This window comes from Gopherus flavomarginatus, chromosome 18 (genome assembly GCF_025201925.1).
Source record: "Gopherus flavomarginatus isolate rGopFla2 chromosome 18, rGopFla2.mat.asm, whole genome shotgun sequence".
In the NCBI taxonomy this organism is placed as follows: domain Eukaryota; kingdom Metazoa; phylum Chordata; order Testudines; family Testudinidae; genus Gopherus; species Gopherus flavomarginatus.
Window position 1 is genome coordinate 6,715,041 of NC_066634.1, and position 72,089 is coordinate 6,787,129.

Genomic DNA, 72,089 nt, shown 5'->3' on the forward strand with positions numbered 1-72,089 from the left:
CTCGGTTTCATCTTCTCTAATCACTGATCGTTCAAATACAGGCTGCCTGGTTTGGATCTGATTTCTTTTGAAACACAAGCACATTGCTGGGTGTCCATGGATAACTCTTTTTGTTTTGCAAAGGCTAATACTTTTCCAAACAGTTACACATTTCTCCCCAAAATTCCCAGGAACAATTTCCAAACACAGCTGACACTCTCTGATGCTCATTCATCTGTTTCCTTTCTCTAGTGTTTTCTCTCTATTTTTTCTTTTCAATCCACTGTTTAAATTCAGTGATCATTGTGAACTGCAGGTAATCTTAGTCAAAAACAGGATAAAGATCTGCACCTGTACTCCAGTGTAGAATGATTAGCAACCTCCAGTGGGGAAATTCCAACCAATAATATCTAACCCTCTCCAACTGCTGATTGTTCTGTAGGATAGTGACACCTGGTTTCAATCTGGATTCTTGAAAGAAGTAGTAAATTTCTGGGTGTCCATGGTGAACCTCACCTTTGGTTTGTATTGGTTAATGCTTACTTTATCTACAAGAACATTGACTTGTAGCCTGGCTTCCTGGAAGCCACCATTTCTGCCCAAAATTCGCAGGACCAATCTCCAAACACAGGTGGCACTCTCTGAAGAACTGAATAGGAAAGTGCTGCTCTATCTGGGCATCGTTTCTTCAGTGGAGACCACAAGGGATCCTCTCTGTTGGATGCTTCAAACTTCCAACAGAGTCCCTGATTTCTGAAAACATTTCCCAATGATCAGAAGCGGAATCCACAGAATCACAATGGAGCTTCACTGACTTTGCACCCCAATGGGAGCACTTGCTGGAATATTATTGACAAGGGTAAGTGCTCTCCTATTGAGGCATAGGTTAAGTGAAAAAATACAGCATTTTCTCTGCACAGCATAGAACAGAAACTCGCATGTTTCCTCTCTCTTGAAAGTTTTTTTCACTCACTTTTCCCTTTTCCATTAACTATATGATTAAATTCAGTGACCATTGTGAATGGGAGTTAGTCTTATCCAAAGACAAGTTGAAGAACTGTACCTGAACAAGAATGATCAGCAACCTGCACTGGGGAAATTCCCACCAATCATATCTAAACCACTGCACTGTCTGGTTTTTCTGTAGGATAGTGCTGCCTGGTTTAGATCTGGTTTCTTGAGAGAACAAGCACATTGCTGGGTTTCAAGGCAGAACTCCGATTTATTGGTTTCTGTTTTTATGCACAGACTAATGCTCTTTTTCTCCAGAGAAAGATTTCCCAGGCAGAGGCTGGCTGGCTGTCACCATTTCCCCAGACATTCCCTGGACCAACAGCCAAACACAGCTGGAACTTTCTGAATAACTAAATAAGAAAGTGCCAGTGTGTTTGGATGTCGTTTGTGGAGTTGATTCCTTCAAGGATTCCACCGCTCGCTTCCTCCAACCTCCAGGGGAATCTCTGGTCTCTGAGACCTTTTCCTGTTGGTGAGAAGTTAAATCCAAACCATCCAAATGGACCATCACTGACCTACCGCCCCAAAGGGAGCACTTGCTGGAATATTGGGAAAGGTAAGTGCTTCCCTTTGGAGGGATCGGTCACATGAAAACCTGCAGCATTGTCTCCACAGCACAAACCCATGAGGCTTATTCATATGTTTTGAAGTTCTCTCTCCCTCTCAGTTTCATCTTCTCTAATCACAGATCGTTCAAATACAGGCTGCCTGGTTTGGATCGGTCTCCTATGACACACAAGCACATTGTTGGGTGTCCATGGATAACTCTTTTTGTTTTGCAAAGGCTAATACTTTTCTAAACAGTTATATATTTCTCCCCAAAATTCCCAGGAACAATTTCCAAACACAGCTGACACTCTGATGCTCATTCATCTGTTTCCTTTCTCTAGTGTTTTCTCTCTATTTTTTCTTTTCAATCCACTGTTTAAATTCAGTGATCATTGTGAACTGCAGGTAGTCTTAGTCAAAACAGGATAAAGATCTGCACCTGTACTCCAGTGTAGAATGATTAGCAACCTCCAGTGGGGAAATTCCAACCAATAATATCTAAACCTCTTCAACTGCTGGTTGTTCTGTAGGGATAGTGACACCTGGTTTCAATCTGGATTCTTGAAAGAAGTAGTAAATTTCTGGGTTTCCATGGTGAACCTCACCTTTGGTTTGTATTGGTTAATGCTTACTTTATCTACGAGAACATTGACTTGTAGCCTGGCTTCCTGGAAGTCACCATTTCTGCCCAAAATTCGCAGGACCTATCTCCAAACACAGCTGGCACTCTCTGAAGAACTGAATAGGAAAGTGCTGCTCTATCCGGGCATTGTTTCTTCAGTGGAGACCACAAGGGATCCTCTCTGTTGGATGCTTCAAACTTCCAACAGTCCCTGATTTCTGAAAACATTTCCCAATGATCAGAAGCGGAATCCACAGAATCACAATGGAGCTTCACTGACTTTGCACCCCAATGGGAGCACTTGCTGGAATATTATTGACAAGGGTAAGTGCTCTCCTATTGAGGCATAGGTTAAGTGAAAAAAATTCAGCATTTTCTCTGCACAGCATAGAACAGAAACTCGCATGTTTCCTCTCTCTTGAATGTTTTTTTCACTCACTTTTCCCTTTTCCATTAACTATATGTTTAAATTCAGTGACCATTGTGAATGGGAGTTAGTCTTATCCAAAGACAAGTTGAAGAACTGTACCTGAACTAGAATGATCAGCAACCTGCACTGGGGAAATTCCCACCAATCATATCTAAACCACTGCACTGTCTGGTTTTTCTGTAGGATAGTGCTGCCTGGTTTAGATCTGGTTTCTTGAGAGAACAAGCACATTGCTGGGTTTCAAGGCAGAACTCCGATTTATTGGTTTCTGTTTTTATGCACAGATTAATGCTCTTTTTCTCCAGAGAAAGATTTCCCAGGCAGAGGCTGGCTGGCTATCACCATTTCCCCAGACATTCCATGGACCAACAGCCAAACACAGCTGGAACTTTCTGAATAACTAAATAAGAAAGTGCCAGTGTTTGGATGTTGTTTGTGGAGTTGATTCCTTCAAGGATTCCACCGCTCGCTTCCCCCAACCTCCAGGGGAATGTCTGGTCTCTGAGACCTTTTCCTGTTGGTGAGAAGTTAAATCCAAACCATCCAAATGGACCATCACTGACCTACCGCCCCAAAGGGAGCACTTGCTGGAATATTGGGAAAGGTAAGTGCTTCCCTTTGGAGGGATCGGTCACATGAAAACCTGCAGCATTGTCTCCACAGCACAAACCCATGAGGCTTATTCATATGTTTTGAAGTTCTCTCTCCCTCTCAGTTTCATCTTCTCTAATCACAGATCGTTCAAATACAGGCTGCCTGGTTTGGTTCGGTCTCCTATGACACACAAGCACATTGTTGGGTGTCCACGGATAACTCTTTTTGTTTTGCAAAGGCTAATACTTTTCCAAACAGTTATATATTTCTCCCCAAAATTCCCAGGAACAATTTCCAAACACAGCTGACACTCTGATGCTCATTCATCTGTTTCCTTTCTCTAGTGTTTTCTCTCTATTTTTTCTTTTCAATCCACTGTTTAAATTCAGTGATCATTGTGAACTGCAGGTAGTCTTAGTCAAAACAGGATAAAGATCTGCACCTGTACTCCAGTGTAGAATGATTAGCAACCTCCAGTGGGGAAATTCCAACCAATAATATCTAAACCTCTTCAACTGCTGGTTGTTCTGTAGGGATAGTGACACCTGGTTTCAATATGGATTCTTGAAAGAAGTAGTAAATTTCTGGGTTTCCATGGTGAACCTCACCTTTGGTTTGTATTGGTTAATGCTTACTTTATCTACGAGAACATTGACTTGTAGCCTGGCTTCCTGGAAGTCACCATTTCTGCCCAAAATTCGCAGGACCTATCTCCAAACACAGCTGGCACTCTCTGAAGAACTGAATAGGAAAGTGCTGCTCTATCTGGGCATTGTTTCTTCAGTGGAGACCACAAGGGATCCTCTCTGTTGGATGCTTCAAACTTCCAACAGTCCCTGATTTCTGAAAACATTTCCCAATGATCAGAAGCGGAATCCACAGAATCACAATGGAGCTTCACTGACTTTGCACCCCAATGGGAGCACTTGCTGGAATATTATTGACAAGGGTAAGTGCTCTCCTATTGAGGCATAGGTTAAGTGAAAAAAAATCAGCATTTTCTCTGCACAGCATAGAACAGAAACTCGCATGTTTCCTCTCTCTTGAATGTTTTTTTCACTCACTTTTCCCTTTTCCATTAACTATATGTTTAAATTCAGTGACCATTGTGAATGGGAGTTAGTCTTATCCAAAGACAAGTTGAAGAACTGTACCTGAACTAGAATGATCAGCAACCTGCACTGGGGAAATTCCCACCAATCATATCTAAACCACTGCACTGTCTGGTTTTTCTGTAGGATAGTGCTGCCTGGTTTAGATCTGGTTTCTTGAGAGAACAAGCACATTGCTGGGTTTCAAGGAAGAACTCCGATTTATTGGTTTCTGTTTTTATGCACAGATTAATGCTCTTTTTCTCCAGAGAAAGATTTCCCAGGCAGAGGCTGGCTGGCTGTCACCATTTCCCCAGACATTCCATGGACCAACAGCCAAACACAGCTGGAACTTTCTGAATAACTAAATAAGAAAGTGCCAGTGTGTTTGGATGTCGTTTGTGGAGTTGATTCCTTCAAGGATTCCACCGCTCGCTTCCTCCAACCTCCAGGGGAATCTCTGGTCTCTGAGACCTTTTCCTGTTGGTGAGAAGTTAAATCCAAACCATCCAAATGGACCATCACTGACCTACCGCCCCAAAGGGAGCACTTGCTGGAATATTGGGAAAGGTAAGTGCTTCCCTTTGGAGGGATCGGTCACATGAAAACCTGCAGCATTGTCTCCACAGCACAAACCCATGAGGCTTATTCATATGTTTTGAAGTTCTCTCTCCCTCTCAGTTTCATCTTCTCTAATCACAGATCGTTCAAATACAGGCTGCCTGGTTTGGATCGGTCTCCTATGACACACAAGCACATTGTTGGGTGTCCATGGATAACTCTTTTTGTTTTGCAAAGGCTAATACTTTTCCAAACAGTTATATATTTCTCCCCAAAATTCCCAGGAACAATTTCCAAACACAGCTGACACTCTGATGCTCATTCATCTGTTTCCTTTCTCTAGTGTTTTCTCTCTATTTTTTCTTTTCAATCCACTGTTTAAATTCAGTGATCATTGTGAACTGCAGGTAGTCTTAGTCAAAACAGGATAAAGATCTGCACCTGTACTCCAGTGTAGAATGATTAGCAACCTCCAGTGGGGAAATTCCAACCAATAATATCTAAACCTCTTCAACTGCTGGTTGTTCTGTAGGGATAGTGACACCTGGTTTCAATCTGGATTCTTGAAAGTAGTAGTAAATTTCTGGGTTTCCATGGTGAACCTCACCTTTGGTTTGTATTGGTTAATGCTTACTTTATCTACAAGAACATTGACTTGTAGCCTGGCTTCCTGGAAGTCACCATTTCTGCCCAAAATTCGCAGGACCTATCTCCAAATACAGCTGGCACTCTCTGAAGAACTGAATAGGAAAGTGCTGCTCTATCTGGGCATTGTTTCTTCAGTGGAGACCACAAGGGATCCTCTCTGTTGGATGCTTCAAACTTCCAACAGTCCCTGATTTCTGAAAACATTTCCCAATGATCAGAAGCGGAATCCACAGAATCACAATGGAGCTTCACTGACTTTGCACCCCAATGGGAGCACTTGCTGGAATATTATTGACAAGGGTAAGTGCTCTCCTATTGAGGCATAGGTTAAGTGAAAAAAATTCAGCATTTTCTCTGCACAGCATAGAACAGAAACTCGCATGTTTCCTCTCTCTTGAATGTTTTTTTCACTCACTTTTCCCTTTTCCATTAACTATATGTTTAAATTCAGTGACCATTGTGAATGGGAGTTAGTCTTATCCAAAGACAAGTTGAAGAACTGTACCTGAACTAGAATGATCAGCAACCTGCACTGGGGAAATTCCCACCAATCATATCTAAACCACTGCACTGTCTGGTTTTTCTGTAGGATAGTGCTGCCTGGTTTAGATCTGGTTTCTTGAGAGAACAAGCACATTGCTGGGTTTCAAGGAAGAACTCCGATTTATTGGTTTCTGTTTTTATGCACAGATTAATGCTCTTTTTCTCCAGAGAAAGATTTCCCAGGCAGAGGCTGGCTGGCTATCACCATTTCCCCAGACATTCCATGGACCAACAGCCAAACACAGCTGGAACTTTCTGAATAACTAAATAAGAAAGTGCCAGTGTTTGGATGTTGTTTGTGGAGTTGATTCCTTCAAGGATTCCACCGCTCGCTTCCCCCAACCTCCAGGGGAATGTCTGGTCTCTGAGACCTTTTCCTGTTGGTGAGAAGTTAAATCCAAACCATCCAAATGGACCATCACTGACCTACCGCCCCAAAGGGAGCACTTGCTGGAATATTGGGAAAGGTAAGTGCTTCCCTTTGGAGGGATCGGTCACATGAAAAACTGCAGCATTGTCTGCACAGCACAAACCCACAAGGCTTATTCATATGTTTTCAGGTTCTGTCTCATTCTCGGTTTCATCTTCTCTAATCACTGATCGTTCAAATACAGGCTGCCTGGTTTGGATCTGATTTCTTTCGAAACACAAGCACATTGCTGGGTGTCCATGGATAACTCCTTTTGTTTTGCAAAGGCTAATACTTTTCCAAACAGTTACACATTTCTCCCCAAAATTCCCAGGAACAATTTCCAAACACAGCTGACACTCTCTGATGCTCATTCATGTGTTTCCTTTCTCTCGTGTTTTCTCTCTATTTTCCCTTTACAATCCACTGTTTAAATTCAGTGATCATTGTGAACTGCAGGTAGTCTTAGTTAAAACAGGATTAAGACTTGCATCTGTCCTCCAGCGTAGAATGATTAGCAACCTCCAGTGGGGAAATTCCAATCAATCATATCTAAACCCCTTCAACTGCTGGTTGTTCTGTAGGATAATGCCACCTAGTTTCAATCTGGATTCTTGAAAGAAGTAGTAAATTTCTGGGTGTCCATGGTGAACCTCACCTTTGGTTTGTATTGGTTAATGCTTACTTTATCTACAAGAACATTGACTTGTAGCCTGGCTTCCTGGAAGCCACCATTTCTGTCCAAAATTCACAGGACCAATCTCCAAACACAGCTGGCACTCTCTGAAGAACTGAATAGGAAAGTGCTGCTCTGTCTGGGCATTGTTTCTTCAGTGGAGACCACAAGGGATCCTCTCTGTCGGAGGCTTCAAACTTCCAAGAGAGTCCCTGATTTCTGAAAACATTTCCCAATGATCAGAAGCGGAATCCACAGAATCACAATGGAGCTTCACTGACTTTGCACCCCAATGGGAGCACTTGCTGGAATATTATTGACAAGGGTAAGTGCTCTCCTATTGAGGCATAGGTTAAGTGAAAAAATACAGCATTTTCTCTGCACAGCATAGAACAGAAACTCGCATGTTTCCTCTCTTGAATGTTTTTTTCACTCACTTTTCCCTTTTCCATTGACTATATGATTAAATTCAGTGACCATTGTGTATTGCAGGTAGTGTTATCCAAAGACAAGTTGAAGAACTGTTCCTGAACTAGAATGATCAGCAACCTGCACTGGGGAAATTCCCACCAATCATATCTAAACCACTGCACTGTCTGGTTTTTCTGTAGGATAGTGCTGCCTGGTTTAGATCTGTTTCTTGAGAGAACAAGCACATTGCTGGGTTTCAAGGCAGAACTCCGATTTATTGGTTTCTGTTTTTATGCACAACTAATGCTCTTTTTCTCCAGAGAAAGATTTCCCAGGCAGAGGCTGGCTGGCTGTCACCATTTCCCCAGACATTCCCTGGACCAACAGCCAAACACAGCTGGAACTTTCTGAATAACTAAATAAGAAAGTGCCAGTGTGTTTGGATGTTGTTTCTGAAGTTGATTCCTTCAGAATTCCTCCACTCGCCTTCCTCCAACCTCCAGGAGAATCTCTGTGGTCTCTGAGACCTTTTTCTGTTGGTGAGAAGTTAAATCCAAACCATCCAAATGGACCATCACTGACCTACTGTCCCAAAGGCTGCCTTTCTCTTGTGTTTTCTCTCTATTTTCCCTTTTCAATTCACTGTTTAAATTCAGTGATCATTATGAACTGCAGGTAGTCTTATAACAAAGAACTGCACCTGGCCTCCAGCACTGAATGCGAAGAAACCTCCAAATAGGATGTTAGAATGTCCTATCTTAAGCATTTAAGTCTGCTCATTCTGTGGGATAATGCTGCCTTGGTTGGATCTGGTTTCTTGAGAGAACAAGCAAATTGCTGGGTGTCTATGGTGAACACCTCCTTTCTTTCCTAAAGGAATGTCCACCTGGATGTGGCTGGCTAGAAGCCACCAGTCCCCCCTCTCCTCCCCCCCCCCACCTCCCCAATTCCCAGGAACAATATCCAAACACAGCTGGCACTCTCCGGAGAGATAGCTGCTGCTTTGTTTGGGAATTGTTTCTGCAATGGAGTCTGTACGCAATACTATCTGTCCAATGCTCAAACCATCAAGATTTCCTGATTACTGAGAGCATTTCCCAGTGGTCAGAAGAGGAATCCACAGAATCACAGTACAGCTTCAATGACTTTGCATCCCAAGAGAAGCACATGCTGGTATATTGTGAATGGTAAGTCCTCTTCAGGTATTGGCCAAGTGAAACAATACAGAGTTTTCTCCAGATTTCTCCAGATAGCACAAAATGTCATGTTTCCTCTGTCTCTAGTAGTCTCTCGCTGTTTTCCCTTTTCCATCGACTTTTAAACACACAGTCAAACGAATGATTAGCAACTTCCACTGGGGAAACTCCATCTGATCATATCCAAACCACTGCACTCTCTGGTCGTTCTGTAGGATAGTGCTGCCTGGTTTGGATCTGGTTTCTTGAGAGAAGCACATTACACTTTCAAGGGAGAACTCCAGATGGTTGGTTTTTGTTCTTTTTGCAAAGACTAATGCTTTTTTTCCCTAGAGGAAGATTTCTCAGGCACAGGCTGGCTGGCTGCCACCATTTCTCCAGACATTCCCAGGAACAACAGCCAATCACAACTGCACTTTCTGAATACCTAAATAAGTAAGTGGTAATGTGTTTGGACGTTCTTTCTGGAGTTTGCTCCTTACAGGATTCCACCGGTCACATTCCTTCACTCTCCAGGAGAATTTTTGGTCTCTGAGAACTTTTCCTTTTTGTGAGAAGTCAAATTCAAACCATCCACCTGGACCATGATTGACCTACGACCCCAACAGGAGCACTTGCTGGAATATTGAGAAAGGTAAGTGCTCCCCTGTTGAGGCATAGGTCAAGTGAAAAACTGCGGCATTTTCTCCACACAGCACAAACCCACAAGGCTTACAAGGTTTTCTGGCTCTCTATTGCTGTCAGTTTCCTCTTCTCCAGTGACTGGTCGTTTAAATGTAATTATCCTTTTGAACTGCAGGCTGTATCATTCTAAGAAATGACAAAGAACAGCACCTGCCCTCCAGCATTCAATAATTAGCAACCTCCACTAGGGAAATTCCAAACAATCATATCCAAACCACTGCACTCTCCGGTTGTTCTGTAGGATAGTGCTGCCTGGTTTGGATCTGGTTTCTTCAGAGAAGAAGCACATTGCTGGGTTTCAATTAAGAATTCTGGTTTGTTGTTTGTTGTTTTTTTCACAGACTAATGCTCTTTCTCCCTAGAGAAAGATTTCTCAGGCAAGGGCTGGCTGGCTGCCACCATTTCCCAAGGCATTCCCAGGAACAATAGCCAAACACAACTGGAGCTTTCTGAATACCTAAATAAGAAAGTGGCAAGGTGTTTGAACAATCTTTCTGGAGTTGGCTCCTTATGGGATTCCACCTCTCGAGTTGCTCCACTCTCCAGATGAATCTTTGATCTCTAAGAACTCTTCCTATACGTGAAGTCAAATTCAAACCATCCAAATGGACCATCACTGACCTATCGCCCCAACGGGAGCACTTGCTGGAATATTGAGAAAGGTAAGTGCTCCCCTTTTGAGGCACAGGTCTAGTGAAAAACTACAGCATTTTCTCCACACAGCACAAACCCACAAGGCTTATTCATATGTTTTCAAGCTGTCTCACTCAGTTTCCTCTTCTCCAGTCACTGATAGTTTAAATGCAATTATCCTTGTGAACTGCAGACTGTCTCACTCTAAGATGTGACAAAGAACTGCACCTGGCCTCCAGTGTTGAATGCAGAACAACCTCAAAATAAGAAATTCTAACCAATCCTGTCTTAACCACAGCACTCTCTGGTCATTCTGTAGGAGAGTGCTGCCTGGCTTGGCGCTGGTTTCCTGTGAAACACAAGCATATTGCTGGGTGTCCATGGGGAACTCCTCATTTAGGTTTGCACAGGCTAATGCTTTCTTTTTCTGCAAGAACATTGACCTGGACATGACTGGCTGGCAGCTACCATTCCCCCCACCCCCAAATTCTCAGGAACACTATCCAAACACAGCTGGCACTCTCTGGAGAGCTGAATAAGAAAGTGCTGCTCTGTCTGGGCATTGTTTCCGCACTGGAGTCCATACGGGATCCTGTCCGGCGGGTGCTACAAACATCCAATCAAGTCTGAGAATGTTTCCAAATGGTCTAAAGGGGAATCCAGAGAATCACAATGGAGCTTCACTGATGCTGCACCCCAGGAGGAGCATGTGCCTCTTCTGTTGAGGTATCGGTCGAGTGAAAATATACAACGTTTTCACCACACAAATAAAACATCATATGTTTTCTCTCTCTCTAGCATTGTCTCTCTGTATTCCCTTTTCCATTGACTGCTTATATTCAATTATCATTCTGAACTGCAGGTAGACTTATCCTAAGACAGGATAAAGAACTAGAACCGCAATTCAGGGTTGAATGATTGGCAACCTCCACTGGGGAAATTCCAGCCAATCCTATCCAAACCACTGCACTGTCTGGTTGTTCTGTGGGATAGTGCTGCCTGGTTTAGATCTGGTTTCTTGAGAGACCAAGCACATTGCAGGTTTCAAGGCAGAACTCCAGATGGTTGGGGGGTTTTTTATTTTTTTGGCTCAGACTAATTTTCCATAGAGATTTCTTCAGGCAGAGGGTGGCTGGCTGCCACCATTTCCTGAGGCATTCCCAGGAACAATAGCCACACAAAGGTGGAGCTTTCTGAATACCTAAATAAGAAAGTGATAAGGTGGTTGGACAATCTTTCTGGGGTTTGCTCCTTATGGGATTCCACCTCTCAAGTTCCTCCACTCTCCTGCAGAATATTTGGTCTCTGAGAACTCTTCCTATACGTAAGAAGTCAAATTCAAACCATCCAAATGGACCATCTGTTATAAATATACTGTTAAGGGTTAATTCCTCACTTACCTGTAAAGGGTTAAGAAGTTCACCTAGCCTAGCTGACACCTGACCAGAGGAACCAATGGCGGGGACAAGATGTTTTCAAAGAGGGAGGAGGGAAATCAGTCTTTGTCCAGAAAAATGTGTGACGGAGTGAAGGATCCAGGAATCAGCCATCTAATATTTCTTAAAAGTAGTAAGTGTTTAGAGAAGGAATGTATTAGATTATGCTTATTTTCTTTTGTGACTTCGTTTTACATAAAAGGGAGAATCACACTCGGTGTCTTTGTGTAACTAAGGTTTTTGCCCAGAGGGACATCTTCTGTGTTTTAAATCTGTTGTCTGTGAGAATAGCTTGCATGTTAATCTCACAGAGGTATTCCTTTCACCCTTTTCCTTTAATTAAAAGTCTTTTAAATAACCTGATTAATTTTTTCTTGTTTTAAGTTCCAAGGGTTTTTTGGATCTGGGCTCACCAGGAATTGGTGGGAGGTGAATCAGTCTCAATCCTGCCAGAAAAAGGGGGATAAAGACTGGGGAAATATTAGGAGGAGAAGAAAAAGTTTCCAACTGACTCTCCCATAAACATTTGTTTAAACTATTTGGTGGTGGCAGCTACTAAATCTAAGCTAGTAAATATGCTTAGGGGTTATCTCATGCAGGTCCCCACATCTCTACCCTAAAGTTCAGAGTGGGGGTGACACCTTAACACCATCACTGACCTATCGCCCCAATGGGAGCACTTACTGCTCCTTGTGCGTTGTCCATTTCACGGTGGTGGTCTGTTTGCGTAGTGAGCCTGATGCTAGTCAAAAGACTGTGACACTTACAAGAGGGAGAACCCACAGGCATAGGCATTGACTCTGTGGGTGCTCCAGCACTGGAACAACCACAGAAAAAAAAGGGATGCTCAGCTCCTCCCCCTCTTTCCCAGCATCTCCCACCCACTACGATCAGCTGTTCAGCCACTCCAGGGAGATGCTCGGAGGACTCGAGTGTCAGAATGTGCTGATTGCCAACCTGTAGAGAGACAGTGGGGCCTGTGTAGGCTGAGGGGAGGAAGAGGAAGTTCCTCATCCTGGTGGCTGCAGAAAAAAACTTGAAACCATGACCTGAGTGAGCACCTCAAACTCAGAAACCAGGAAGGTGAAGAAATTTATTTTTAAATCTCATGATGATTTTAACCAGTCTTGTGAAATTTTTTGCCCACCTCACACGTTATTTTTGACCATTCAGAGTTGGCGGTACTGGATGTATAGGGAGAAGGGAGGCAGTGCAGCCTAGTGGCTAGAACAGCATCCTGAGCCACTGCTCTGCCTCTGAGTTCAAGCCAAGGTGTTGCTCTGTGCCTCAGTTTACCTATCTGTAAAATGCAGCTAATGGGAATTAACATGCTTTCATTTTTCAACACACACGACTACCAGAGCAGATGCTGGGAAACCATCAGTGCTGATGGAAAGAAATCTGAGGTTTACATTGCAGAGACTCTCTCTAGTTTGGAGAGATTAGAGCAGAGTGCACTGGAACTTTTTGCTGGCATTTTTGACTAAATGAAAATTTTTCTTTTGTTGAAAAAAAAAACCACAAAAGTTTTTGGCCACCCCTCCCCTCCAAAAAATTGTTTGATGTGATTGTTTGATGAAATGAAATTTTCCATAAGGAAAAGTATAACCATCTTCTGAGCCAATCGAGTGCAGAGAATCAGGTCATTCTGTACAGGTTTCAATTCAGTATTGTAACTCTTCCCAGAGTTATAGATTTTTATGGCCAGAAGAGGCCTTTAGACCAACCAGTCTGACCTCTTGTACAGCACAGACCAGTGAATGTCACCCAGTTACCCTGTATCGAGCCTAGTAACTTGTGTTTAAACTGAAATATGTCTTCTCAAAAGGCATCCAGTACTGATCTGAAGACATCAAGCAATGGCAAATCCACTTCCCTCAGGAGATGGTTCCACTGGTTAATCACCCTCAGTGTTAAAAATGTTTGCCTAATTTCTCACCTGGATTTGTCAGCTTCCGTTAGTAGGACCAGATGTCCCGATTTTATAGGGACAGTCCCAATTTGGGGGTCTTTTTCTTCTATAGGCTCCTATTACCCTACACCCAATGTCCCGATTTTTCACATTTGCTGTCTGGTCACCCTAGCTTCTGTCCATTGGTTCTTTCTCTGCCTTTATGCAATAAATTATACAGTTCTTGATTACCCATCTGGGCATGGAAATTGTATGGCTGACCATGAATGCTCACAAAATTGGATTGTGCTGTGGTAGGGAGTGTGGGCTCTGGCTGGGGGTGTGGGATCTGGGGTAGGAACAGAAATTAGGAGTTCAGGGTGCAGGAGGGGGCTCTGGGCTGGGGCTGGGGTGTGTGGAGAGGACTCCGGCTGGGTTGCATGCTCTGGGGTGGGGATGGAGCTGGGGATGAGGGGCTTGGGATGCAGAAGGATGCTCTGGGCTGGGACTGATGGGTTTGGAGGGCAGGAGGGGGATCAGAGCTGGGGAGGGGGGTTGGGGCATGGGGGGAGGTCAGGGTGCAGGAAGGTGCTCTGGGCTAGGACAGGGATTTGGAGGACAGGAGGGGGATTGGGCGGGGCAGGGGGTTGGGGCACGGGAGGGGGTCAGGGGTGCAGGCTCTGGGTGGTGCTTATCTCAAGCAGCTCCCAGAAGCATTGGCATGTCCCCCCTCTGCCTCTTATGCGGAGGCACAGTCAGGCAGCTCTGCGCACTGACCCATCCACAGGTACCACCCCTGCAGTTCCCATTGGCTGTGGTTCCCAGCCAATGGGAGCTGCAGGGGCGGCGCTTGGGGCAGGGGCAGTGTGCAGAGCCCCCTGGCTGCACCTATGTTTAGAAGCCAGAGGGGGGACATGTCACTGCTTCTGGGAGCCATGCAGAGTGGGGAAGCCCCAGACCCCACTCCCTGGTGGAAGCTCGAGTGCCAGATGAAAACATCTGAAGGGCCGGATGCAACCCCCGGGCCGTAGTTTGCCCACCTCTGCCTTAACTCAATACTGTCGAACTTCTTTGCACCCTCTCCAGTTTCCACTAGGGGTCTCTGATGGCATGGTCATACCGGACAAGGCACTGGAGTGTAGACAAGCTCTAAATACACTTTGGAATGAGAGTGCCCATCCGAGGGATTACTGTGCTTTAATTTATGCACATCAACTTCTGTAGTTAAATCATCTTAACAAGCCCTGAGAAGGGACTCACGCTCACAGAAATGGCCCCAAGATCCGGCTCTTTGAAATGAAGTCCTCCATTTACTTACACAAGGCAGGAAAGCAAACACTGGAGACCTTTTCCCCTTAACCAGGCTTGAGTACCCTTTTAAAAAAGCAAAAGCTTTGCACAGAAGGGGCCCTGCAGCTGGGCTCAAGAGCAGGTCTGCTGAGCCCCTCAGCCTACTGGGCAGTCGAGCCTGTAGGCCTGGCCTGAGGTGAGAAACTAGATAAGGTTGAGACCACATTTCTCAGAAAGCATGACTGGGGAGGTAAATGGCTCAGCAGGCTGGAGATAGGATGTCTGTATCAGCTAAGAGAAGGGGGACAGTTTACAATGGACAAGATCTCAATGGACTGTATACACACAGAACATAAGATGAGGTAAAGCATAAGGAGTGTGTAGACCGAGCAGGCTGTATGGGGACTGGTCCCAGCAAAGGAATGACCTGTGATGTAACACAGTAGTTCCAAGTCTCTGAGCCAAGGCTGAAGCTGAAGCCTGAGCAATGTAGGCCTCTGGGACATGGGGGCCCCTGGGACATGGGGCCCCCAGGCAATCACCCTGCTTGCTAGCCCCTAAAGCCAGCCCTGGCTTTGAGATGCAGAAAAGCCAGTTATTGTGGCACAGGTGGGCTGTGGAGTTTTTAAATACATTGAAGGGGGCACACTTCGAAATAAAAAGGTTGAGAACCTCTGTTGTGATGTACCCAATGCAATGTATGAGCAAATGCATATAAAGGAAGAGGGCTTCTGCATCACTTTGGACCTGTATCCGCCCACTGAGCGTGAGTCTGATTAACTCAGAACTGCTTTGCTGTATGTCGCATAAAGGTATGTGAGTAATGAGGTCTGCGTGCGCAGACTCACCCGGCAGCACCTCCTGCTGGTTGTCCTCGGGAATTAGCATCCAGCCTCTGGAGCGCCCTCTTCAGGACGGTGTCTCACCACCACTGCTGGCCCCCATGTCCCTCCCAGGACCCTGGTGCTCCTTTAACTGAGTGCTGCCCCCTGGCAGTACCCCCACAGTTCTGGGTCTCCCCCTCCCAGGGGAACCCCCACCCATTATCCCCACTTCACCTCAGTCTTGGCTAGTGCCCAGTCTTCATCTAGCCCCCGTTCACTGAGGCAGACTGCAGCATAAGCCACTCATCACAGGCAAAGGGGTTCAGACCTGCTGCCTCTGCCTACCCATGGGCTGCCCCCTTGCAACCCTGCACCTATTCGGCCTATAGTCAGGCCTGCAGCTTTCCAGGCCAGAGCTCCCAGCTCCTCTGGCCCTTCCCCAGCCCTGCTCCCAATCTAGGTATCTTACTGAGGTCCCTGCAGCCAGGCCCTTCTCCCTCTATAAACAGAGGGAGACTGACTGGGCCCTGGCTCAGAGCCTCTTATAGGAGCCAGATGGGCCTGATTGGGGCTTGACCCCAGCTGAGCCTACTTTCCCCAATCAGCCCAGGCTTCTTGCTCTAGCCCCAGCCCTCTCCTGGGCTGTTCCAAGCCCCACAGGGCAGGAGCGGGTAACCATCCCGCTACAAACGAAATCTGGGGTTGAACTGAATTCTTGGAAAGTCGAGGGAGGGAAGCCCAGCGGGGTCAATCAGGTGGCTAAATTGGCAGCCAGCTGCATCATTACTGTGAGGTGGTTAAGCTAGCAGATAACCAGACTAGCTGTGGACTCTTACTCCTGACGTGCCCAAGCCGGAAAATTAAAAATAAACAAAACAAAACTGGGTTTGGTTCGAACCTAAACTGGTATTTTTTGGCTCATAGAAACGAACCTCCAAAAACTCCATTCAGGTCAAAAGGAACATTTCCAATGAATTCAAAATGACATTAACTATCGATTCCAAATGAAGAGACCAGATGAGTGAGGTAATATCTTTTATTGGACCAACTCCTGCTGGTGAGAGAGATGCGCTTTCGAGCCACACGGAGCACTTCTTCACGTCTGGGAAAGGTCCTCCAAGCGGCACAGCTCAAAATGAACCGTTTTGACCATTCAGAAATTTTGGTTTTCGGGGAATTTTTTTGGCCAAAACTATTCACTGAATTGGTGGACAAATCGGAGAGAGTCCCGAGGAGAGGAACAAAAATGATTAAAGGTTTAGAACACCTGACCTAGGAGGAAAGGTTGAAAAAATTGGGCAAGTTTAGTCTTGAGAAAAGGAGCCTGAAGGGGGGAATCTGATAACAGTCTCCAAATATGCTAAGGACTGTTATAAAGAGGATGGTGATCAGTTGTTCTGCCTGTCCACTGAAAGTCGGACAAGAACTAATGGGCTTAATCTGCAGCAAGGAAGGTTTAGGTTAGTTATTAGGAAAAACTTTCTAACTGTGAGGGTAGTTAAGATGTGGAACAGGTTGTAGAATTCCTGTCACTGGAGGTTTTTCAGAACAGGTTGGACAAACAACTGTCAGGGATGATCTAGGGTTACTTGGTCCTACCTCAGCGTGGAGGGCTGGATTTGATGACCTCTTGAAGTTCTTTCCTGCCCTATCTTTCTATGAGCTTGACCAGAATTTGCAAACAGTTTCAGTGCCCCAAAAAATGCATTTTGAGGGGGCAGGGGGAATTTACTATCCACCAAAAAAAAATCATCTCACCTCTATAATCACAAATCTTTTCCACATCACAGAGTTCAATATGAGCTACAACAGAAGGTGAGAAGTTTCAAGGGTGAAATTCACATTAAAGAACCTCACCTTCCCCCCGTGAAAAAAAACCCAATATTTTCTGCAAGATTCTCAGAGAGCAGAATATGCACAAAGCCATCATTACAAAATCACAAGATAATCACCAGATTAGAACAGAACTGGAGGCAATTACTCCTCCTTGGATGGATCCTGAGAAACCCAAATTTGGGGCATCCTGGCTTCATTGCTAGGGATGTTAACACATTAGTTACACAAGGCAGCAGCGAGACCTTTAGAGTTTCAGTTTCATGTCCAGGATGGAGCTGTAGATCTGAGGGCTCATGGGCACAAAACGCTTCTCCGATTCGTCCAGGAAGAACAGGGGGTCCTTGATTAGAGCTGGATTGAACCCCTCCTTCACCAGCTGCCCTTTGCACTGCTTGAACGTCCCCGTGACCTCCAGAGCATCCTGTGTAACAAAACACAAAGTGCTGTAGGAGCTGACTCACTCTATGGTACATAAGAGGATAAGAGTCTACTGCAGCTGCCTGCTAGTGGAGTTGCTCCTTTAGCTCAAAGAGGCTGATGCTTTTAGCTCTAGAATTTTAGCTTTGTCCCTGGTCATCCCCCATTGGAGGAGGGGAACAGCATTACTCAGAGCATGGGCTGGTATAGCTATGCCAGCAGAGCTCTTGAGTGGAGATGCAACAGAAGAAGTTCTGCCAGTGCTGGACCAGGTTACCTAGATAGAGAGCTGATTGGTTAAATCTAGTCTCAGATGATGTACACACTAGTACCTTTTCCTTGTAAACAGGCAGGGTATACAAAAACTGCTTTACGGGTTAACTCGGGAACACAATTTCTGTGTAAGGTAAATGTAAGAGGGGATGGATCACTTGATAAATTGCCCTGTTCAGTTCATTCCCTCTGAAGCACTTGGCATTGGCCACTGTCAGAAGACAGGATACTGGGCTTGATGCACCATTGGTCTGACCCAGTGTGGCCGCTCTTATATTCAGGTTCTAACAATGCTGCATGAGATGGTTTTCCGGAGACTGATATCACACCAAACCTTTTCCTTGTACTGTAAACCTGACTGACATTGGTTATTTGGCCTCTTGAGTATATTCCATAACGAACTACAGTGTGATCAAGCCTTTGGCTCTACAATTTACCAAACAAGTCAGGGTCCTCCACTCCCCCCAAGCCCCCCGGGTTTAAAGGGCCAGCCAAAAGGATCTCTTACCTGCAGGCGGACAAAGTGAGGAATGGCGTAGTTTGGCAAGAAATCCTTGGCATGTGTGTAGAGTTTTTCACCATCAAAAACCATCCCTTCCTTCAGTCGTATTGCTGCCATTCCAATCTTGCCTTCGTGTCCTGAAACACACACACAAAGCATCAGGCTTTGTCTAAATCAGGTGTTTTAAGGTGTTATGTGAAGCAGGCATTAGCTGGCACAGGTTAACTTTGGCTCTGTCTACACTTCCCAGTTATCCTGGGTCTGAGCACCTGGGTTAGCCTAGCCTGGGTGAGAGCCTCTCCACTGCAAAGCCCTACCTGAGTTACTGTCTCTGCACTTACTCATGTCTGCGTCTGGGGGCACAGCCCATGGTTCTTTGCGCTCAGACGCACCACGCTTCTTTCCCAGTCAATTGCATCAGTGGCAGGAAAGCTCATCTGTCCTTCAGGGGGAATTGTGGGAAGGGCATTGGAGGACTATTAGCCTCACTTGAAAGCATGCAGGTTCCAGCCTGAGTTAAAGCAGATCCTGGGTTCTAAACCAACCCTGCAGCTAGGTCAGTGAGCCCAGACTAAAAGCACTTCCAGACCCAGGCAAGAGATTTTTTTTCTGTCTGAACTGGAGAGACTTTTGAGCTAAAACCAGGTTAGTTGGGCAGTGTAGACATACCCTATGAGGTGCTAACATAACGCCTAGGTGATAGATTTTAATCTCAAAATGAACATAATTATCTAGTCTGATCTCCTGAGAAACATGGGCCAGATAATTTTACCCACCATAGAATCATAGAATATCAGGGTTGGAAGGGACCTCAGGAGGTATCTAGTCCAACCCTCTGCTCAAAGCAGGACCACTCCCCAGACAGATTTTTACCCCAGTTCCCTCAACCACACCTTCCCTCCAAAAAAAGCTTGTTTCCCTGGCTCAGCATCAAACCCATGTCACAGCAGTGAAAACAGCAAATCCTAGCCACTAAACCACAACTTCTGTTTAAGCTACAGCTGCTCCTTTAGAAAGAGACACTTAGATTTCAAGTGATGGTGAATCGACCATGCCCTTAGACCAGTTGTTCCACTGGCAAATTCCTTTCACCCTTAAACACATGCATCTTATTGCTAGCCTGTGTTTGTCTAGCGTCCAGCCATCAGAGGAGCCTTTTGGTGCTAGGTGAAAGAGCCATAGGAAGTCATAGGCTGTGCCCATGGTACCTCATCTCTTGGATAAACTCAGCAGACGGAGTTGTTTTAGTCTTTCACTATAAGGCTGTTTTCCAGACCTCAGATCATTGGGTTCGACCAGAAACAATTTTTTATTATATTTTTCAGAACTGCCAGTAAACTACGATCTCCACTATTTGCACAGCTCTAATGACCATATGCTGAGGCCTGGGCATAGACTGTTCATGGAAGGATCTGTAGATTTTTCAGGCCACTCTGAGCATCAAGCCTCATTTCCTGAATAACACAGTGGTTTCTGCAGTGGAGAGAACTATTCATCCATGCTTTGCACGGCTTTCTTCAATCCCACGCAAAGGAAGACTCAGACCCCAATACAGACACGCTACGCAATGGCTTTTAAAAGCTGCCTCAGGAAGGATGCTCCTGGGGTGAGCCACAGTGTCAAGGTGACATGAGATGTCCTGCTGCTGGGTACGCACCTGGGACCGGCACCCCGTAGACGTTGACTTCCTGAATGAACTGCACTGCCACCAGCGTCGTCTCTACCTCTGTCGTGGCAACGTTCTCTCCTTTCCAGCTGAGCAGAGAGAACAGAGGAATCTATTTTTCCATCCATCCACCCACATTGATTACTAGATTTCAAGGCCAGAAGGGGCCTTTGTGATCATCTAGACTAGCCTCCTCTAGGCTTGTTGATTTAAGGATATTTACTTTGTAGATTTTCACATGCGATGTTGATCATTTGTATTTTAGTGGTTTATAAAGCTTTGAACTTTTAGAACCTCAATATCTACGGATGCTAAATATTTGTCCGACCCTCCTGCTTGCGGGATTTTGTGCAACTGTGAAAATTTAAATGGATAAACATCTAAAAAAAAGGCTTTAAAAGAAACATCACTATCATCTGTTGAAATAATAAAAAAATTAATAATCAAATTCTGCCAGATCTCACTATGGGGCGGGGGGAGGGATAACTCAGTGGTTTGAGCACTGGCCTACTAAACCCACAGTTGTAAGTTCAGCCCTTGAGGGGGCCATTTGGGGAACTTGGGTAAAAATCTGAGGATTAGCCCTGCTTTGAGCAGGAGGTTGGACTAGATGACCTCCTGACATCCCTTCCAATTCTATGGTTTAATGCTATCCGTCATCATACATTGTGTCTCCACCAGGGGGCTCTGCTGTCCTAGCTACACCAGTAAAGCATGTGTAGTGTAGTGTAGACAAGCCCTAGGTTGCTTTTCCAAACAACACTTAGGGTATGTCTACACAAGCACAAAGAGACCCTCAGCAGCAAGTTTCAAAGACCAGGTCAACTGATTCAGTTTCATGGGGCTAAACTTAGCATGTAGATATTTGTACTCAGCTGGAATGGGGTGAGAGGCAAGGGTCTCAGAGCCTGGGATCCAGCCTGAGCCCAAATGTCTACACTACTACTTGACAGCATTAGCCCTGCAAGCCCAAACCAGTTGCTCTTATGTCAGGCATGCAGACATAAGTCCCTCCTAAGTTACTTTAGTGCTTTTGACAGTTTTCCCTGTGTGCTTTATTTTATCTTCTATGGCTGATGCAACCACCCCCTGCTTGCACTTGCCTGTGGGGGTTAGGCACACAAGAGCAATCTGAGTTAGGCTCCTTGGAAAACCCAGCCAGACCCAGACAGTAAATTCTTTGGCTCCTGGACCATCTTTTTGTAGCAGAGGGGAGGCAGTGTGGCCTAGGGGATGTAGCACCCGACTGGGACTGAGACCTGGGTTTTGTTCCCAGGTCTCTTGCTGGGTGACGTTGGGCCTGTCACATCCACTCTCTGTGCCTCAGTTTCCCCATTTATAAAATGGAGGCAACAAGCTCTATTGCCATTGTAAATTGCTCTGTGAGAACTAATTACTGTTATAACTGTGTGTACAGCACATCACACAATAAAGTCCCAGGCTCACGTAGGGTTTTATAGGTGCTACCAGAATCAGGCTCTCCAGTTCATCCCACCTGGGAGGGGACAGCAGCTGGGTCAAATGAGGGGAATGGCTTGCCATGGAACCTACCGGAACGTGTCTCCCACCCGGTCCTGGAAATAGATGAAGCCCTCATGGTCTACCATGAGGAGGTCTCCGCTGTTGAAGTAGAGGTCGCCCTTCTTCAACACGTCCCTCAGGATCTTCTTCTCTGACTTCTGGCGGTCACCCGCATAGCCGTTGAATGGGGAGTTTTTTGTGATCTTCGCCACCAGCAGCCCCGCCTCGCCTGGAAGGGAGCATGAGAATCCCGATGGATGTCCCCCTACGTAGCCCAGCCCATCCCGGCCAGTTTTCAGGGTCCTCCAATTGGTGTAGGTAATCCACCTCCACGAGAGGAGGTATCTAGCTTGATGGAAGGGTCTCTGCAGCTGTCTACACCGGCTTGGCTATGTCGCTCAGGGGGAATGGCTTTTTCAGACCCCTGACCAATGTAGCTGGGTCAACCTAACTTTTTAGTGTAGGCCTGGCCTAAGAAAGGAGGGAGTTTCACCGACTCTGAATAAACATGAGTCATCATGCCAGGAAAAGGAAACAAAAGGAGGGAAAAGCTTGTGCTTGAGGTTTTTTTATCCAGAAACTGGGAAGCAGCCTAAGCGGGAAACTGTACGTGAAACACTGGCTCCCCTCAGTGATGACAGGGGTACGCTGGGAACCCGTTCAGAGGCAATAGGTAACATCTGCTAGAAAAGAGAAGTTAGCTAATTTAGAGGCATAAAGCCTGAAGGTGCATCCTGATGTTTACTTTTTGTGTAACTGTTACCCAGAGTCTCCCAGGAGTCACTTAACGGTCTCTCTCCAGGAGGTGTTAGGAACAAATCAGTGGGGACACAGCAACTTCTGTCTGATAAATGATTGATATAAGGAAGCGTGCTCTTATCTAAAACTACTGTTATTAGCTATTAAGCACACACACACATATGTAATAGGTTTAGGATATCTCAGATATAGTTACCCACAGTCTGAGATGCTTTTGAGTAACCACCATCCGGGCTTCCAAGGGGCCCTCTTTCCCTCCAGCTGATGGGGAGTTTAAGTGTCAGTTCCTTGCCTGGAGAAAAGCTCCCTTGCACTGATCTGAGGTATTTATTTTTATCAAATCTTATTTAGCTAACTCTAACAAAGCACGTAATCTACAGTGACGCCTAGTGGGTCAGCAGACTAACCTCCGCTGAGTCAGCAATTCTCCTAATTTCTCCTCCTCATCTCCAAACAGTTCTAGCATTTCTAGCCATAACAACAAGATGTCAGAGGGACCTAAAACCACTCACTCTCTTCCAGAACTTTCCCTCCCATCCTCCCATTCTGCTTAGCAAACTGCAAGTCTGCAGCTGTCCGACCTTGTCTCACAAAGGTCTAAGATTTTTCCTAGCTATTGGTTTGGTTTTCAGCCGGCAGTGGCTGCACATACAGTAACTCAGACATAGGTTAGGGGTTTGTTACAGGAGTGAGTGAGTGAGATTCTGTGGCCTGCGTTGTGCAGGAGGTCAGACTAGATGATCATAATGGTCCTTTCTGACCTTGAAGTCTATGAGTCTATGAGAATGGACGGCTGCAGCACAGTCAGGTTCTGGGGTACATGCAGGAAGGTCAAATTCCGGGGTAATATAATGTGTGTGTGTGTGTGTGTGTGTTGGTGTCCCCTTTGCTGTTTCTTCTCGGAGTCTGGGATTTTTTCTATCAAATAAACCTTTTGTTTATTTCCATCCTGAGCATGGCTCTGGTGTGCACTGTGGTATGTGTGCCAAAGGGAACTGGTAGCTGGGGGCTGGTTTCACTCCTCTGGGGGCAGCACATGGAGCAGCTGGAAGTTAAGGACTTGGGCCAGAAGGATTTGGGGAGATGCAGGCTGAGAAGGGCTGTTGCTGTCACCTTGAAAGGAGTAATTTGGCTGATGGAAGCCAGGGTGAGACCTTTGGCTTGTAGGCCGGCAACTGGTGTCAGGGCTTGGAATCACAGCAGCATGGCACTAAGACTCCCAAAGTTACATAGCAGGTGGAGCCAGAACACCTCACCGGTCTGGGTGACCTCAGAAAGGTTGCGAGTGGTGGGTTTGAAAAGGGGTTAAGCTCCGCAGGAACATGCCACCCTCATGCCGAAATCAGAACAATCCCGCATGGCATTATTCAGGAATATCTATTGCACTTTAAATGCACCCCCTATTTTAATCCACATTAATTTCCATGTGTAAACAGGCCCCCATAAGAACATAAGAACAGTCATACTGGGTCAGACCAAAGGTCCATCTAGCCCAGTATCCTGTCTTCTGACAGTGGTCAATGCCAGGTGACCCATAGGGAATGAACGGACAGGTTATCATCAAGTGATCCATGCCCTGTCGTCCAATCCCAGCTTCTGGCAAGCAGAGGCTAGGGACATCATCCCTGCCCATCATGGCTAATAGCCACTGATGGACCTGTCCTCCATGACTCTATCTAGCTCCCTCTTGTATTGGCCCCACTGAATTTCAATGAGAATTAGGCTCCAAAGTTCCTAGGTCGCTATTGAGAATGGGATTTAGACTCCTAAATGTTACACTTGCTCTCTGTATCTTAATCTCCCATCTCTGCAATGGGGATAATACTTAGAACGACAACACGTTCCATTTTGGTCAGACGGTCTCTTTTTTAAGCCTGATCCCATCCTTCCTGACTTTTTGGGCAAAAGTGGAGTGTGGAGGAACGCGTGAGGGGGCGAGCGGCTTAAGCCAGCCCCACTCTCTCCAGCCTTTGGAGAGGGGCTTGGGTCAGCCCTGTGGGGGAGAGCCCGGACGAGCGGCTCGGACCAGCCCCACAGTGGGGAATGGGAGGGCTCGGGCTAGCCCCACACAGAGTCCCACTTTCCCTTGGGAAAATATGGTCACTCTAATAAGACTTCCCTACCTCACAGAGGTACGTTTGGATAAATGCATTAAAGCCCAAGAGGTGGTCAGATACTACAAGTAGTGGGGACCATAGGACCTTTGCTAGATCTTCTATCCTGCCCATTAGCTGGGAAATTTGACTGAGCGGACAGAGGCAGAATGAAATCCAATGTCTGGAAACTGAACCCAGACATATTCAGGCTAGAATCAGGCATAAAGTCTGAAGCAAGAGTAATTAGCCACTGCCAGCATAGTGAATATAGGGCAGAGCTCTCTAGGGGCACTCGTGAGAAAGTGGCAATTTTCAGTCATGTTTTTGTGATGCCCATGTGTGCCTCAGTTTCTCCTCTGTTTTGTACTGCTCTCTGGAGGGGCAAAAGGGTGCTCTTGGGGCAACGCAGGAAATGTAAGGTGTGTGTGACCCCCTCACTGCCTGGGATGCAATGAACTGGACCATTAAAGAAACCAATCGCTCAGAGGGAGGTGGGTTCCCAACCCCGCACACCTCAGCAGGGAAGCTGAGCAGAAGCCTCAGCTTGAGAACAAAGTAATACTGGCAGGACGGAGAGGAGGAGTCGACTTTTGGGAGAGGCTGAGTGGTGAGTGCAGAGCCTGGAATGGAGCCCATAGAAGCTGGGCCGATGATTTGCACTGGCTTGGTCAGAGGGACAATGTCTTAACCGTTATCTTCCTGTGCTGACCTGAGGCTGAGTTCCTGTTCCCCAGCAAACCCAACTGTTTTGGAAATGCTGCCTGGCGTCACTGCAAATACTTGCTGAGATGTGTAGACTCCAGCTGAGAGACTTTTCCCCTCTTCCCTGCTACTGATGGAAGGGGTTACCCTGGAGAACTGAGGGGTTCTGCCAAGGGACTGTTTAAAAGTTGGGATGTAGCCTTGGTCCTGTGGGTCCAGGACAGCACTCGCTGTGTTCTGTAGCAGTGTGGGAGTAGCTAGGCTGAGTATGGTTGTGTACAACAACATAGTGTGGGAACTCAACTGTGTCAAGATCCTGTCTTCCTATTGCATTGTTGTGTAAAGAACAACAGACGCAAGAGAAGCAACTTGCTATGGGATGTAAAGCGGATTCTGCATCACTGGATCAAAGCTAGCCAGGGTGTGTCTAACACGTACTGCAAATACCCCTGCAGCCTCGTTCTACCATTGGAGTCTCTTAATCAAGATTGTGGGTATGTCTACATGGCAACTAGACACCCACGGACGGCCCGTTACAGCTGACTCGGGCTGCAGGTTGTTCCATTGTTTTGTAGACTTCCGGACTAGGCCTGGAGCCTGGGCTCTGGGACCCTCCCTCCTCACAGAAATGAAACCTCCCCCCTGCCTGAGCCCCACAAGCCAGAGTCAGCTGCCATGGGCCAGCAGCAGGTGTCTAGTTGCTGTGTAGACATACCCTGGATGATTGTCTATAATGTCACCCCATAACTCAATCAGAAGTTCTAGGCTTAATGAAGGAACAACTTCATTAATGAATGATCTCTGGCCTCTGATATGCATGAGGTCAGACTAGACTAAACTCTAGGGTGGCCAGGTGCCCAGTTTCAGTTGGGAAAGTCTGGTCAAAAAGGGGACCTGACAGTGTGCAGTCAGATCTACTGACCAGACACCCAAAGTCTGGTTACTGCAAGTCAGGGTGGCGGGGAGGCACTGGGTCATCATCCATGCCAGCCTCTACTCAGCCAGGGCCGCCTCCTATCTTCATCAGACAGCTGCAGCTCCCAGCCTCGGCTCCACAGGCAAATCCCTCCTGACCCGGGTGCGGGTAGGGAGTGGGAGGGAGAAGCCGTGAGTGACGGGGGGGAAGAAGGAAGAGGAGTAGACAGGGGTGGGGCCTCAGGGGAAGAGGCGGGGCAGGGGCAGGTCTTTGGGGGGGAATAGATAGGACAGGGGTGGGATCTTGGGGGGGAAGTGGCGGGGCAGGGGAAGCTCCAGCACTCCTGCTGGAGTGTCCGGTTTTTAAATATAACTAACTCTAATGCCAAAGACTGTTTTATCTTAAAATAATGGATGTCTGTAATTTAAAGTAAGAGTGTATTTAACCATCTCATCTGCTTTTCCCCTGACCTTGCTGACCTAGTCCACATGCCTGCTACTTTCGATGTGTGTTGCAGTGGACGAGATGGCATAATTGATGAAGGATGGTTATAAATGACAACACGGAACTGATAAAATGCGCAGGGCCCATTCAGCACAGTGGCCATGTGCTATAATCAATGTCACAGCATGGAGAAACCTATTGACTGATGTCTGAGTCATTAAGAGCTAATTATGGCTACAGATGGTCTCAGAACAGATACAATAGTTACAGCTGTCATCGGCTTATTGATTCAGTACATTGATCATTTTCAAAATCAGCTCAGAGCATGAGAAAGAAAGATTTTTAAGGATTTTCTTTCTCCAAAACCAGTATGTAAGGAATGACTTGGGGGAATTAGAAGCAAAGTGAAGTGAAACGTGATGTCTAATTTCTCCAGTCTCAGATTGGTATGTACATTTCCTTTCTGTATTCTATATAGTGCTGTATCAAGTATTCGATTGACTCTCTTAAATGACACTTCAACCGAATTAGCTATTTGACGTCACGTCGTATTAAATCCGAACACGCCAGGAAATCTGTGAAAACCTTGTCTGTTTGATGTGTGCGTGAAACGGGTTAAAACAACAACAGAGGACATGGTTGGTGATGGTGAACTAATTTTGCCATCCACTCTCTGAAAACAACGGGGCATGAGTTTTGCAGATTCTCCAGCTCTGTGGCTTTCATTCATCCCTGCTATCAACGATTCCACTGTCTAGTTAGGGGACTTATATGGCTGCTGTGAGTATGGGACTGTCTCACAGTCTTCTAATGCTCTGATTCTGACAATCCCCCCCGAAAAGGTAGGGCTGGGCTATCAGCCGCATTTCACAAAAGAGTAACCGAGGCACAGATCCTCAATGGTATTTAGGCACCGAGCTTCTCTTATGCTCAGTGGATCTGGGCCTAGGTGACTCACCTGAGGTTGGGAGTTGAATTCTGGTCTCAGAAATGCCAGGCTAAGACTGCAATCACTGTATCATGCTTCCTCCACAAGGGGCTCGCTCTCCCCATCAGCACCGCCCCATGGCCAGCCTGTTATTCTTACCGGGGGGGACTCGGATGCAGCACCCTCTCTCATCTCGCACGGGTTCATCTCGCTCCACGTTGTACCGGATCAACTCAAAGGGCATGAGCATCTGGAAAGCAACGGGGTGACAAAGATGGAAATCAGCTGGAAAAATGATGCCAGCGTCCCTCGTGTGCCTATTATCAGGATCTGCCACCTTCCCTCTCCCCCCTCCCCCCCACCAGTGATTCCATCTAGTCCTCGAGTGATTTTCACCTGCATGCAGCCCCGCAGCTGCGTGGCTGCAGCTATGGACTCCTCCGTGAGGCAGGAGGATCGCTGCTTTTGAGCTTCTCTCGCCAGCGTATCGGCATGTTGTGGTTTTCAGTGAGGTGCATGCCGGGGATTTGGAGCGTGGTCCATTAAAATAAGGTGCAACCGTCACCCAAGCACAAGGGGGCACGTAACTGCAATGGCTGCAATTCAGGAAAGCTGATGTGGGGAATACAGCATGGAAGACTGCTTGAGTCGTGGAAAGTAACGGACAAACACAATGCCTTGCTGTCTCCGACTTACCAATACAACTATTGTTGTCGACCTTGGGATTCTAGTGTGAGAAAAACCTTTTCCCCAGGGTTTCCATGAAGAAGTGAGCTATTCTCTTATTTAATTTCATTTTATTACTTCTGAACCCTATTAGTGGCTAAATCCTTCAAAACTGACCTGATCCTAGAATTTGGAATTATATTTCTGCACGAGGGCCACGGAGGTAACCCCAAAATTAACCTCTGGCCTGCAGCATTGAAAAATGGTTGGACCATGTTGGAAAAACACAGTCCGCTTGGTAAGTGGATTGAGATCACTGAGCATTTAGGATGGACAAAGGCACTGGCTCATTGGCACGAGTTTGAGGGTCCGCCCACCGCTATCCCACACTGCTGTCCATTTCTGCCTGCCTGCTTATCCATCTGCCTTCCCCTGCCCTGGGGTCTCAAAGCCTGGATGTTGCCTGCCCTGTTCCAATGCTAGTGTGAAGCCAGGATACTCCTGGAATTATGCATCTCAGCATTGAGCAGCGCTGTTCACTATCATGCACTGCCTCATGCCGGAGCATGGAGCTTTGCCGAAATCCTTGAACTCCTTGACACTTGGGGAGAAGCAAAGGGGCAGAGGTGGCACTTTGCGGAAATCACCGGCATAAAGAGGTGCTTGAAACCCTCTCTAAGCAGATGACCCTTCTCAATTCTTCAGTGCCACAAGGAGATCTTATTGAATGCTCATTGCCCTGGCAATGACGTTTTCATGCCCCAGTGCTGAGCTAGAACATGGTCCCTTCCTTCTCTAGGGCCGGATTGCAAAGCTTCAAGGCTGAATCACCACCAGGCTGGGCTGCAGATGCAGCCTGCGCTGCATAGTGTTGTTAGAGGAACGAACTAAGGCTGTGCTGCACACCTACTCAGAGACAATCTCTGCCCCAAAGAGCTCACCGTCCAATCAGACAAGTCAAACAAATGATGAGGTGAACATAAGGATAATTTGGCATCTTTTTGTTCTAAATTTGTACAGCACCTTGCACAATAGGGCCAGGATTCATGACTGGGGCTCTCAGGCTCTACCATAATACACCTAATAGATAAAGTACAGTGTCTAGCACAAGGAGGCCCTAGTCCATTACTGGGGGTCCTAGTGCTATCATAATATACTTAATAAATAATGTACAGCGTTGGGGGTTTGACATTACTGACATAACCTGTGACCGTATAGATCATTGTTGCAACCACTGTTATATATTTGTAGCAAATATTGTACAAAGGTTGTTGTGTGAGGTGTCTATGGAAAGGTTATGAGTTGCTGATTATAATCATGCTGTCTGTATGGGTGTGTCATTTTTGTATTGCAGTTATGAATATTGGCTATGTACGTGTATCTCAATGTGTTCTGAGTCTAAATAGCCTCAGTGTAGCATTTGGTCAGCTTCTTGAGAAGGGACTATTCTCAGTAAGTGCCCAGTCAAGAAACACTTAGCTGACTATGGACTTTGGAGATGCCAGTCCACATCTGAGCCTTTCTGGGAACATTCAAACTAACATGTGGACAATGGCATCAGCCTGTAAAGAACTGAGTCATGCATGGACATGTGACTTGCCCATGTGACTCCAAACTCCATCTTGCTGTGATCTTGCAGAGGAGAACCAAGGGGTTTCCACACACAAGAGAAAGAATATAAAAGGCAACTGCATCTCCTCCATCTTGTCTTCAATCCTGTTTCTTGCCTCTGGAGGGACTTTGCTACAACAAACGGAAACTCTGAACAAAGGACTGAATGACCCATCCCACCTGGGGATGTGCTCCAGAGGCTTGATTTGAACCTGCAGTTTATTCCATCACTGCTACAAGCCTGAACCAAGAACTTTGCCGTGACTGTATGTGATTGATTCTGAAGGGTTAAAATCCGTGTGCATTTTATATAACAACCTGGTATATGGATTGTGCCAGCTCATTCTCAGACCCAAAGTCCAGAGTTTGGTCAAGAGACCAGAGGCCTAGCCAATAGTAATTAGCTAAAAGAAAGCTGGGGTAAATAGATAATCTTGTTTTTGCTAAAATAGGCCTGGTCAGCAAATTGCCAGGTGTTAACGCTAAGAACAAAATAATTGTGTCTTATTCAGAGTTGCAAATTAAACAAAGGGTCCCTGTTCCTATTGTGTCAATCTCTTCTGTAGGGAACTTGTTTCCACAGATCCATTCTTAAGTTTATGAAAAGTTGGCACATGTCAGTATAAGATATGGCATCCTTCCACTTCCCTTCCCAGGGACCAATGCCTGCCTTAAAACATAAAGAGGACAATCTTTATTGCTATATACTTTCATTGTTTCTTTGTTTTAACCCCTAGGAATGTACCTGGTGGACAATCCAAGGAGTTGCTCCATTCCTATGGACCCCAAATAAGAATTCAACATATATATTTTATACTAATAACATTTTATCAAAGTATTAATTAAATGTTAACTTGCTAACTTGAGACCATGGGCGGAGACATTATGTAACCTTTTAACCATTGGCTAATGTGCTATCTTGTCTTGCTGCAAAACCCATCCCAGGGTGTGGAACTGCCTACCCTGTCACATTCCCCCGCCCATGGAAAATCTATATATTCTATTGTAATTAATTGATTGACAGTGTCTCTGAGCCTAATAAGCAAGGTGACACTCCACCAGCGCTGTGTGTAATAAACTCCTATGCTTGGTCTCTACATGGTGTAAATTTAACCAATTTAACCAATTCTAGCTCTCAACTATATCTTTTTCCTTTTATGACTAAACCTTTAGATTTTAGGTTCTAAAGGATTGACAACAGCGTGATTTGTGGGTAAGATCTGAATTATATATTGACCTGGGTCTGGGGCTTGGTCCTTTGGGATCAGGACAACCTTTTTCTTTTACTGGGGTGTTGGTTTTCATAACCATTCATCCCCGTAATGAGTGGCACTGGTCGTGATACTGGAAACGTCTAAGGGAATTGTTTATAAGACTTCTGGTTAGCCAGTGGGGTAAAACTGAAGTCTTCTCTGTTTGGCTGGTTTGATTTGCCGTGGTGTGCAAAGGAACCCCATCCTTGGGCTGTAACTGTCCTGATCTCAGCCATTTGTGCTGAATTGGTCCTCTCAGTTGTGTCCCACCAAAGGCAGGATCGTTACAACAGCGCAATGGAGTTCGGGGGCTCCTTGGCCGTAATACAAATAATACGGTGACATGGCCAAGCTCAGCCAGGGATCCTATAACTGCCTTTAGATCTGCTGAGTACAGTGGCCTTGGCCACAAAATCAACCTTTTCCCCCTTTACAGCAGACAGTCTACCAAGGCAAGATGCAGCTGTCTGAGCCTTTAGCAACGTTTCACACACAGGCTCATTTGATCAGTGCTCCAGCCAGGGCCGGCGGTTGCCTAGGGCACCAGGATTTGGGAGGGCGGCAGACTGCTCCGGTGGACTCCGGCAGACTGCTCTGGTGGACCTCCTCGCTGGTCCTGCGGCTCTGGTGGAGCATCAGCAGGAACGCCTGCGGGAGGTCCACCGGAGCCGCAGACCGGCAAGCTGGCCCTGCGCCTAGGGCGCCAAAAACCCTGGCGCCGCTCCTGGCTCCAGCTTCTGAGCTGGCGTCATTCACTGCAAAAAGTGTGGGGCCTCGCTAGGTCAGAGTCCATTTCTCTCCTTGCTGTACTTGGAGAGCCTCTAAGGTAGGGTGACCAGCTAGCAACTGTGAAAAAATGGGACAGTGGGTGGGGGGTATTTGGCACCTATATAAGAAAAAGTACCAAAAAATGAGACTGTCCCTTTAAAAAACATCTTGTCACCCTACTCTAAGGTAAGGAAAGCCTGCACTGACATTTCCCAGATGTATCTGCCCAGGGCATGGCTGGCTGCCCTGCACTTTGGAATCTGCTCCCCTCCTCGGCTGAAACAGTCACAGAATTTGCTGAACTTCTGGGCACACTAACACTGCAGTGCCCTTGATTCGTTCTCTCCTGGCTTTTTTCTGATAAGCTGGGAGGAGCTCGTGCCTATTCCTCGGGGGGAAGAGATGGGCATCTCTCTGGTGTAATATTTTTGGCATGACGTGTTGATTTATACATATTGCGTGTTTTCTGCAGGATGCCCTGAAGCCAGAGTCTCCCTGGGAAAGTTTTCTGCAAGTTCATAGCTTCATAGATTTGAATACCCACCAGGGGCCTCTCGATCATCTAGGGCTGGACTATGCCAGAAAATTAGGTCAACCCAGCTATGTATGAAGAATCCACGCCCCTGAGTGATGTAGTTAAGCCAACTGAAGTCCCATCTAGACATTCGTCAAGCTAGCTCCCACTTCTCACAGAGAGGTGGATTAACTACGCATGTAGAAGAACCCTTCTGCTGGTGCAAGTAGTGTCCACGCTGAAGCATCACAGCAGCAGTGTTTCAAATGTAGCCAAGCCTGTAATCTGACCTTCTGTATAACAAAGGCCAGAGAATTTCTCCTGATTGTCCCTATCTTGAACAATACAACTCGTGTTTGGCTAACAGCTCTTCCAGCAGGCAGCCAGGCTTGCCTTTTTCCACTAGGTTAAAGAGTCTGGTGTCTCCTATCCATGAAGATACTTTGTCATCACTCAGTCTTCTTTCTGATAAGCTAAATAGATTGGGGTCCTTAAGGCCTTTCACTTTCAATCCCCAAGCCTCCCCAGGCCTAACCTAACTGGACTCTTTCTGATGCACCAACACTTTTCACAGCCTGTGGGCAGGGCGGCCCAGAGAGGGGGCAAGTGGGACAATTTGCTGCAGGCCCTGGGCCCAGCCCCCATGAGAGTTTTTCAGGGCCCCTGGAGCAGGGTCCTTCACTCGGTCCGGGTCATCGTCGTCGGTAATTCAGCGGCGGGGGGTTCTTCCGCTCCGGGACCCGCCGCCAAAGTGCCCCAAAGACTCATGGCGGGGGGTCCTTCCACCCCAGGACCCGCCGCCGAAGAGCTGAGTCTTCAGCGGTAATTCGGCGGCAGGGACTCCCCACCGCGGGTCTTCGGGGCACTTTGGCTGAGGGTATCAGAGCGGAAGGACCCCCCTGCCACCAAATTACTGCTGAAGCAGGGGACCCCCACCACCGAGGACCCCAGGCCTCCTGAATCCTCTCGACGGCCCTGCCTGTGGGGGAGAAATATCAACATAACCTCACATCCCAGGGGAAATGGATGCAGGAATCTGTTTCATCTCAGTGTGGTTGATGAACCACAGTAAGAGAGGCCAAATGGCTAGAGAGACCTTCATCAACTGTGCTCAGCCTCCACACCTGTCCCAGCTGGGGAAGAAATCAGTAATGGGAACTAGGGAAATGGCCATCACGGTAGGGGAGAGGCAGAGTAGCATTCCTCACCTTCTGGATGAAGCTGGCTCTTCCCACGGCTCCAATCTTCCCAATGTAGTTAATGAACCCAGTGTTACCCTCTGTGGCCCCATAGAACTCGCAGATGGGAATGGGCCCGAAGCGCTGGAGGAATTCCTTCCAGACCTCCACCCTCAAGCCGTTACCCAAAGCCAGCCGCACTTGATGCTCTCGTTCATTCTCCCTCTGCAAAGCAAACAGGGCGGGGCTCCAGGAGCGGCACAGAAAGGAGGCCAGGTCTCACCCTGGGTCTTACACTAGTTCAGGGATCTACCAAGGTGCCCATGCACCCTACAGGCCCCCATGTTATGCTGTAAGGGGTCAGTGGCAGCCATCCAGGGAGTGGGCACTGAGCATTCACTTTCAAGATCAAAAGAAGGAGCAACCCAGCCCCTTTGTGTGATAATAACAGCTGTCGGGCAATCACCCAAGGCAGCAGGCCACATGGTGGGGCAGAGCTAGGACGTGGGGCCATGAGCGGGAGGTTGCCTGGTTGTAAACGTGAGGGCTCGGCTGTGAGAGCAAAAAGCCAGGAGGAAGAGAGCAAATCTGACTCTGGGATGAAGCAGGGATGGAGCTTCTTGGGCACAGAGTTCGCTGGAGGGGCAGACACGGGGATCTTGCAGCCAGGAAGCTGCCTGCTGCTGTTTGTTCCCATAGCACTCAGGGAAACAAGACTTGGTATGTTTGTTTGGGGGCTGGGGGTTGGTGAATAAACAAGAGCACACTGAGAATATCCTTGACTCGCCTCACTGATTTATCATCCTCGCAGAAACACCCCTGTAAGACCCCAGGCTGTGGCTAAAGAAGCAACAGTGCCACAGAAACTCTATTTTGAGGCCAACACAAGCCAGAGATCCAGGATGCTGCATAGGACAAGGGATCTTGGATAGGAACATAGAAGGTGAAATCTCCCCATGCACATGTGACAGCTACCCTCTTGGCTGACACACCAGAGACTAAACCAGCAACCTTGGTACTGAAACCAGGAGCTGCTACAGCTTAAGATTGTAACAGACTCATAGCCATTGTAGGTTGGCATGGGGAAGCAGGACTTGTAACATACACTCACCAGTGGGTGATATAGAGAACTGCCACCTTAAGGCATAGATACCCCTTAAACCACTATTTTGATCATTCAGGTGGGACATACATGGGGCATTCATCGGTCAGTGTCTGGTACATGTCCATCTATGCCTGATCTACAGCGGGCCTATTACAGCCTCCAGAGTCTGGCCCTTTTTGCTCACGCTCTGGGGGATTCTGATTTTTAGCTCTGCAAATTCCCAGTGGAATTGGTTGAAAAATGTTTGTTTGTTTGTTTCCTGTTGAAAAAATGGCAAAAAATGTGACTATTGAAAAATTCAGCACAACTCCCATGTGGCACCATGGCAACATGTCAGAATCAAACTCTTTCAGTTTTTGGCTAAAATTTTTCAATTGTTGAGAGCTTTTTTTGACAAAAAATCCCAATTTTCCATAGAAAGTAGATACTTTCTGTGAAAGAACATTCTTAGTCAAAAAAACAATTTTTTTCATCAAAAACCAGTTTAGAGAGAACATTTTGGACCAGGCCTAATGATGGTTCATTCTCTGTAGTTGGTCAAAATGGTGGCCATCACAGGCCTTGAACTCATCGCTAAATTTCACCCTCGGGTGAAGGGTTGGATAGGTATATAAAAGATTAAATTAGCTTGGCTAATGACTATATCATGCTTGCCAATTTGTATTGAGACATTCTGGGAAGATCTGGAGAGATCGTGTTGGAAATACTGAGCATAAAAAGCCCCAGTTACCAGGGATGGTTCTAACCTGTTTGAGCAAAGAACAGAATTCAAGGAGCAGTGACAATAGGCATGTAGGTTCTAGTCAGGAGCAGTGGAAACTCCCTACAAGTGGGGGACCTACTGGCACCTGAACCATGGCCCCGGCTCCACACCACTTCTTCCCCCCAAGACCCCACCCCCTGCTCACTCCTCTCCGCCCCCCCCATCACTTACTCTTGTGACCAGTGGGAGGGATGGGGCCATGACTCCTGACCCTCCCTGTTCTGGCAGCCCGGGATCCAGTAGATAAGGCATAAAAGGGTGAACTCTTAAAATATTTGTTGCTGGTATCTGTCTGACCAGTTGGCGCTAGCCAACGTGGGTTTAAGCTAATTCTGTTATAAGTTGCAGATCAAAACTTATCACTGCACATTATTGTATGGAGGTGATGACTGCCTAGGCACTTAAGGCTGATTTGGAGCAGTTGTGTAAGTACCACTTGGCCTTTTGGATTTAATAAAGGACTTTGTGGTTACATTGGTGCTGTGCTGGTATCCTGTATTAATAATAACAACACGACATAGTGGACTCCATACTGCTTCACCCCACCTTCCCCATTGGTATTATCAACCAAGGACAATCTAGCAGCCCCCCTACCCCCGGGAAAGGCATTGGGTTACCTTGGGCGTGTTGCACAGATAGCGCATCACCTCCCCTACGTACTGGATCACAGAGACGTGGTATCGCCGGCAGTCATCCCAGAACTGGGAGGCGGAGAACTTGGGACGCAAGACACAGGTGGCTCCTAGGGGAGAGGGAAGGAGAGGTGATGGAGGCATGTGAACCCCATTGAATTAAGCCTTTCCAGTCTACCCTAACCCAGTCATGGCACTGAAGAGGCAACCGGTACATTGCTTATCCTACCGATTTTATTCATCCACCATTGCCTTATGTTCTGCCCGACTATTTGTTAAATCCACTTGTTGTATCTCATCTTATACTACTCAGGGCTGGGACCATCTTTTTGTTCTGTGTTTGTACAGCACCAAGCACAACAAAGCTACAACACCTAGTTGTCATCAAAAAACAAACAATAATAATACTATGGAAGGAGTCACCAGGTGGCACTGCTGCATATAGGCTTTTTTCTTGGTGTGCGAGCAAATGGTCAGTCTTTGGAGACATTTTTGAATTATGGTTAGTTTTGTGAAGCAGTTTCTTTTTAGGGGGAGCCGTGAGTTTCTTTCTGACTAGAGCTGATTTTGAGGCATAGTTAGTTGCTCCCAGGGCATCGATCATTGGTGGCAGGCTGAGATTTCTGAAAGAAAGGATTTCCCCTGCATGCTGACCACTGTTGTAATAATTGGGACTATACATTTGCCCTATTTGTAAATGGTAAAAAAGGTATGTAGAAGTTTATAAAATGTCACAATAACCTACAATAACAAATGTCAGTGGGAAAAGGAAAACTGAGGTAGTCTAAACAAAAAGGCCCATGGAGGTAACTCAAGGACTGTCTTAAAGTTATGCCTGGTAAAACCAGAAGACATGGAACTGGCAATTAATGAACCAAAATTGTGTGTCAGAAACTAGGCCTAATTGGTGGTCAAAATAATGAGGGGATGGGCAGTTCCACTCATGACTCCCTTTGTGGGTCCTTAAAGAAAGAGATTGGGGGGGAGGAGGAATAGAAAAAGAACAGATGGAGGCTATGTAGAAAGCATCATCATCACGGCTGCCACCCCCACCATCTCCTGGGACATCTGGCCTCTGCTCTAATTCTCAAAGATGTCTGGGCCAGAGAGAGGAACCCAGACGATATCACCACCCGTACTTGCTCCTGCTGAACCCCAAATACCTGAGATTAAACAGGATCAGATTCGAACACCGGCGGCAACAACCATGGCTCCAGCCAGCCTCAGCTAACGTCATCTCTTTTTCCCAGAAGGATCATTACCATCTTTGGTACCATCGGAGAGACAGCCAAACAAGGGGTGTTTTCATAGATTCATAGACTCTAGGACTGGAAGAGACCTCGAGAGGTCATCGAGTCCAGTCCCCTGCCCTCATGGCAGGACCAAATACTGTCTAGACCATCCCTGATAGACATTTATCTAACCTACTCTTAAATATCTCCAGAGATGGAGATTCCACAACTCCCCTAGGCAATCTATTCCAGTGTTTAACTACCCTGACAGTTAGGAACTTTTTCCTAATGTCCAACCTGTTTTCCTTTAAAACTCTCCAGATAAAGGGAAAGGGGACAGGACGTGTTCACATGAAAGCCCTACTCAATACTTCACATTTCAAAGATGTTAAACTGGATAAATTCATGGTGGCTAAGTCCGTAAATGGCTATTAGCCAGGATGGGTAAGGAATGGTGTCCCTAGCCTCTGTTTGTCAGAGGGTGGAGACGGATGGCAGGAGAGAGATCACTTGATCATTGCCTGTTAGGTTCATTCCCTCTGGGGCATCTGGCATTGGACACTGTTGGTAGACAGATACTGGGCTAGATGGACCTTTGGTCTGACCCGGTACGGCTGTTCTTATGTTCTTATGTTAGCTGGTTTTCCTTCCTTTCTGTATCTTTGACAGAAGGTTAAAAAAAAAAACGAGTGTGTTTGCCGTGGTACTAAGCAGGCTGAGCTCTCTGGAGGCTAAACCCTGAATCTTGTTTAGCACTGTTCAATGTTGAAGAGCGACTGGGTTGTGTTAACACCTTTGGCCAACATATTCCATCTAAATTAATACAACACCATCTCTGTGCAAGGTCTGGCATATATAATATAAAAATAAACAACATGCCTTAAGAATGTATGTCCTCCAGTGGAAAGCCAAGCTGTGAAGCTTTGAGTATCTTCTGCAGCTTAAGAAATGTAAGGAACATAAGAACGGCCATCCTGGGTCAAAGTATTGATCCATCAAGCCCAGTATCCTGTCTTCCAACAGTGGCCAGTGCCAGGTGCTTCAGAGGGAATAAACAGAACAGGGTGACTATTGACTGATCCATCCCTTGTTGTTAGGATGACCAGATAGCAAATCGGGATGGGATGGGGGGTAATAGGTGCCTATATAAGAAAAAGCCCCCAAAATCGGGACTGTCCCTATAAAATCGGGACATCTGGATACCCTACTTGTTGTCCAGTCCCAGCATCTGGCCATGACAGTCTTAGCCATCCTGGCTAATGGTCATTGATGGACCTCTCCTCCGTGAACTTATCTAATTCTTTTCTGAATCCATTTATACCTTTGGCCATCCCTCAGCAGTGAGTTCCACAGGTTGACAGTTGCGTTGTGTGAAGGAGTACTTGGCAAAGGGGTGACAATAACCTGAACAAATGGTTTTCCCCATGAGCTAAATTCCATGTGGTTTAAACTTCATGCTCAGAGAAGAGTTTTAGAGCCCAGCTCGGCAGAATTAGCAATAACTTAGGAGAGAAGGGAAGGGCCCATCTCTTTGTTCTGTGCCTGTACAGAGTCTAGCCCAGCGGGGTTCTGGGCCACGGCCGGGGCTCAGGGTCATAGAGTTTCAGGCTAGAAAGGACCATCTGATCACCTCTCTGAGCTCCTGTATGTCACAGGGCCACCCACTCCACCAAGCACCTGCTTGCTAAACCCAACAACTGAAATGGTACCAGTATATTACTGCCCACAGGAGACATGGTGTGTGCCACAGGCAGAGAATAGGAGGGACCCTATGTGAGGCCCCCGCAATGGCAGTGAAATGGTTAAGTGAGATACACCCAGATAATCCTGGCACATGACCCATATGCTGCAGAGGAAGGCAAAAAACCCCTAAGGTCCCTGACAATCTGAGCGGGGGAAAACTCCTTCCCCACCTCACCTAATGCGTTCAGTTTAACCCTGAGCTCGTGAGTAAGAACCACCCAGCCAACCACCTGAGAGAGAGAATATTCAGTGCCAACTCAGAGCCCTATCTTGTGTCCCTTCTCCAGCAGCAGCCATCCCTGCCGCTTCAGAGGAAGGAGATAAAAACAAAACAACGGTAACAAAAAATAGAATACATTGCGTGCAGGGGGGTGGGGATTCCTTCCTGACCCCTGCTGCTGGTTGGCTGAAATCCTGAAGCATGACCTTTCAGGAGCATAAAACATAAACCAGCGGTGAGCCACAACTCCCTCTGGGCAGCTGTCCCAGAACCTTACCCCTCTGATGGTTAGAAACCATCTTCTAATTTCCAGCACAAATTTGTTCAAGGACAGTTTATAATCCATATCTAGATAATAATAAGAAGAATTAAGAATGATGTTTGCTTAAAGATGACCTGGCATGGGAAAAATGCACTTTTTTGCATTTCCATCTATCTATCTACCTCCATACTCTATCTATATTTCTATCTATCTATCTACCTCTATTCATCCACCTCTCCCAGTGACGCTTTAGACCCGTGCTGACACTCTGTACATACCAACCTCCAAGCATCCTCCAAGTCCGATGAGCAGCGCAGCCGAATGGTACAGCGGCAGAGGGGTGTAGATCACATCCTCAGCTTTGACGCCACATATGTATAACATGTTTGCTGTCCTGCACAGCTTCAAATGGGTGATGATGGCAGCTTTCGGGAGTCCTTATAGGCCAAAGGGATTGTGTTTAGTGATGGCTCATGGGTTTTGTAGTGCAGTTACCTCATGACCCCCTTCGCCTTTATGACCTGGGCTCCTTGATTGAACTACATCTCCCATGATGCACTACAGCCAGGCACTCCCATGGTGCATTACTTCCCCTCTCCAAAAGGACATAGGTGCTGACTTTTATTTTTCCCTGTGGGAGCTCCACCCCCACTCCACCCCTTCCCCTGAGGCCCTACCTTCACCCCACCTCTTCCTTCCCCTGCTCCGCCCCCTCCCCTAAGGCTCCCTACTGATCTCCACCCTTCCCCAAGCGCCTCCTGCTAGCTGCCAAACAGCTGATTGGTGGCGTGGCCAAGCAGCTGATTGCTGGCGCCACCAGACGGCTGTGGCTGGTGGATGCTGAGCACCCACAATTTTTTTTCTGTGGGTGCTTTAGCCCCAGAGAATCCATGGAGTCAGCACCTATGCAAGAGGGGACCTGAACTACAACTCCCATGAAGCAACATGCTGGTATTTCAGAATAAAAATATTTGGTGCTTTGGCCAAAATATTTTGGTATTTGAATTTTATTGGTCAAAATCAAAATTTGAAATTTTTTTTGCCCAAAATCCTGAACAATTTAGACAAAAACAAAATTTATTTTTCTTTTCATCCAAAAAAAGTTCCATTTTCCAACCCTCTCTAGTGCTGATCAGTACTTTGAAACTGGAAATGGCTGCCATTTTCCAAGATGACCGCACTTATTCCTATAAAAGTTTTGGGAGTCCCATCTCCTGGTCCCTTAAGTTGGATGCAAAGTTTACAGATGCAGAAGACGCCTATTTAGGGCTGAGGGCAAACACGTTTTTTCCTCCCATGCAAACTGACACCAATTTGAAAAGTATTCCTGGCCCAAACTTTTAAAATATCAAAAAAAAAATTATGAACCAAACATTTTAAAAAATTGGTTCAAATCAAATCAAAATTCATAGAGGACTACAACATTCACACTCTGATTTGGTAAATAATCTTCCTCTTTGACCAGATCTGCTTTAACAAGCGTGATGTTAGAAGCCATAATTTGCCCTAAACAGCTTTTACTGTTGACTTTTACACACTCTATGAATTTTTCATTACCACTCCCATGCATAGCATTGGCACAAGTTATGGAGCCACCTTCTACTCAGAGGCGGCTCCAGGCACCAGCACGCCAAGCGCATGCTTGGGGCGGCAAGCCGTGGGGAGCGCTCTGCCGGTTGCCGCAAGGGTAGCAGGCAGGGTGCCTTCAGCGGCTTGCCTGTGGGAGTTCCGCTGGTCCCGCGGCTTTGGCGGACCTCCCGCAGGCACGGCTGTGGGAGGTCTGCTGAAGCCGTGGGACCAGCGAACCCTCCACAGGCAAGCCGCTGAAGGCAGCCTGCCTGCCTTGCTTAGAGCGGCAAAATGCCTAGAGCCGCCCCTGCTTCTACTGAACTCACAGTAAGAGTATTTACGTAAAGGTGACAGTGTTGGGGTACGTTAACCCTTTTTTGTACAAAGTAAGGAATGTACTGAAAAAAAGCCGTTTCTGTGGCGTTTTGAAAATTGTGTGAAAATTGCAAACTATCTCTTTAAGTGTTCCGGGGTTTTCTGCTTGCAGTTTAGGGGGGCTCTGTAGGGAAGCGTGCAATTTGGATCTTGAGCAATCAGCCTGCAAAAAGCCAGCCTAGAGCCAGGTAAGGTGAGCTGGGCCTCTCTTCCTCCATCTCTCTGTGCTTTTGCTTCTTGCGTGTTATCAGTCTGCATCCTAAGAAATAACATTGTGTGATGCTGCACATTTCCCAACCACCTCTAGTGCCAATCAATATTTTACATCCAGGAATAGCCGCCCTCTTCCAAGATGGAAAAATCTGTTTTTTTTTAAATAATGTTGACAGATGTTTATTTTTTAGCATTTTTTAAAAAAATTAATTGATTTAAATTTTCACAGTTGCACAAAAATTGTAGGTTTTAAGCATCTTCATTTGATTTTTATTGATTTAAATTTTCACAGTTGTAGGAAATTAGGGGCGGTTGCACAGGCGCTGACTTTTGTGTTTGCCTATGGGTGCTCCTCTCTGCCCCCTTCTCCCTGCGTGAGCAGTGGGCAGGGCCTCAGGGGGAGGAGGCTGAGCAGGGCTAGGACCTTGTGGCTGAGCACAGGAGGAGTGGAGGACATGGCCACGCTCCAGGCACTGGGGCCCACAAAAGATTAGACTCACCCTAGGGGGACTATTTTTTTAGATGGCTGCTTGAGCCCAGGAGCACCCACAGAGTCAGCACCTATGGCCGGTCAGACAAAAGGCGGGTCAGACCACAATTATTTATTGGCAACAGATGCTAAGATTCAAAAACTTTAAAGCTTTATAACCATTAAAAGACAAACTGTCAGCATGACATGTCAACATGCACAAAGGAAATATCCTTAAATCAAACGCGACTGCGTTTTCTAGCAGTCTTTTTCACACTTTGCCAATCCGACACTTATTAATGGAAATATTGCTTTGTCGGTTTGGGTCTGTATGATGAAACAACGTTTGTCGACATTTACCAATAAACATCTAATCGTACAAATGTGTGACTAGAAGGGACCTCGACAGTCCAGTCCCCTGCACTGAGGCAGGACTAAGTATTATCTAGACCATCCCTGAGAGGTGTTTGTCCAACCTGTTCTTAAAAACCTCCAAAGATGGCTATTCCGATTCCAAAACCTCCCTAGGTAATTTATTCCAGTGTGTAACTACCTTGACAGTTTGGAAGGTTTTCCTAACGTCCAACCTAAACCTCCTTTGCTGCAATTTAAGCCCATACTTCTGGTCCTGTCGTCAGAGGATAAAGGGAACAAATGTTTCACACTTCTCTTTATGACAATCATCTTTCCAAGCCTACTTAACAGCCGGGTGCAGCTGCTCAGCACTCCCATCACACGTCCCCTCCTCACCTGTGGTGCCCGAGGTGTAAATATAGAGTGCAGTGGATTTGGGAGTGACATTGGCTCGGAAAGCGACGGGGATCGGCTCCTCGGAGGCGGCGTCTATATGGCCCTGGAGAGGCTCGACGCCACTGGTGGGGGACTCGGCGCTCAGGTAGAAAACCCGGATCCCTTTCTGTTGCAGGCTGGGCAGAACGTCCTCAATAGCGGCTTTGAGGTCTGAAGAGGGGGTGAGAAAGGCATTTTTCCCCATTGAGGAACGTGGATCACTGCATCACAAGCACACAGAGGCGTATGGAGACACAGACACAGATGTGCCCACCAACGCAGGTGCACACAGGTACACAGACAAAGGTGGGAGCAGGCAGACAGCACAGATGCACGCAGAGGCGCACCGTGACACATTGTCCTCCACATTCCCCCCTGTACCCACATGTTCACCACTGCAAGATGGCATGGGGATGGTTTGTACAGAGCATGCCTTGTGAGGTATCATGGGAAAAGACAGAATTGGATGAACCTCATTATCCTGTTGAAATGCGTGTGTGTCATTGTTGGACATGAAGCTGTGAGAAACGCCCACAAACCAGCCCCTCGGTGAGGACAGAGAAACGGTAAACACAGAGGCCATACATGCCAAAGCTCATGTCGACCAGGAGTGGAGGAAGCTCCCTAAAGTGGGGGGCCACCAGCGTCCGAACACGGGCTCTGCCCTCATGCCACCCCTTCTCCCTGAGCTCCACCCCCCATGCCACCCCTCCCTCCAAGATCCCGCCCCACACCACCCCTCCTCTGCCAAAGCCTGCTTCTGCACTGCCCCTTCTCCCTGAGCCCTGCTCCCCCCACCCCTCTCCCTGAGGCCCCACTCCATGGCACCCCTTCTCCTCAAACCTCCACCCCCATGCCATCCCTCCCCCCGAGGCCCCACCCCACAGCACTCCTTCTCCCCAAGCCCCCACACTACCCATTCCTCCCCTAGGCCCCACCCTCATGCCACCCCCTGAGCCCCTGCCTTTGCACTGCCCCTTCCCTTGAGGCCCCACCCCATGCCGCCTCTTCCCCCCAAGACCCCGCCCCTGTTTGCTCCTCTCCAACCCTCCCCACCCCATCGCTCGCCCTTATGGCCGGTAAAAAGTGTTGGGGCCCCTCCCACTCCCCTTCTGGCACCCCTCATGTAGACAAAAGGTGCAAGCAAAAAATTGCAAATTCATAATGAAGAAAATGGTCAGCAGCCCGTGTCCACCATGAGGGTTGCCCAACCCCATGACACTGCATGGATTTTTCCATCTCCTGAAGAAAAGTATAAATGAGAGACAGAGACATCACCGTGGCCTGCCTCTCCCTCCCATCTCTGCACAGGGAAGCAAGATCGCCTGGAAAAAAAAGAGCTCCCCATTGAGACTTTGGTTGGGGCTGGACCTACCTGGAAGGCGTTGCACTTAACATGGACTGCTGTGAAGTTCTGGGGGAGAGAAATCCTCTTGCTTTCAGAATGATAAGCCTGGTAAAGTTTAGGCTTTAGACTGCAATTTTGCTATTCTATTTCCGTTTGCAACCAGTTCTAATCTTCTCTGCCACTGCCCCTTAAACACTTAAAATCCCTCTTTCTCTAGTTAATTCACTTCTTTTGAAGTCGGGTCTGAATCAGGGAGTTTTTCTAGGGGGGGATTGCTCAGATACTACCCTTTGAAGGCATGGCAAGCAAATTAATGAGATTGCATTGATCAGAGAGGTCTTGAGCAGTGTCAGACACACATTTCTAGGGTGCAAGGCTGGGGGAATTTGCTCCCCGTAGTGTAGTTCATGAGTGGCTGGAAGCGGCTTCATGTCACTTTGCTGGGTATGCATATGCATGCTGATCTCTGAGTGAACAGAGCCCGGTGGGATTTGCCATTCAGTGGCATAGAAGAGTAGGAGACACCCTCGCCAGGAGAGTTAAATTGGGTGCAGGAGCTCCACCGTCCAGGGACATGCCACACACACGCAGGTACAAAGTTCAACACACATCTATACTTAATATAGGCACAGACACATACACAAGGGTACCAGAAAAATACACCGAATCAAGCATGTTGACTCCAAGGGAGCAGGACCAATTCACGCCAATGGAGTGACACTGATTTACACCAGCCAGGGATCTGGCTCATTTTATTGATGGGGAAACTGAGGCACAGAGCAGGGACATGAGTTATCCCAAACCACACAGCAAGTCAGGGTTAGAACTGTGTTAGAATCCAGGGCTCCTAGGCCCTGGACCTGTGTAGGCATCTATAGGTGGGTGTAAAGGACTAAATTGAGACCTTTGGGGTTGAAAATTATGGCTCTAAATTAGTGAGCCAATGGTTACAGGCGCTGCATCCAGGATCAGTTCGTGATCAGGGGAAGCAAGGCTCCATTTGCATCCATCCCAGGGTGCACCTGTTTTTTGGTTCTTGTGAGTTATCATTCTGGCTCCTAAGAAATAAAAATTGTGTTACATTGCAACCTTCCCACAAAAGAATGTTATACTTTTATCTAACTTCTCAATGTGTGTGTGCTGTGAACATAACAATGTTCCCTCTCTATGCCTCATCTTCCTCTCCCACCTCTTGTCTATTTAGAGGGTCAGCTTGTTGGGGCAGGAACTGTCCCTGTGGATTCTCCATCACTGACAATTTTTAAATTGAGATGGGATTTTTTTCTTAAACATCTGCTCTAGGGGTTACTTTGGGGCCGTTCTCTGGCCCATGCTAGACAGGGGGTTGGACTAGAGGCTTGCAATGGTCCCAACTGGCCTTACAATCCATGAACATAGGCTTGATCCCATCTGGAGTCTCTCTGGGGGCCCTGAGATAACAACTGTAGGAGGGAGAAAAAGCAGCTTTTTCCCTATTGCACGTGGCCAATTCCCAGATCAAAGCCAGCATTAGATTTGCCCTCTGCCTTTTACTGTCAATTCTAACTACACCAGGAAGATTCTGGCAGGGGAGTGTCCTAAGCCCCTGTTAGCTAGGGAAGGGGACATCTGCTTATCGCTTTATGATCCTTCCTTTATAGTTGCCCCATTATCCTGATCCTTATCAGCACCACCTCTCATCTGAGCCTGAGGATGATTAACTCCAGGTGGTTTCTCCTGCTGATCTTGCAAACACACAGAGAAACCTTTCACAGAGCTTGTCCTTAGGCTTTTATATGGCGCTAATTCACTAGGGGTCTATTATAGACCTCCCACTGATTTCGGTGACCTACAGATCACTGCGAGATTTGAACCCTCATTGCTGGTGCCAGAGATCCAAGGATTGAAAAAAAGCACGGGACCAGACTTACAGCCTGCCTGGGTGTATGATTAATTGTATTCCACCAAAGTTAGGAAAGCCTGGGTGGGGGGTTGTTTGGCAAGGGCTGGCTAGAGGTAAACTTGGATTGTTCTCTGGCTCCAAGTTGTGCAAGAGGTCAAGGTCGATCTAATCACTCCTTCTGGGCAAGGGGATTGTAAACCAGGTTGGAGGTTCAGCAGCAGTTTCACTGCAATGAGGCTTTCACCGAATTCAGTAGGAATGTAAAGCTATCAGGCCAGTAGCCCTGGTGTGTGACAGCAACCCTCTTTTGTGCGGCGTTGGCCACGTGCTGGAATTCTGGTGAATTTCAGGCACCCAGGGGCCACCTCCCTAGTTTTCCGAGCAGGATCCCAGCATGCTGGGTGGAGAGAGCATCTGTTTAGCTTGGTACTTGGAGCCCACCCATAAGGCATTGCTGTTTTGCAGCAGGGAAACTGAGGCACGCTGCGAGATCAAGACCAGGATTTCCAAAACAGCTCCGCTCCCATCTATGAACAGCGCACTACACCGAGTGGGGGGAGGAGGGGTCAGGACACTTGGGTTCTAACCCCTAACTTTGCCCTGGACCTGCTGCATGCAGCTGGGCAAATGTGGATGAGCTATTTCCCCTTCTATCTTTTGTCGCTCTAGACTCAGAGCTTTTTGAGACAGGAGCTACATCTAATTATGTACCTGTGCAGTGCCCAGCATAATAAAATATACTATCTAGGGCTGTTCATCAAGAAGTCTCAAAGGACTTCACAAAGATATCTTTATCCCCATTCCAGATTTGGGGAAACTGAGGCACAGGGTGTGGAAGCCCAGGATCAACCAGCAAGCCAGTGTAGATCCCAGATCCTAGATCAGAGTTCAGTCCACTATGCGACACAACCCAAAAGTACCCTGATCTTGATGGGATCCTCTACCTGCTACCATAACAATTGTAATTTAGGCCTCAAAAATACAAGGCCAAATTTTCAACTGCGGGACTAGCGTGAAAATCTGCTCATGAGTCTCACAACTGGGAGCTCTGCTGGGGCATATAAGAAAAAGCACCCTTGCTGAGATGCCAAAGCTCAGATCCTCAAAGGTATTTCAGACGCCTAACTCCTGTCGGTTTCAGCCTTTGAGGCTCTGGATCCTTTGTGAAATTTTGCCCGTCTCCAGAATCTGAGCAAGAGCTAGAAACCAGTCAGGAGTTTTCCAGATCCCAGCCCAATAGCATAACTAGAGCTGGGTGAATAACCGATTTCTTGGTTCATTGGCAACTTTGAAAAGTCGAAGGGAGAAAGAAAATCATTTGGGATCAGACCAAAGACAAACATTTTCCAAGTTTTAGATGACACGAAAGCAGAGGCAAAAATTGTTTAATGGGAGATGAAAGGTTTAGTCTCAATCTGAAGCGTTTTTAGGCTTTCAAAATACAAAGTGAAAATGAAAGACAATTTGGAAGCAAAAAGTTCTTCCAACCAAATGCTCAAAACCTTTATTTGAACCTTTTCCAAACAAAACATTGCAGTTTGTTGGGTTGGAAATGACTTTTTCGACTCAAAACTTCCTTTCCTCTTCATTTTATAAAGTCTTTATAAAGACGAAACCAAAACAGATTCCCATAGTCACAGAGTCATAGAAATGTAGGACTGGAAGGGACCTCAGTGGGTCATCTAGTCCAGTTCCCTGCACTCAAGGCACGACTAAGTAATAACTAGACCATCCCTGACAGATGTTTGTCTAACCTGCTCTTAAAAATCCCCAATGATGGAGATTCCACAACTTCCCTGGGCAAGTTATTCCAGTGCTTAACTACCCTGACGTTTGGGAATTTTTTCCTAATGTCCAACCTAAACCTCCCTTAAACCCAGTGCTTCCTGTCCTATCCTCAGAGGTTAACAAGAAGACTTTTTCATCCTCTTCCCTTTAACTGTCTTTTATGTAACTGAAAACTGTTATCACGTCCCCTCTCAGTCGTTTCTTCTCCAGATTCAACAAACCCAATTTTTTCAATCTTCCCTCACAGGTCATGTTTTCTGGACCTTTAATCACTGTTTTTGTTGCTCTTCTCTGGACTTTCTCCTGTTTGTCCACATCTTTCCTGAAATGGTGCCCAGAACAGGCCACAATACTCCAGTTGAGGCCGAATCAGCACGGAGTACAGCAGAAATGTTTGGGAAGTTGAAACTAGACAAAATCAGACTGGAAAGCAGGCTTCTGCATCTTCACCAGTGAGGATGATTAAGCAGTGGAGCAACTTACCGAGGGGGGCTAAGAAATGCTCCGTCACTAGCAGTTTTAAAATCAAGATTGGATGTGTTTTTTAAAGATATGCTCTAGTTCACGCAGGGATTAGATCAGGGGAGCACTAGGTCTGTGTTCTTGGACCTGTGTTATACAGAGCTAAGACCAGATAATTACAGTGGTCCCTTCTGGCTGGAACCCGTGAATTTATAAAACATCCATCACACGTGAGGGCCCCACGTTGCCGTAGAGTATGATTAAAAGCATTCAAGGCTACAGGACCCAATTAGGATAAGCAACCGGAGCCAGGAGAGGCAGAGTTTAATGGCTGTGCAACCTTGGGCAGGTCGCTGACCCACTTTGTGCCTCAGTTTCCCCTTTCAAAGCCCTCCCGGTAGCCTGGGATTAGTCTTAACAGCTGTGAAGTTTTATTGCCGCTATTAGATGCCAAAGCTGGGCATGTATGTGTACACCGGGGTGTGGCTGTCATCATAACCTCCGTCCTCGAACTCTGAGAGAGGCATTACACCCCAGGGGACTTTAGCATGAGCCAGATAGTCCCCGCCAAACCCACGCACACACAGACACACACACCGGTATATACATAGGTGCACACAAATACACATGCATGAGACACACAAATACAGACACACAAACTAATATATATACATACACGCACAAAACACACACGTAGACAGAGACACACAACCATAGACACACACAGGCATAAATATAAATACATACCATACAGGTGCACTTGCAGAGACCTACAAAAAACATTCAGGTGCACACTCCCCTGAACAAATGCACACACACCAATGCCTACACACACACACACAGAAGAACACACACATTCAAACACACACATGCACCCAACAATGCACACAAACTCACACTTACTTTCTCACACATACACAAAACACATAGATGCATCCATACACACACACAGAATAATAATAGGAATCCCTGGTGAATCCCTTTTCATCTGTAGATACAGAGATGGGACAGGACTAGACAAATATCACCCAGCAGGCAAACACAGACATTAAAAAACATGCACACAAATGCACACAAATACGCACATACAGAAACACACTAACACGCATCTCTAGACCAGCACACATGCACATAAATACCCACGAACACACACACAACAAATGCACACACATACTACCATGTACACCTAGATCAGCACACACACAAAGACACACATCTGTGCGTTCATGCACGTACTCCTAGACAAATGTGCACCCCTGCCGAAACACAGAGGCAGGGAACAGCCACACACACAAACCACATGCACACACGTGCACAAACCCCCGCCTGCACATACACATGCAAACAGCCACACGCACACATGTGCACAAACCCCCGCCTGCACACACGTGCCAACAGCCACATGCAAACACATGCACACACACAATGAAAAGAGCCGCGGCAAGTGGTTTGAACTGCCAAATCTTTTCCTTGTCCTCTTAACCCTGATTGCCTGAACCTTGGTCTTGAGTCATTCTGTACGTAATTTATCTGCACTATACCCTAGAAACTGAGTAAACACACAGCTTAACTCCTTTGCTGGCAACTGAGACAGGGGATTCAGGTACCTCAAGAATGGTCACAGGCCTGGGGATATTACCGTATGGAAAGAGACTGCAAATGGGGACCTGGCATTGATCCAGAGCAGGGGGGGCTTGGAACCAAGACTCCTGGGTTCTCTCCCTGGCTCTGGATGGGGAGTGGGGGCTAGTGGTTAGACCAGAGGGGCTGGGAACCAGGACTCCTGAGTTCTCTTCCTGGCTCTGGGGTTCTAGCAGTTTAGAGCAGGAGGCAGAGGAGGGCTGCCCCCAAGTCCATTCCAGGTTTCCAACAGAGCACAATGCCTGCTCTGGCTTTGGTTGGCTCCAAAGTGCTGGTACCATGCCATGCAGCTGTGATCCAGGCACATCTACAGCTGGGTGCCTCCAACTGGCAGGGCTTTGATGTAAGGAGCAGGACACAGGACCGTCCTTAGGCATAGGCAGCTGAGTAGGGCACCTGAAAATTTGGGGCACCACTGGGTCTTAGTGTCCACCCTCTTGTTTTCCTATCCCTGTTCTGACCCTTCCTGGAGGCTCCCACAGATGGCTGCTCTAGTCTGGTGAGTCTTCCTTGGGAGGGAATCTAGTAGTTAAAAGTGAAAAAACCTCCAGCCTGCCAGACCTATTAGCACAACATTTAACAGGCATTTGCCAATCCCAAGGTATATACTGACAGGTTTCAGAGTGGTAGCCCTGTTAGTCTGTATCAGCAAAAACAAGGACGAGTCCTTGTGTCACCTCAAAGACTAACAAATTATTTGGGCATAAGCTTTTGTGGACTAGAACCCATTTCATCAGATGTCCATGAAAGCTTATGCCCAAATAAATTTTTATACTGTCAGTTTCTGACTTTACTGACAAAAACAGTTGTGCATTAATGTAATATTTACACAGAACATGTCAGTCTACAGGATCTTAGTTTAAAATTTGCTTTAAAAATATTTCATTAGTGAGCTGGTGAAGATTATAAAATCACATTTCTAAAAAATGCTTGCATAGAGTTTTAGATGCACAATCATCTTTAGCCTTAAATGCGTGGATCTTCACACATAGTTTTTTAAATAAATCCTTCAAAAGACCTCCCTTATCTAAAATACACATTTTAATTACTATAGTTAAAAAAAAAAGTGCTTCCAAGTCTTCCTGTCCTTTCTGTCCATCCCTTCACCACCTCTCCCCCCACTCCCCACTGAAGAGAGCCCTTAAAGGGACAACAGTCCTTCCCTTCCAGATAGCTGGACAAAGAGTTCCCTTTCTTTACTTCTGACTATCCGACAAACTAGTTTTAAAAGAACCCTCCAGCAAAATCAGTATCTTAGTAAGACAAAATCCTTGTTATACCTAAAATCTTTGGAAACGTATTTTTTTTAAAGTTGGTGAAATTTCATAACCATGTCTCTTGTTATGGAGATCACACAAAGTAAATTACTGTTCCCTTTTTCTAAAAGCAATGAACATTGTTATGAACACACTAAACCTCTCTGATTAATTTAAAAGAATGTCTTTGTTTCAGTGAGTTAAATATGTAGTAATCTGGAATGCTGGCTTAAGATTTGAGCACATTTAAAATATAAATTCAACTTAGAAATACTGATGAAGAAAATGTAAAACAGAGAAGAGCTGCATCATGTATTCCATTATATGTAATGTTGTATTCAGCAGGAGAGCTGACTCACCCTTACTATGAAGTTTTTGCAAATAAATTTCTGACAAACTTCAGGGCATATCAAAAAACCTGTGACTGACATTTTTTATTCCCAAATTTTAGTGCTTTTAGTTAGGTACTTTCTTCATGTCCATTCTGCAGGAGGGAGAGTGCATGCAAGTCTCTGCGGGGAACTGTGACTCTCCGCCACCATGAGGCAGGCTGGGCATCTCATTATCCTTTGCTGTCAAGTCCCTCCTCCCCCTCCCCCACCAGGCTGTGAGCTTGGGCTGCCATCCGGCATAGGGGCACCAGTTTAATAATACTGCCTAGGGCCACATAAATCCTAAGGACGGCCCTGGCAGGACCAGAGCCCTGTGTGCAGCCTGGGCCCCACTCACCACCCTCACTGTGCAGTCGTTGACCCCTGTGAAAACACTCCAGGAGTCCTGGCTCCCAGCCCCCCTGCTGTAATCACTACACCTAACCCCAGAGGTGAAAGTAAACCGGTATGGTATGGTGTACCGGTAAGACCTGGTACACAGCTGACCGTTCTGGCAGGGCCACTGATGCAAGGGACCAAAAGGGGCAGCTTCCCCAGGGTTCCCGGCAGCAGCCAGAGCCCTGGGCCCTTTAAATCACTGTTGGGCCATGCTGAAGGGCAGGCTGGCTGAGGGAGTCTACCCTCGTCCTGCCCCAGGCCCTGCCCACTTGAGCCACCCCCCACGCTCAGGACCCCAGCTGTCCTGCATACCAGTAAGTCCCTTAAGTTACTTTCAGTGCTGTCCCCACTCCCAGAGCCAGGGAGAGAACTGAGGAGTCCTGGCTCCCACCCCCCTTGCTCTAACCACTAGCACCCACTCCTCCCCCAGGGCCAGACTAGAACCCTAGTGTTGTGGTTCCCAGCCTCCTGGCTCTAACCACTACACCGAACTGAGATGAGAGGCCAGACACACACACACACCCCAGGCAGGGAAGTTGTGAATTGCTCCTCAGTCGGTGACGGTCCCATGCCCCTGCCCCTGGGGTGGATCAGAGACCCAACCAGCATGGGCAATCCCCTGCAGGAACACCTGGTACTGTGATGGAGCAAAGTCCCCCTTGCCGTGAGGTATAGCTCTGAGATGCAACTGGTCCCTGCTCACCAGGAGACTTGACCCTCGGTGGCAGCAGCCTCCCCACTCACCTGGAGTGGTCAGCAGCACCGTGGCCCTGCAGGCGCCGAGTGAATGCAGCAGGGACTTGGCGCGAATGTTGCTGTTCAGACACGCCATGACGCAGCCGATCTTCGCCAGCCCCATCCAAACCCAGAGGTAGGAGGGGACGTTCAGCAGGAAGACGGCCACCGAGTCCCCTTCCCGCAGCCCCACGCCGTCCCGCAGGACCCGAGCCGCCTGACTGCTGCGCCGATCTATGTCCCGGTAGGTGTAAACCTGCTCCCCGAAAAGCAGCAGGGCTTTCTCCGGGTGGCTCTGCACCTTCTCCAAGAAGGTATCGAGCAGGGTGAGGGGAGGGCAGCGCTGGAGCCGACGCAGACATCTGTATCCACTGTGGACCATGGACAGTGATATGACCAGGTCCTGCCACCAGTAGGGGAAAAGCAGATTCCCCAGCAGAGGCAGCAGGAGCAGCAGCCCCACTAGGGCTGTGCACAGAGCAAGCATGACTCAGCTGGGGCTCCACGGCAACCTCCCAGCAGCTCCACTGTGCCTGGGCATAAAACTGATGAGGCGCTGGGAGTTACTAGCTTTCCCCTCCCTGCCGTTCTGTGAGGTGATTCGAGGATGGCCTGGCTGGGAGTCAAGACCTTGGGTTATTCACATCAGACGGGGTGGGAGAGCTGCCAAAGTCCCTTCAGCTGACTGCTCCTTGCACCCAGGTCAAGCCATGGGCGGGGTGGGGCATTCCAGAGCTGGCGTCAGGCCAAGGGGCAGCATGTGGGTCGCTCTCCAGCCAGCAAGAGATATCTAGCTCTCTCCATGGGCTGTCCCAAGCAGGCAGAAGTGACTCTGGCCCAGAAAAAAATCTGGGAGAGTTTTTTCCAGTCCGTCTAGTGAATGAGGATGCATGGTCCTCACCAATTCAGATAGGAATTAGTAGTTTGGAAAGTCTCAAGCTCAATTTCACCCCTTCTCTCTCTCCGCCCCAAATATACAACCTCCTGCAAACGTGTGTGTCTCCTTTGCAGGGACACACACACACACAACTTCCTGCAAATTCTCCTTTGCACAGACACACACACAACCTCCTGAAAATTCTCCTTTGCACAGGCACATGTAGTAAGTGAAGGCCCTGATAAAGGCCCAGTATGAGGCCTGAGGCCTGAACTAAAATAATGGCCAAGATTTTGCTAACATAAAGCAAAGTGAAGCTGTGAGCCAGAGGCAGGCCCTGCTCACAGAAACTGGCAAGGAAAGGGCTGATGCTGGAAGAAGATACGTACCTAAAAGGTACTGAACACTAGAGATCAGAACATTCAGATACTTGCACGTTCCATACAGATAACAAGGAACAGACTGATAAAGGAGGTGCCGTTGTCATCATGAACAGGTCTGACTACCAAAAGGAGGCAGCCAGAAAACTCTCCAATACCAAATTCTACAGGCCACTTACCCCAGATCCCACTGAGGAATACACTAAGAAACTACAGCATCTACTCAGAACACTCCCTACACTAACACCAGAAATAATCAACATATCCCTAGAGCCCCGACCAGGGTTATTCTATCTATTACCCAAGATCCACAAACCCGGAAATCCTGGACGCCCCATCATCTCGGGCATTGGCACTCTCACTGAAGGACTGTCTGGATATATGGACTCTCTACTCAGACCCTATGCCACCAGCACTCCCAGCTATCTCCGTGACACCACTGATTTCCTGAGGAAACTACAATGCATTGGTGACCTCCTAGAAAACACCATCCTAGCCACCATGGATGTAGAGGCTCTCTACACAAACATCCCACACACAGATGGAATACAAGCTGTCAGGAACACTATCCCTGATGATGCCACAGCACAACTGGCTGCTGAGCAGTGTGCCTTTATACTTACACACAACTATTTCAAATTTGATGACAATATATATCTCCAGATCAGTGGCACTGCTATGGGCACCCACATGGCCCCACAATATGCCAATATCTTTATGGCCGACTTGGAACAACGCTTCCTCAGCTCTCGTCCACTCACACCCCTTCTCTACCTACGCTACATTGATGACATCTTCATCATCTGGACCCATGGGAAGGAGACTCTGGAAAAATTCCACCACGATTTCAACAGCTTCCACCCCACCATCAACCTCAGCCTGGACTAATCTACATGGGAGGTCCACTTTATTGACACCACGGTGCAAATAAGTGATGGTCACATTAACACTACCCTATATCGAAAACCCACCGACCGCTATACCTACCTTCATGCCTCCAGCTTCCATCCCGGGCACATCACACGATCCATTGTCTACAGCCAAGCACTGAGGTACAACCGCATCTGCTCTAACCCCTCAGACAGAGACCAACACCTACAAAATCTCCACCAAGCATTCTCAAAACTACAATACCCACACGAGGAAATAAGGAAACAGATCAACAGAGCCAGATGTGTACCCAGAAGCCTCCTACTGCAAGACAAACCCAAGAAAGAAACCAACAGGACTCCACTGGCCATCACATACAGCCCCCAGCTAAAACCCCTCCAACGCATCATCAAGGATCTACAACCCATCCTGGACAATGACCCCACACTTTCACAGGCCTTGGGTGGCAGGCGAGTCCTTGCCCACAGACAACCTGCCAACCTGAAACATATTCTCACCAGTAACTGCACACCGCACCATAATAACTCTAGCTCAGGAACCAATCCATGCAACAAACCTCGATGCCAACTCTGCCCACATATCTACACCAGCAACACCATCACAGGACCTAACCAGATCAGCCACACCATCACTGGTTCATTCACCTGCACATCCACCAATGTAATATATGCCATCATATGCCAGCAATGCCCCTCTGCTATGTACATCGGCCAAACTGGACAGTCTCTACGGAAAAGGATAAATGGACACAAATCAGACATTAGGAATGGCAATATACAAAAACCTGTAGGAGAGCACTTCAACCTTCCTGGCCACACTATAGCAGACCTTAAGGTGGCCATCCTGCAGCAAAAAAACTTCAGGACCAGACTTCAAAGAGAAACTGCTGAGCTTCAGTTCATCTGCAAATTTGACACCATCAGCTCAGGATTGAACAAAGACTGTGAATGGCTTGCCAATTACAGAACCAGTTTCTCCTCTCTTGGTTTTCACACCTCAACTGCTAGAACAGGGCCTCATCCTCCCTGACTGAACTGACCTCGTTATCTCTAGCTTGCTTGCTAGCATATATATACCTGCCCCTGGATATTTCCATTACATGCATCTGAGGAAGTGGGTATTCACCCACGAAAGCTCATGCTCCAAAACGTCTGTTAGTCTATAAGGTGCCACAGGATTCTTTGCTGCTTTTACAGATCCAGACTAACACGGCTACCCCTCTGATATAAGGAACAGACTGATCCATCCCAATGACAGGGGAAAAAGGGTAATATGATGGATAGAGTTGTTTTGTTCAAACCAACATGTACAAGGTGAGAGGCAGCACCTTACTACATAGAGGGGTTGTACCTTGCTACGTAGAAGGGTTGTACCTCAATATGTCAGGAGTGATGTGTAACTTGTTTGTACCTGTGTATAAGAATGCATCCTTGGGGCGATGTCTTTGTCCGGCCTAGGGGGCAGTGGAAAGTCCCGCCACTGACTGAGCTGAGTCCATTGACCGTGGGTACATATTTGTAGTATGCTCGGTAGATTAAGTAATCTGTGGAGAACTACTACTGTATCCAATACGGCAATAAACCTGGCTGACATGCCTTCGTACCTTACTAGACTCTGTGGTCATTGGGGGTTCTCTTCGGGTCTGCTGTGTCAGCTATCTGCGCAGAGCTGGGGCAGCACAAGAGGGAACACACGCACGCAGCCGAGTGATACCAACAAGGAGAGAGCAGAGCACCACATCGGTAGCATCTGACAACACACCTCTGACAACAACACACACACACACGTCCTGTACATTCTCTCTCTTGCAGTGACTCACACACACACAAAATGTCCTGCACATTCTCTCTCACTCTCACACACACACAATCTCCTGCAAGTTCTCTTTTGCACAGACACTCACACATGATCTTCCAAACTCTCTTTCTCTCGCACTTCACCACATTATCTCACTACTTTTCTCTCTCTGTCCCTCTCTGTCTCACACACAGTTTCCTGCAGATTCTCTCTCTCACATGCAACACACTCCCTCTGCTTTGACACACACATTCTGGGGCAGACTTTTGCCCTTTCTGCACTGGCGGGGCATGGAGCAGTGAGCCAGCTGCTACACACCAAAAAGGGAAGGTGGGGGTATTATAAACCTTAGTCCCAGATTTGGACCTTAGCGTCCAAAATATGGGGGTTAGCATGAAAACCTCCAAGCTTAGTTACCAGCTTGGACCTTGTAAAGCTGCCACCACCCAAAAAATTAGAGTGTTTTGGCGCACTCTGGTCCTCACAAACCTTCCCTGGGGACCCCAAGACCCAAATCCCTTGAGTCTCACAACAAAGGGAAATAAACCTTTTCCCTTCCCCCCTCCAGGTATTCCTGGAGAGAGACACAGAAGCAAGCTCCGTGAATCTAAACAGAGGGACTCCACCCTTCCAGTTCCCAGTCCTGGAAAACAGAATTACTTCCCTCTTCACCCAGAGGGAATGCAAAGTCAGGCTAGTAAATCTAACACACATAGATTTCCCCCTGACTTCTTCCTCCCACCAATTCCCTGGTGCTGCAGACTTAATTCCCTGGAGTTCCCCACTAAAGAAAAACTCCAACAGGTCTTAAAAGAAAGCTTTATATAAAAAGAAAGAAAAATACATAAAAATGGTCTCTCTGTATCAAGGTGACAAATACAGGGTCATTTGCTTAAACGAAATATGAATAAACAGCCTTATTCAAAAAGAATACAATTCAAAGCACTCCAGCAACTATAGACATGTAAATACAAAACAACAAACCAACTTTGTACTCACAACTTGGAAACAGAAGATTAGAAAGCAGGAAATAGAAAAATCCTTCTCATAGCTGAGAGGGACAGGCAGAAGAACAAGAACAAAGGACTCACACACAAACTTCCCTCCACCCAGAGTTGAAAAAATCCTGTTTCCTGATTGGTCCTCTGGTCAGGTGCTTCAGATACTTATTTCCAAGTGAAAGAGACATTAACCCTTAGCTATCTGTTTATGACAGGGGGTGATGTGGACTCCCTGGGAGGGAATTCTGGCTGAATCTTCCTGAACTCCCCCAGAGCAAGGCTAACGTGCTCCTCCTAGTGTCCAGCTAGCTCTCCTGTGTCTAAGGGGTAGTCAGTGGCTCTCAACCTTTCCCCACTACTGTACCCCTTTCAGGAGGCTGCTATGTCTTGCATATCCCCAAGTTCCACCTCCCTTAAAAACGACTTGCTTCCAAAATCAGACATAAAAATTCAAAAGTGTCACAGCCATTCTAGTACTGACAAGTGGCCGACTTTCTCATTTCTACCATATCATTAGCAATAAATCAATTGGAATATAAATATTGTACATACATTTCAGTGGATAGTATACAGAGCAGCATAAACACGTCATTGTCCATATGAAATTTTAGATTGTACTGACTTTGCTGGTGTTTTTTATGGGGCCTGTTGCAAAACTAGGCAAATATCTAGATGAGTTGATGTACCCTGTGGAAGATCTCTGAGTACCCCCGGAGGTACATGTACCTCTGGTTGAAAACCACTGTTTAGATAGTCTGTGAGTCCTCTGGTGCTCATGGTGTTCTGTGCTGAAGACGCTGCCAGAAACCAGGCAGAGGAGCAGCGTGTGTGTAGCTAGCTAGGGTGGTCACGTTGTTAGTAGATACAATGAATACACAACCTTCTTTCTGTCCATCCATCCCTCCACCCAACCCCTCTGTCCATCCTTCCATCCGTCCATCCAACCCCTCCATACATCCATCCCTCCACCCAACCCCTCTATCCATCCATCCCTTTATCCATCATCCATCCAAATATGCATCCCTTTATCCATCCCTCCATCCCTCCACTCAACCCCCTGTCCACCCTTCCATCCATCCATCCAACCCCTCCATCCATCCATCCCTTTATCCATCCATTCATCCATCTAAATACACAACCCTCTCTATCCATCCATCCATCCATCCCCCAAAACACCTATATATTTATTTGTTTCCATACACACCCCTTTATCCATCCATCTGTCCCTGTACACCCCTCTATCTATCTATCTCCAGACACCCATCCATCTAGCTAGCTAGCTAGGATTTCTATAGTGCCCATCACTGTGTTATCTCTGTACATCCCAGCACATTAGGTCAGCCTGGGAAGCTGTCTACTATAGATCACTTCCTTGCTCTAGGAAGGCCATTTGGAGAGCAAACAGTGGCTGCATCCTGGCATGGTTGTTAAGCTGGGGGTGTTGTTGACGTACACCTCACCACTAGCACCCCAGAGCTGGGCTTCCTGAGTTCCTCCCAACGGGGCCACTGGAACCGATTGTTCTCGGTGCACCCGACTTGCCCATCCCTGGCCCTGGGGTAATTTTGAAGGCGTGTGTGTGTTATTGGAGTGAGAGAAGCAGGTTATTGTTGTTTTAATAAGGGGGGGGGGGCAGTTTGTGGCTGCTCCACCATTTGGAAGGTTAGAATACGGGCCGGGCGGCAAGATTGGGGGGCAGAGGGTGGGTGAAATAGACCTTGGGACCTGATGAATTCATTGAGGCGTGGACATTGTCACAGCCACCCATGGTGTGTCTCTACACAGAGCCAGTTGTGCTCTCCCACAGCAGAATATTCATGTCTTCATGCCATCGAGGCTGACACAGATAGAAGGGCTCTTCTCTGTTGATTTCATGTCCTCCTGTTGGTTCCATATGCAGATGGGGCTTCTATTGTATTGATCCACAGTGCTTAATTTACACTGGGGACAGGGCTAGATGAATAGAAAAGCTTTGTCTGGTGGAAAACCAGCCTGCCACCTCTGTGTTGTTACAATATATTTTTCAGTGACCTGGCCGCCGCCGGCTTTCATCTGACACCTCATACGACACCATTCATGGATAAAGACCGTGAAAGTGGGGTGTTAGGTGCAGTGAGTTTGTCAGGCCTATGAGGAGCTGCTGATCTACAACCGGGACCCCAGTCGGCTTTGAGAGGTTCTCAGGGTCATGTTAACATCTTGCTTCATGAAAGCTTATGCCCAAATAAATCTGTTAGGCTTTAAGGTGCCACTGGACTCCTCATTGTTTTGGTTTTTTTGCTTCGCATAGGGGCATTGAGGTCATGCCGGGGCAATGGGAATGCCAAGCTCTTATCTGGAGATTTTCATCCATAGATCTCAAAGTGCTTCACACCAGAGGTCAGTGTCATTATTCCCATTTTACAGATAGGAAAGCTGCAGCAAAGAGGGGAGGGGGGCGTGGCCAAAATCACCCATAGGGCAGACCTGGGAATAGAAACTGGATCTTCTGGCGCAGTTCTCTGGCCACTAGGCTCCCCTCAGTCTATCACTCATAGCCAGCCAGATCCTAGCTCAGGTTTTATGCTGAGCTATTTGGCACATGGCCCAGAGTGTTGCGATACACTTGTACGACATCTCCTCTGGGTGCTACCATGTTTTTGGTAGTAATTATAATAGCTAGATTACGGATCACTTCCGAGCTCAGGGAGCAATAACACAGCCAAGCTCTGTTATTATATTGCCACCCCGCAGGCCAGAGCAGAGAGCCAATATTTGGGCCTTGCCAGGGTCTTGCCATTCGGAGGAGAAGTTGACGATGTGAAAATGACAATCAGTGTAGACGTGCCAAGGGGAGGACAGCAAGTTTAGCCCCACTAGAGAGCAGCTTCACTGGTTGCCTGCTGTGTTGTACTATAAAACTATATGAGGTGTGTTGTATCCTTGGGGGCAGCAGGTTTAGGAAGGAATCACTGGAGACCAGAGAGCTGTGAGCCTTAAAAAGCAACCGTTTATTTACACACACTGAACTAACCAAACCAGCCAAAACTGGCTGGGCTATCCCCTAATAATCTAACTCAGTTGCCATTGCAACAACAAGGTGCTATTACCATGACAACCAAATATACAACATATTCCTCCTCCGTTAATAAGAACATCCCCTAAATAAAACACACACTAAACTAGAGAAGGAGGGTAGACTGCCTCCATTCCCGGCTAAACCCCGGGGATTATTTTGCCCCATAACCGTGGGTTCACCCTAGCTAAAGATCCAGCCATTGAGGAGATCTTCCATGTCTAGGTGGATTACGGTGAACTTCTGGTGTTTTTGCACCCCAAGGTACCTTGGGCGCAGGCCTGACAATGGGCTCAGGGTTCGTAGCGTTAACAGGTGAGGATGGGGTATCGGCTCGTGACAGGCAAGGAGGTATTTCAGCCACCGGCAGTAATGAAGGAGAACAGTCAGGAACAGGTGATTCTTGATTCAGTGTCTCGCCAGAAGAGGTGAAGTCAGACAACTCAATTGAAGATGTGTCCTGAGGAATGGCATGACCTGGCAACAGCTGATCTACATGTCACTGCCAGGTGAGATTCTCTGCAGTCCAGATGGTGTAGGAAACAGGTCTTAGTTCAAGAATGATCATGGCAGGGACCCATTTAGCTCTGGAAGTATAATTCCGAGCCAAAACTGGCTGTCCCGAGCTAAAGGTTAGGTCTTTTGCTCTGGGTGCCTGTCTGATGACTTGATATTGCTGCTGACGTTCCACAGTTTGTCGGGGTTCAGAAGGTTTCAGCAGATCAAAGCAAGTGCGCAGCTGTCATCCCATCATTAGAAAGGCCGGGAATGCCTTGGTCCTAGCATGAGGTGTGTTTCTGTAGGATAGTAAGAAAGTGTCCAGACACTTTTGAATGGAGTGTTGTCCCCTTGCCGATTTCAAAGCTTGTTTCATTGTCTGCACAAATCTTTCAGCTAATCCGTTGGTGGATGGATGATATGGTGCTGAAGTGATGTGGTGTATCCCATCTGTCTTCATAAAATTTTGAAACTCCTCAGAGATGAACTGCGGTCCGTTGTCGCTCACAAGTTGTTCTGGCAGACCAAAATGACTAAAGAGTGCTCGTAGTTTTTGGATAGTACTCTCTGCAGTAGTGGACTGCATTATAGAGACTTCTGGCCATTTGGAATGGGACTCTACCACCAACAACAACATGCTTCCTTCAAGGAGCCCAGTGAAGTCAATGTGAATACGTTGCCATGGGGTTTCCGGCCAGTCCCATGGGTGTAGGGGTGCCCACTGGGGTGCATTCCTCACACCTGACATGACATACAAGCTTTTGCCTTCTCTTCAATAGCACTGTCCAATCCAGGCCACCAAAAATAGCTTCGTGCAATTTCCTTCATGCGCATTATTCCACAGTGACTGGAATGTAGCTGTTCTAACATCTGTGATCTCAGTGGTGGTGGAATAATGACACGTCTCCCCCACAACAAACAACAAGATTGGATTGATAACTCCATCCTCCTGGACTTGTAGGTAACAAAGTCAGTTGAAACTGAAGAGGTTCATCGAGATTTTCCATGCATCACCAGGTCTGTAACTTGGGATAATACTGGGTCAACGTGAGTTGCCTTCTTTATCTGAGTAGCAGTGATGGGTGTATTCTTTATCTGTTCAAAGTAGAAGATTTCCTTTTGGGCACTATTTTGATGTTTGATTGGCAAAGGCAACCTTGCCAGTTGTGTGCTGTGCAGAGTGGATTTCTGATATTTGATTTCATATGTGTGTGCTGAAAGTAACAATGTCCAATATTGCATACGACTAGCAGCTAATGGAGGAATGCCTGTGTAGGATCCAAAATTGATGTAAGAGGTCAATGGTCTGTGAAAAGAGTAAACTTCCACCCAAACAGGTACTAATGAAACTTCCGAATTTCAAAAACAATTCCCAATGCCTCACATTAGATTTGGGTATCGTTACTTTCTGCTTTGCTTAGAGTGCGTGAAGCAAAAGCAATAGGTCTCTCTTCCCCCGAAGGCATAATGTGTGACACGACTGCTCCCACTCCATAAGGGGAGGCATCGCAGGACAACTGTAGGGGCAAGGATGGATCAAAGTGCGTTAAAACTTCAGAATTTAGCAATGCATTCTTAGCTTTGTTAAATGCCACATTACAGGCTTCAGTCCACTTCCAGGTTCTGCCCAAGGAGTTCGTGAAGTGGTTTTAGCAGTGTGGATAACTGCGAGATGAACTTTCCATAATAGTTCAATAGTCCTGGAAATGAGCACAGCTGGCTAACATTTCAAGGAGGGGGAGCCTCCACAATAGCCTTAACTTTTGTAGGGGCCTTATGAAGATCCACAGCATCAATGATGTGTCCCAAATATTCAAGAGAGGGCTGGAAGAATTCACACTTGTCTTTGCAGACTCGTAGGCCATACTCTTCCAGTCTTTGTAGGGTAACCTCTAAATTCTTTAAGTGATCCTCCTCATTCCTTCCAGTGACCAGGATGTCATCCAGATAGCACTGAACTCCTGGCAAGCCACACAAGATCTGGTCCATAGCCCTCTGGAACTTGGCGGGAGCAGATGTTATTCCAAAGGGTAGGCAACAGTATCAATAAAGCCCCTTATAAGTCACAATTGTCAGCAGCTCTTGGAACTTTTCATTGACATGCATCTGTAAATATGCTTGACTCAGATCAATCTTATTGAACTTTTGTTCCCAGCCAGGCCTGCAAAGAGGTCATTGATTCGGGGAAGCGGGTATTGCTCTGCACACAACACTGGGTTGACAGTGACTTTAAAATCACCACAAATCTGGAGGGAGCCATCTTTCTTCACTATTGAAATGATAGGAGTGGCCCATGGGCTAATGGTAACTGGTATTAGGACTCCATTGGCGACCAGGCGCTCCAGGTCTGCTTCAACTTTTGGCCTGATGGCATATGGCACAGTTTGGGCTTTCAGATATTTTGGTGGACTGTCAGTTTTAATGTTCAATGTCACAGTGATTCCCTTCATACTTTCCAGATCCTCTCCAAAAACAGCAGCATGCTTCCTTAGTATAGTGGTCAGACTGGTTTCTTCTTTAGTCACTCGGTGCACTTCTGCCCAATTCAGCTGGATCTTCCCAAACCAAGACCTACCCATCAGGGCTGGGTAATTACCTCTCACCAGAAACAGTGGCAATTTAGCAGCCTGTCCATTGAGCTCCACCTTAACATCAATAGTGCCCAACATGGGCACAGCTTCTCCCGTATACATCTTCAGAACAGTTTTTGTTGCCGTAAGCGGAAGATGCTATAGCTTTTCTTTATACACAGTCTTGGAGACCAGCGAGATGGCTGCACCGATGTCCAGTTCCATGCGTATAGGTTTGCCATCCAACAATGGGGTTCTCCAGTATTCATGTGAGCCCACTGCCAAAGACAAAACATGCAGTGGCAGTTCTTCTTGCGATGAGGTGTCACCTTGGTCATCCTGGGTCTACTCTAGGGTATGCAGGGTTCTCCTTTTGGTCAGCCAGACCACAGGCCTCTTTTTCTTATGTTTACAGGCACATGCAGTGTGTCCCTTTTTGCCACAGTGTCGACATACCAGGTCCTTACACCAGCATTCTGATGCCTGGTGACCCGGCTTACCACAGCAGTAACATTCCTGACTCTGCACAGTTTTGTGGGTAGGTTCTTGTGACACCTTATGCACCCTAGGGGATGCACCGATGTATTACGCCTCCTTTGTAGCCAGTTCCATGGAGACTGCAATATCAATGGCCTTCCATAAGGTAAGCTGAACCTCTGTCAGTAGGTATTTCCATATAGCTTCACTGTGCAGGCCACACATTAACCTGTCATGCAGGGCATCATTTAACATCTTAAACTCACAGTGTTTTGAAAGTTTTCTCAAAGTTGCTACAAATTGTACAACTGTTACATCTTCTTCTGGTCTCTTTTGTGGAACTGATATCTTTCAGCAATTACCAGTGGTTTGGGGGAAAAATGGGACCCCAGGATTTCCACAATGTCACTGTAAGATTTGGTCTCAGGCTTAACAGTAAGTAATAGTAGTGTAGTAAGCTGCGTAGCAGGGAGTAGGTTTTAGCCCCTACAACACTTAAGAATACTGGCACCTTCTTCGCTTCTGTAATGTCTTTTGCAATAACAAAAAGCTCAAAATGCTCAGTATACACAGGCCAGTGCACTATAGTCTCCTTGAAAGAGTCCAGTGGCCCTGTACGTGTAGCCATGGCTTTAGTTTCAGTTTCACGGTTAGTGCCAACAAGCAGCAGCTAAAAGAGTTTGGTCATTGTTTTTTCTTTTTCTTTATCTTTACTTCTACTTCCTTCTGTTGTTGGGGCAGCACAGGGATCCAAACCTCGTCATCACTTTGTTGTATCCTTGGGGGCAGCCGGTTTAGGAAGGAATCACTGGAGACCAGACAGCTGTGAGCCTTAAAAAACAACCATTTATTTACACACACTGAACTAACCAAATCAGCCAAAACTGGCTGGGCTATCCCCTAATAATCTAACTCAGTTGCCATAGCAACAACAAGGGGCTATTACCACGACAACCAAATACACAACAGGGTGAGGTCCTTTGTCATGTTCTGTATTTGATGGTCCGTATGAGCTATGCTGGGGTTATGAATGTATGTCTTCGTGTGCATAGAAAACCAGGCTCAGAATCTGTGAGCTTTACTGCTCACTAGGGCACAGGTGCTTCCCAAACCTGTCATTCACACAAAAATGGTTTCAAGTTTCTCTCTGCCACCCAGCCCCAGGGTAAGACAATGGTGGACCATTAGACCAAATGGAAAACCAAGGAAGACAACCTGAAATTTCAAAGTGCACCAAGTGATAGAATCATAGAATCTCAGGGTTGGAAGGGACCTCAGGAGGTTCTAGTGCAACCCCCTGCTCAAAGCAGGACCAACCCCAACTAAATCATCCCAGCCAGGGCTTTGTCAAGCCTGATCTTAAAAACCTCTAAGGAAGGAGATTCCACCACCTCCCTAGGGAACCCATTCCAGTGCTTCACCACCCTCCTAGTGAAAAAGTTTTTCCTAATATCCAACCTAAACCTCTGTTGGTGTCACTAGGCATAAATCTAGGTAGCTCGGGAGGGTGAAAGATCACGAGTGTCGATGAAGCCCTCCTCCTCAGGCCTCAATGAACCAATGTTCCTCCATGTTAAACACTTTGTGTAACCTAGTGTAACCTAATGTTCTAATAGCTGCAAAAATGTAGTGTTAGCAGTTAGTTTTCGGTTGTAACAGCCAGTTCTCTGCTGTAATACATTGAAGCTAGGCTCAAGCACGCTCAAGGCCATTTTAAGATACTGTATACATGTCTCAGCAGCGGAGAGGGGGAAGAAAGGGAGAAGACAAAAGACTGAATGAGAAAAGATACTGCAGCTGGATGGGAAAGGATGGAGGAGTGAGAGATCAGCTAGTCAGCAAGGAAAAGTTTTGTAGTAAACAACTGGGATATAAAAGGAAGAAACTGCTTGTTTTAGGTGTGCAGGATTTGAAATTGTTTCTCCCTTGCACCTTATCTGAGCTCAAATAAACTTGGTTGTTTTGCTTCTCCACCCTGGTGTGTTCATTGGCGCTACGCACTCTGAGCAACGAACCACTGTTGCTTGCCTCGGGCACCCTCTGTGTCGGCAACAGTTCTTGGCATCCCTGGGTGGGCTGAGGTGAAAATTAGCCTTGCCCAGATCCCTCCTGGTGGTCAACGGATAGTGGTGATGACCGACGCCCAGTGCACACCGCTGACTTCACTGGGGGCCTCGGCAAAGACACAGTGTGAACGACCCCGGAGGGCACAACGGTGCAACGTGCTCAAATAGTGGAGAAGCAGTTGTGGGCGACGGTGTGGAACCGGTCCCGGGCAACGGTGAGGAACCGGTCCCTTGGATAAGGTAGGAACAGTCCGGTTGTCTGGACTCTCTCTGTTAGGACCTGGGGACGCCCAGCATCTACCTGCAACACGGGGCAGGGACAGAGCAAGGTGGTGAAGGCACGGTGTACCCCCCCTAGAATGCATTATAGAAAATTGGAAGGTGTTTGGATCGGATCCAATGACCAAAAGTAGGTTACAAAGGTTTTGTATAGTAGACTGGCATCAATACAAATTAGAGGGTCAAGAAAGGTGGCCACCTGAAGGATCAGTAAATCACAGTATGATCCTCCAATTACTCCTGTTTTGTCAGTGAACAGGTAGGTTCTGAAACTGTTTGTATGAAAAGCTCTGGTTAAAAAAAAAAGGAAAAGAAAAAAAAACTAAAAAAAACCAAAACCAAAACCCAAACCAAAAACAAAAACAAAAAAACCACCATAGCTCCTGTTCTTCCCCCTGTCGGGTGGAGTGCAAGGATCCAAAAGCTGGTTAGGGATAGTTCAGGGACAGAGGAGGGACCTGTCTACAAAGGGGAGACCCTATGTCCTATTGCACTCTCTCCTTGTTGTGGCTGCCAAAAAAAAAAAAAAAAAAGATGCAGAATGGTACTGGGGGCCAGTGTGAGTGACTGTTACCGGAAGACGCCCAGAGTACCCTGTGAAGCAAAAGCTCGTGACCAGGACTACTCTAACGCAAGCCCGGTAACTAGTGGATCTTTAGGAGGTCCGACCCATGGTGGGCTGACTCGGCCTGGCATCGTCCGGTGAGGAAGCTACCTGGGTCTAGGAGTGTGTGTACCCATCTTCCCTTCCCCTTTCCTTTCCGTGTGGGCTACTGACAGTCTGATCATCTCACTGGATGCAATCAGAGTAAGCAGCGCCGTCTCCCAGAGACTAGCCGACGCTCTTTGCTGAAGGGAGATGTAGGAGGGTCGTGGCCATCCTCGTTAGCCTCTCCTGTGTGAGTATCCTGTAGGGAAAAATCCTTAGTTTATGAGCCGCTAGCGCGGACAGGGCACCCTCCCTGTGTGTGTAAGTGGAAAATGGGTGGGGGACAGTCTAAACATTCCACCTCGCCCCCTAAGAGTACCCCCGCATATTACATGTATGTACATTATGGTTCATCAACCTGCAGATATTTAGAGAATTGGAATATTTACACGCGTGAAAATCCATCTAAACAATGCCCACTAGAAGGTACTTTAATCTAAATAAGTTCATACATCTAAGAGGAGCGTTTAATCACCAAAAAGCCCTAACACAGCGTGAGCAAATTTGTCTATTGAGGAAAGGAACGGGTTAATTTGAAATTCATCTTGGCCCAAGGATAAAAAGAAAATTGCTCTGCGTTCAAGGTCAAGAATCAACGCAGACTATGCTTAGTACAAAGAAAAACTGCTTTCGGCCCCAGCTGGCTGTGGAAAAAGGAAAATTGACAGAGGCGAACCAAAGGCAATATAAGTTACAGAACTAAGATTACATTTGCAAAGCTTAACTGTCCAGTAAGATCAAACAGTGTGCCTTTGTGACCGTGGAGCCGGTGTGGCTTGGTGACACCAAAGAAGCCACAGGCAGCTGACCTGGACTGGAATCTCTGAAAGAGACGCTGCAGGAGATTCCAGGGTGTAAAAGAACAGCCCTCCCAAGAGCAGAAGCATGTTGGAAATTCTGGACAAGCTGTATACAGAATAATCTCCCATCCACCTCTCCCCCTTCTGTGAACATTATACACAGAAGTGGCCAGTCTGGACGTACGTGTGTGAGTATGAAAGGGGCTTAGGGCTTGGGGCATTAATGTTTTTCCTGAGTAATGTGGGAGCATTCCCAACACTCTCCATTGTCGTTCTATTATTTTATTAATGAAGCTTTAAAATTCAGTTATATGGTGTGTTTTCTTTATCTTCCCCCAACGATCCTGTAGTGTCAGCCTGATCACCTGACACGAGGGATAAATTGGTAACAGATATTTGTCACAGTTTGGTGAGCAATTAAAAAGGGGGGAGCCCTGCAGAATTTACACCATCTATTTGTTTTACCCTTGTTATTTTATGTTTGCTTTGCTTGGTATTGTTGGTGTTATATGTTGAGAACTGCATGATTAAAAGTGAGCCCTAATAGGATAAGGAAACGCTATCTGGTTCTGGTTCTGTTCTCTGTAACCGGTTACTGTTGTTTTTCTGCTCTGTTCATTTGGGCATTAGGAGTGTGGGCGGAACTAAACCTCTCGTTCGTAATTCCTCGGAGTGGAAGCCATGCGTGCGAGGAAGCTCTGAGGTCGAATTGAGATCCTTCTGTCCCGTCCCCTGTAGCAGTCAGTGTATAGAGGTGGGAAAGCTTGGCTTAAACTGTAATTTCCTCTGCTCTCTGTGTAATTCTCTTTTCTGTTTAAGTGTCAGCAGACAGATGGGTGGGTCTCTGGTAAACCCTCTAAAGGGGTTTGGATTGTATGTTAAGTAAATGGCCTTTGCCCAATGGGCCATGTGTTTTTATCCAGGTGGCAAGCCTCATGAGGGAGGACTCGGGTAGTCTTGTAAGTAAGAATGTTTAAGGGAAGAGACCAGGAAGGGTGGGGGCTAGTTGAGAAGCCCACCCTCCTAGCTAAACTGGTAGTGGAACAAGTTGGTGCCCGTGGAAGGGACGGTTCAGCGAGAAAAGCAGGATCGGGCCCAGGCGGGCAGGCAACAGACCGAGAGATTGGAAAACAGGTTGAAATACTTTGAAGGTGTAGTGGAAGAAAGGAGTCAGTAACTGTAAGCATGGGGATTTCAAATACCCAGGACTTACTTGGAATGGTGATTTAAGTTGGTAGAAGTGGCTGTTGGGAGACAAGCAAGTGATTTAAGGGAGAGTGAAAAGTTAACTCTGTAGTTGCTGGAGGGAACAGCAGTTGAACTTTGTAAAAATGCTAAAGAAGAAAGTTCTTGGTGTCTGTGAAATGTTTGTAAATAAATTCAGGCAAAAAAAAATTATTGGATTGCAATTATTTGATTTGGCTATGAATAATTTAGTTGAATTAGCTGAAAAATGTATACAGTATTATGTAATTGAAAATCTGGGCTGCCTATGAAACTAATACAAGAAACTATGGGGTAATTCCTCTGTTTTGCCTGAAATCAACAAGGGTAATTTGTAGATTTTAAGCGATGACTGACTGCCCAGAAGGGGTAGATCTGTTTTTTTTGTCTTTCAGATAATCAGAGAAAACTGATGCCAGCTGAACAGCATTCAACGTACCACGCATTTACTGGCACAATAGAAATTATGTTTTGTGTTCTATGTTCTGTCTTGTGGTGTTTGTCTTGTGGCCGGAATTTTTGTGTTTAATATTTTTATAAAATAGTCTAGTTTAAAATCAAACAAAAAGGTTAAATTAAAATGCAAATACTTGTTTTGTTCAACTTGGAATACAAAGTGTTTGAATAAATCAGGAGAATGTGATATACTAAAGTCTAATGCATTTCCTTAAGAAAAAGAAATTTCATTGGCCAAATTATTAATTGCAAAAATTGTTGTTAAAATTTGCATACCAACAGTCTTTGAAAGCAAAGACATGAAAAGTTAACCCACTCCCCATATTGTACATGGGATCTTTCTGGCTACCTCAGATTTCTAGCCAGAGGGCTGGGGATGGTGGGAGGCTATTGGACTAGAGGTTGTATTAAGTGAACTCCTCAAAGTGGGTGTGCTTGTCCTGGCTTGTTGCTCCAAAGTTCTGTAATAAGGTTATTTTAGTGGAAGTTTCCTTTGTAGGTTAAAAGAAGCCAAAAAGGGGAAAAGGAAAAAGAACAGAATGAGTTAACTGGAAAAAAAAAGAATTAGCTAGCAAGCTCAGGCTATAGATAAGACACTGACTCCACTCAAGGACACTGCTCACAGTTAAGACTTGGCTAACAATCAGGAAAAGGAGGGCTTGAATTTGCCCACGCAGCTATAAGGTTTGCAAAACACTGCCAGGCACTAATGAAATGTTAGGTTTCTTTTCTCACAGGTAAAGAAGCGCTACCCAAAGACCCTAGCAGCCCTGCCACTCCTTGGAATCAGGAAATTGGATTGATGTAAAGGTCTACCAATGAAAGACCGCTCTGGCTCCACGCTGGAAAAGCCCTTATTAAGTCCTGGTGACTACCAACATCGCTGTGAAGTGCCAAAAAGACTGACTGCCTGTACCCATGAATTCTCACTGCAAAAAGATCCCTCCGCATCGGGAGAATTCTCCTACTGAAGATTAGCCTATTTCTCCTTCTAGCTCCACTGTGCCTTCTGGACAGTAGGGAAAAAGTACAAGGTGAAGTGCTAGGAACCTCTCCCTTGTCCACTGACAGATCTACTATGCCTTTGAATTTTTCTAGAAAAAGCAAAACCATTACAGGGTGATGTGCTGGCAACCTCTCCCCCGTAGGATGCTGCACCACGACTGTTTTTGGGAAAGAAAAAGAAACACTCGCTCCACTGAAATTGCCAAAGTCCAGGAATTCCTGACTAGAAAGGACATTAAGAACTGACCCTGGTGAAGAAACAAAAAATTATACACTGGCGGGAGGACATTTGTGGGACCCATGCTTGGGAATGTAGTATTGATTGTGTCAGGGACTCTACCCCAGACGGCAAAGTTCGTTGTCTGACCGCGAGAGAGACAGGCAACACCAGCAAGGTCCGATCAAAAGCTCTTTATTGACAAGTGCATGCATCAATAGAGAGCAGCTCGTCTCCCGAGAGAACCAGCCCCCTCTTTACATCTTAGTATAAGCCTATATAGACAGTCCCGTCGCATCATAAATTATTCACTGGAGCAACCCACCCCCTTCTTCTAACAACTAGAAACTAGACACCTTTAGTATACATGCATGCCTAAAGTTAGAAATGTAGGGGAGTTAAAAACAAACAAAGAACAAAACCAGGGAGTGAAAACAAGGAGGCTGGGAAACTAGGGCTCTTTTCAGTTCTTCGAAGGAGCTGCCCTAACACAGCACATCTGGTACTATGCCAGGAATGCAGCTTCTCTCTTATCTCACTTTTTCCCAGCGCTTGTGAGACATGCTGCTGCTTCTCACTGTTTTCCACTCAGGGATTACCCACAAACCTCTGTTAGCCTGACTTTGGTCAGGTTGGCATACCTGGTTTTGTCTGCTATATCTTTATTCAGGCCTAACAATTGGGTTTTGGGGTTTATTCTACAGGCTGCACCTTGTGTTCTGGATAAATCCTTCAGCATGTATTGCTCTCTTTAATTGGATTTTAAATAACAAGTACCCGAAGAGTTTGTTCTGCCACTAGAAATTTTACCCGTATTGAAATCATTCCAGTGACTAATAATGTGACCACCTCCTATGCTATTAATGTTAATGCCTTTTGACAGTACCTGAGAATAGTTAAATAACAGGTGTATTATAGTACTACATCAAGAAAAGATGGTATTGAATATCGCGGAGGCTGGGAAGGCATTGCAGTGGGATCTAGTATGTGTAGGAATTCAGG

General features: G+C 46.8%; 1 protein-coding gene across 1 annotated transcript; it reads right to left on the bottom strand.

Moving 5' to 3' along the window:
* Window positions 1–16,548: 16,548 nt before the first annotated feature.
* Window positions 16,549–53,272, bottom strand: SLC27A5 (solute carrier family 27 member 5). Its single transcript, XM_050927611.1, has 10 exons — window positions 52,795–53,272; window positions 42,865–43,074; window positions 39,767–39,925; window positions 36,017–36,141; window positions 33,562–33,756; window positions 27,701–27,791; window positions 21,727–21,925; window positions 20,167–20,264; window positions 18,516–18,646; window positions 16,549–17,738 (listed from the first exon to the last, which is right to left on the bottom strand). Exons 1-10 carry the CDS (start codon window positions 53,270–53,272, stop codon window positions 17,562–17,564), a joined length of 1,863 nt encoding a protein of 620 aa, XP_050783568.1. The 3' UTR covers window positions 16,549–17,561.
* Window positions 53,273–72,089: the final 18,817 nt, after the last annotated feature.

Excerpts from the sequence above, each read along its gene's own strand:
- SLC27A5 (XM_050927611.1), bottom strand. The coding sequence starts at position 53,272 with ATGCTTGCTCTGTGCACAGCCCTAGTGGGGCTGCTGCTCCTGCTGCCT. Across the intron at positions 33,757-36,016 it reads ATCTGTGCAACACGCCCAAG|AGGGAGAATGAACGAGAGCA; the intron begins GTAACCCAATGC and ends TTTGCTTTGCAG. Across the intron at positions 21,926-27,700 it reads CTGCATCCGAGTCCCCCCCG|GCGAGGCGGGGCTGCTGGTG; the intron begins GTAAGAATAACA and ends GCTCCCTTCCAG.